Source organism: Palaemon carinicauda, unplaced genomic scaffold, assembly GCF_036898095.1.
Source record: "Palaemon carinicauda isolate YSFRI2023 unplaced genomic scaffold, ASM3689809v2 scaffold756, whole genome shotgun sequence".
In the NCBI taxonomy this organism is placed as follows: Eukaryota; Metazoa; Arthropoda; class Malacostraca; order Decapoda; family Palaemonidae; genus Palaemon; species Palaemon carinicauda.
Window position 1 is genome coordinate 17,323 of NW_027172045.1, and position 72,089 is coordinate 89,411.

The following is a 72,089-nucleotide window of genomic DNA, read 5'->3' on the forward strand; positions in this document are numbered from 1 at the left end:
GGCCTACATTATAGGATAAAGTACTGTCTCAGTTGGAACGATCAAGGATTTGGACTATGGATGAAGGACAGAAAAAGGAACTTTGTTTTAAGGAGGAAATATCCTTTGATGTAGTGGTACTGGCCTACATTATAGGATAAAGTTCTGTCTCAGTTGGAACGATCAAGGATTTGGACTATGGAAGATGGACAGAAAAAGGAACTTTCTTTTGAGGAGGAAATATCCTTTGATGTAGTGGTACTGGCCTACATTATAGGATAAAGTTCTGTCTCAGTTGGAACGATCAAGGATTTGGACTATGGAAGATGGACAGAAAAAGGAACTTTCTTTTGAGGAGGAAATATCCTTTGATGTAGTGGTACTGGCCTACATTATAGGATAAAGTACTGTCTCAGTTGGAACGATCAAAGATTTGGACTATGGATGAAGGACAGAAAAAGGAACTTTCTTTTGAGGAGGAAATATCCTTTGATGTAGTGGTACTGGCCTATATTATAGGATAAAGTACTGTCTCAGTTGGAACGATCAAGGATTTGGACTATGGAAGATGGACAGAAAAAGGAACTTTGTTTTGAGGAGGAAATATCCTTTGATGTAGTGGTACTGGCCTACATTATAGGATAAAGTACTGTCTCAGTTGGACAATCAAGGATTTGGACTATGGAAGATGGACAGAAAAAGGAACTTTCTTTTGAGGAGGAAATATCCTTTGATGTAGTGGTACTGGCCTACATTATAGGATAAAGTACTGTCTCAGTTGGAACGATCAAGGATTTGGACTATGGAAGATGGACAGAAAAAGGAACTTTGTTTTTAGGAGGAAATATCCTTTGATGTAGTGGTACTGGCCTACATTATAGGATAAAGTACTGTCTCAGTTGGAACGATCAAGGATTTGTACTCTGGATGAAGGACAGAAAAAGGAACTTTGTTTTGAGGAGGAAATATCCATTGATGTAGTGGTACTGGCCTATATTATAGGATAAAGTACTGTCTCAGTTGGAACGATCAAGGATTTGGACTATGGAAGATGGACAGAAAAAGGAACTTTGTTTTGAGGAGGAAATATCCTTTGATGTAGTGGTACTGGCCTACATTATAGGATAAAGTACTGTCTCAGTTGGAACGATCAAGGATTTGGACTATGGATGAAGGACAGAAAAAGGAACTTTGTTTTGAGGAGGAAATATCCTTTGATGTAGTGGTACTGGCCTACATTATAGGATAAAGTTCTGTCTCAGTTGAAACGATCAAGGATTTGGACTATGGAAGATGGACAGAAAAAGGAACTTTCTTTTGAGGAGGAAATATCCTTTGATGTAGTGGTACATGCCTACATTATAGGATAAAGTTCTGTCTCAGTTGGAACGATCAAGGATTTGGACTATGGAAGATGGACAGAAAAAGGAACTTTCTTTTGAGGAGGAAATATCCTTTGATGTAGTGGTACTGGCCTACATTATAGGATAAAGTACTGTCTCAGTTGGAACGATCAAGGATTTGGACTATGGATGAAGGACAGAAAAAGGAACTTTCTTTTGAGGAGGAAATATCCTTTGATGTAGTGGTACTGGCCTATATTATAGGATAAAGTACTGTCTCAGTTGGAACGATCAAGGATTTGGACTATGGATGAAGGACAGAAAAAGGAACTTTGTTTTGAGGAGGAAATATCCTTTGATGTAGTGGTACTGGCCTACATTATAGGATAAAGTACTGTGTCAGTTGGAACGATCAAGGATTTGGACTATGGAAGATGGACAGAAAAAGGAACTTTGTTTTGAGGAGGAAATATCCTTTGATGTAGTGGTACTGGCCTACATTATAGGATAAAGTACTGTCTCAGTTGGAACGATCAAGGATTTGGACTATGGAAGATGGACAGAAAAAGGAACTTTGTTTTGAGGAGGAAATATCCTTTGATGTAGTGGTACTGGCCTACATTATAGGATAAAGTACTGTCTCAGTTGGAACGATCAAGGATTTGGACTATGGATGAAGGACAGAAAAAGGAACTTTGTTTTGAGGAGGAAATATCCATTGATGTAGTGGTACTGGCCTATATTATAGGATAAAGTACTGTCTCAGTTGGAACGATCAAGGATTTGGACTATGGAAGATGGACAGAAAAAGGAACTTTCTTTTGAGGAGGAAATATCCTTTGATGTAGTGGTACTGGCCTACATTATAGGATAAAGTACTGTCTCAGTTGGAACGATCAAGGATTTGGACTATGGATGAAGGACAGAAAAAGGAACTTTGTTTTGAGGAGGAAATATCCTTTGATGTAGTGGTACTGGCCTACATTATAGGATAAAGTTCTGTCTCAGTTGAAACGATCAAGGATTTGGACTATGGAAGATGGACAGAAAAAGGAACTTTCTTTTGAGTAGGAAATATCCTTTGATGTAGTGGTACATGCCTACATTATAGGATAAAGTTCTGTCTCAGTTGGAACGATCAAGGATTTGGACTATGGAAGATGGACAGAAAAAGGAACTTTCTTTTGAGGAGGAAATATCCTTTGATGTAGTGGTACTGGCCTACATTATAGGATAAAGTCCTGTCTCAGTTGGAACGATCAAGGATTTGGACTATGGATGAAGGACAGAAAAAGGAACTTTCTTTTGAGGAGGAAATATCCTTTGATGTAGTGGTACTGGCCTATATTATAGGATAAAGTACTGTCTCAGTTGGAACGATCAAGGATTTGGACTATGGATGAAGGACAGAAAAAGGAACTTTGTTTTGAGGAGGAAATATCCTTTGATGTAGTGGTACTGGCCTACATTATAGGATAAAGTACTGTGTCAGTTGGAACGATCAAGGATTTGGACTATGGAAGATGGACAGAAAAAGGAACTTTCTTTTGAGGAGGAAATATCCTTTGATGTAGTGGTACTGGCCTACATTATAGGATAAAGTACTGTCTCAGTTGGAACGATCAAGGATTTGGACTATGGAAGATGGACAGAAAAAGGAACTTTGTTTTGAGGAGGAAATATCCTTTGATGTAGTGGTACTGGCCTACATTATAGGATAAAGTACTGTCTCAGTTGGAACGATCAAGGATTTGGACTATGGATGAAGGACAGAAAAAGAAACTTTGTTTTGAGGAGGAAATATCCATTGATGTAGTGGTACTGGCCTACATTATAGGATAAAGTACTGCCTCAGTTGAAACGATCAAGGATTTGGACTATGGAAGATGGAGAGAAAAAGGAACTTTGTTTTGAGGAGGAAATATCCTTTGATGTAGTGGTACTGGCCTACATTATAGGATAAAGTACTGTCTCAGTTGGAACGATCAAGGATTTGGACTATGGATGAAGGACAGAAAAAGGAACTTTGTTTTGAGGAGGAAATATCCTTTGATGTAGTGGTACTGGCCTACATTATAGGATAAAGTACTGTCTCAGTTGAAACGATCAAGGATTTGGACTATGGAAGATGGACAGAAAAAGGAACTTTGTTTTGAGGAGGAAATATCCTTTGATGTAGTGGTACTGGCCTACATTATAGGATAAAGTACTGTCTCAGTTGGAACGATCAAGGATTTGGACTATGGATGAAGGACAGAAAAAGGAACTTTGTTTTGAGGAGGAAATATCCTTTGATGTAGTGGTACTGGCCTACATTATAGGATAAAGTTCTGTCTCAGTTGGAACGATCAAGGATTTGGACTATGGAAGATGGACAGAAAAAGGAACTTTCTTTTGAGGAGGAAATATCCTTTGATGTAGTGGTACTGGCCTACATTATAGGATAAAGTTCTGTCTCAGTTGGAACGATCAAGGATTTGGACTATGGAAGATGGACAGAAAAAGGAACTTTGTTTTGAGGAGGAAATATCCTTTGATGTAGTGGTACTGGCCTACATTATAGGATAAAGTACTGTCTCAGTTGGAACGATCAAAGATTTGGACTATGGATGAAGGACAGAAAAAGGAACTTTCTTTTGAGGAGGAAATATCCTTTGATGTAGTGGTACTGGCCTATATTATAGGATAAAGTACTGTCTCAGTTGGAACGATCAAGGATTTGGACTATGGAAGATGGACAGAAAAAGGAACTTTGTTTTGAGGAGGAAATATCCTTTGATGTAGTGGTACTGGCCTACATTATAGGATAAAGTACTGTCTCAGTTGGACAATCAAGGATTTGGACTATGGAAGATGGACAGAAAAAGGAACTTTCTTTTGAGGAGGAAATATCCTTTGATGTAGTGGTACTGGCCTACATTATAGGATAAAGTACTGTCTCAGTTGGAACGATCAAGGATTTGGACTATGGAAGATGGACAGAAAAAGGAACTTTGTTTTTAGGAGGAAATATCCTTTGATGTAGTGGTACTGGCCTACATTATAGGATAAAGTACTGTCTCAGTTGGAACGATCAAGGATTTGTACTCTGGATGAAGGACAGAAAAAGGAACTTTGTTTTGAGGAGGAAATATCCATTGATGTAGTGGTACTGGCCTATATTATAGGATAAAGTACTGTCTCAGTTGGAACGATCAAGGATTTGGACTATGGAAGATGGACAGAAAAAGGAACTTTGTTTTGAGGAGGAAATATCCTTTGATGTAGTGGTACTGGCCTACATTATAGGATAAAGTACTGTCTCAGTTGGAACGATCAAGGATTTGGACTATGGATGAAGGACAGAAAAAGGAACTTTGTTTTGAGGAGGAAATATCCTTTGATGTAGTGGTACTGGCCTACATTATAGGATAAAGTTCTGTCTCAGTTGAAACGATCAAGGATTTGGACTATGGAAGATGGACAGAAAAAGGAACTTTCTTTTGAGGAGGAAATATCCTTTGATGTAGTGGTACATGCCTACATTATAGGATAAAGTTCTGTCTCAGTTGGAACGATCAAGGATTTGGACTATGGAAGATGGACAGAAAAAGGAACTTTCTTTTGAGGAGGAAATATCCTTTGATGTAGTGGTACTGGCCTACATTATAGGATAAAGTACTGTCTCAGTTGGAACGATCAAGGATTTGGACTATGGATGAAGGACAGAAAAAGGAACTTTCTTTTGAGGAGGAAATATCCTTTGATGTAGTGGTACTGGCCTATATTATAGGATAAAGTACTGTCTCAGTTGGAACGATCAAGGATTTGGACTATGGATGAAGGACAGAAAAAGGAACTTTGTTTTGAGGAGGAAATATCCTTTGATGTAGTGGTACTGGCCTACATTATAGGATAAAGTACTGTGTCAGTTGGAACGATCAAGGATTTGGACTATGGAAGATGGACAGAAAAAGGAACTTTCTTTTGAGGAGGAAATATCCTTTGATGTAGTGGTACTGGCCTACATTATAGGATAAAGTACTGTCTCAGTTGGAACGATCAAGGATTTGGACTATGGAAGATGGACAGAAAAAGGAACTTTGTTTTGAGGAGGAAATATCCTTTGATGTAGTGGTACTGGCCTACATTATAGGATAAAGTACTGTCTCAGTTGGAACGATCAAGGATTTGGACTATGGATGAAGGACAGAAAAAGGAACTTTGTTTTGAGGAGGAAATATCCATTGATGTAGTGGTACTGGCCTACATTATAGGATAAAGTACTGCCTCAGTTGAAACGATCAAGGATTTGGACTATGGAAGATGGAGAGAAAAAGGAACTTTGTTTTGAGGAGGAAATATCCTTTGATATAGTGGTACTGGCCTACATTATAGGATAAAGTACTGTCTCAGTTGGAACGATCAAGGATTTGGACTATGGATGAAGGACAGAAAAAGGAACTTTGTTTTGAGGAGGAAATATCCATTGATGTAGTGGTACTGGCCTATATTATAGGATAAAGTACTGTCTCAGTTGGAACGATCAAGGATTTGGACTATGGAAGATGGACAGAAAAAGGAACTTTGTTTTGAGGAGGATATATCCTTTGATGTAGTGGTACATGCCTACATTATAGGATAAAGTACTCTCTCAGTTGGAACGATCAAGTATTTGGACTATGGAAGATGGACAGAAAAAGGAACTTTGTTTTGCGGAGGAAATATTCTTTGATGTAGTGGTACCTGCCTACATTATAGGATAAAGTACTGTGTCAGTTGGAACGATCAAGGATTTGGACTATGGAAGATGGACAGAAAAAGGAACTTTGTTTTCAGGAGGAAATATCCTTTGATGTAGTGGTACATGCCTACATTATAGGATAAAGTACTGTCTCAGTTGGAACGATCAAGGATTTGGACTATGGAAGATGGACAGAAAAAGAAACTTTCTTTTGAGGAGGAAATATCCTTTGATGTAGTGGTACTGGCCTACATTATAGGATAAAGTACTGTCTCAGTTGGAACGATCAAGGATTTGGACTATGGAAGATGGACAGAAAAAGGAACTTTGTTTTGAGGAGGAAATATCCTTTGATGTAGTGGTACTGGCCTACATTATAGGATAAAGTACTGTCTCAGTTGGAACGATCAAGGATTTGGACTATGGATGAAGGACAGAAAAAGGAACTTTGTTTTGAGGAGGAAATATCCATTGATGTAGTGGTACTGGCCTACATTATAGGATAAAGTACTGCCTCAGTTGAAACGATCAAGGATTTGGACTATGGAAGATGGAGAGAAAAAGGAACTTTGTTTTGAGGAGGAAATATCCTTTGATGTAGTGGTACTGGCCTACATTATAGGATAAAGTACTGTCTCAGTTGGAACGATCAAGGATTTGGACTATGGATGAAGGACAGAAAAAGGAACTTTGTTTTGAGGAGGAAATATCCATTGATGTAGTGGTACTGGCCTACATTATAGGATAAAGTACTGTCTCAGTTGGAACGATCAAGGATTTGGACTATGGATGAAGGACAGAAAAGGGAACTTTCTTTTGAGGAGGAAATATCCTTTGATGTAGCGGTACATGCCTACATTATAGGATAAAGTACTGCCTCAGTTGGAACGATCAAGTATTTGTTCTTTTCATTTATTTATTTCCTTATTTCCTTTCCTCACTGGGCTATTTTTGCCTGTTGGAGCCCCTGGGCTTATAGCATCTTGCTTTTCCAACTAGGGTTGTAGCTTGGATAGTAATGATAATAATAATAATAATAATAATAATAATAATAATAATAATAATAATGATAATAATAATATATTGCATAAACATTATTTTAGGTTTTGATTTTCCCATTTTTATCATCTCTGTGTTAGCCACCATAGTTTGAACTGTGTTTATTCTTCCTCGCTGACCTTTTCACCAGCATTTCCATTTGAAGTTGACCTCGTATTGAGAACTAGTTTAATCTTCAGTGTATGTTCAACATCATATTCCCTTTTAGTTATTCTAGTTTATCTAGTTATTAGTAGATTTTCTCCTTGACTTTATAAGTATATATAATTTTCTATACTTTTGGGTCCATCAGTGTTTGACGTGTTAACTTAATTCCATAATCTTTAACAGCTTGTCCACTTTTTCAGTAAAATTGTATATAATCTATAAATTTAATACTTATAGATTTTTTACCTTTGTCAGCATATGTCATTTTCTCATGTTTAGGTCCATCAGTGTTTGAAATGTTAACTTAATTCATTCCACAATGTCTATCAGCTTGTCCACCTTTTCAGTAAAATTGTATATAATCTATAAATTTAATACTAGTAGATTTTTTACCTTTGTCAGCATATGTCATTTTCTCATGTTTGGGTCCATCAGTGTTTGAAATGTTAACTTAATTAATTCCATAATCTTTGTCAGCTTATCCACCTTTTCAGTAAAATTGAATGTAATCTACAAATTTAATACTTGTAGATTTTTTCCTTTGTCAGCATATGTCATTTTCTCATGTTTGGGTCCATCAGTGTTTGAAATGTTAACTTAATTGCTTCCACAATCTTTGTCAGCTTGTCCACCTTTTCATTAAAATTGTATATCGTCTGTAAATAGTTTAAACTTTACTGCATGCTCCTTTAGTACTGCTGATAGACTAATAACATAGATACACAATAAATCTGGGCCCAGTAAACTCCCCTGTGGTACCCCTCTGTTTAATTATTCATATAATGAATGAGTTTCCAATTTTTACACAGCATTTTCTATCAAACAAGAAATCTTTTAAATATTCAAATGCTCGATGGACCCTACTATTAGTAGCAAATTTAGACAGTAATCTGATATATATTTTACACAAATCATGAAAAAATGTATGGATAATCATATATCAGGGATAAATACGTCTCCACACAGTGTTATTGTGTACGATTACTGCTTTTCATGATAAATTTGGAACCAGTTTTAGACAATAATCTGATAAATTTTAACACAAATCGTACAAAATGTTATGGATAATCTTATAACTTGGCTAAATACGTTTCCACACAGAGTTACTGTGTACAATTATTGCTTTTTTAGGTAAATTTGAGGATAATTTTGAAAATTCCATAGACCTGGATTCTCAATTCTCACCCCAAGAAGTAAAAGAAGAACTCTTGTAAACAAGACCGTAGGGGTGCCAAGTGTACGATAAATATCCTACATGTACGTTTATTTTAGATCCGGTATGATGTACGATACATGCCTTAGGTATATACATGTGTGTGTGTATGTGTTTAATTAAACATTTATAATGAAATATTTGGAAATAAGTCAATCATGTAACTCCTCAATAATTATGATGAAAGTGTGTACGATAATTTTGTTTTGAAAAACGAGAATTTTAAGGCTCATGTACGATAATCCAGTGGCTTTACTCAGTGGCAACATGTCTTCCCGTCAAGGAATTCTATCATATATATCTTCATTTAACTTTGTTCTGTAAGTATTACAAAGTAAAATAAATGAAGTTAAAGCTTTATTTAATGCTATAGGTGTCATTATATTAATTAAAAGCTTGAAAACTTAATTATATATTGAGATATTAACCGATATTGAAACACGATTTCTCGCGTCGTTAAATACGTGTTTTTAAATATAACTCAGACTTTTTTTTTTTTTAATTAAATATAGGTATTTATAAGTAATGAATATATATTATACATGTTTTACGAAATAATTACCTCTATATATACAGTATAATTTGATTTAATAGCTTTAATTAGGTGAAGGCCAAGACTAGCCTAGGCTACCCTAAGCTAGTTCGGTGTTAAGATATTTGCTATTGAAAATTAATATTAACTGTGTCCTAGGAATTAAGCTGTACCTTAGTATATATAACTAGCTTTTATTGGAAGTAACATGAAATTTTGGTCAAGTAAGTTTTTCATTTGTGATAACAATGCTTTTTACGTGTTGCAGAGATTCCGTGAATCACTTAGAAATACGTATGTCCTAGATTAGGTTAGGTAAGCGGGGTACATAAGCGCGATACCTAAACAAGCAAAGATATTGTGGATTAGACCGGGTTAGAAAGCGAGATTGCAATATACAGAAGGTTCGAAACTTGAACTTGGTGCCTTTGTACATCAGCGGCCAGTTCCTCACGCGTTCATTAAAAAGGGACAGCATCTTACCTAAACTTTCCCCCCTTAACCTAACCTACAAGCCTGTGATTAATACAGGTGGCTGCTATTGTACATACACCCTTTGAGCTTAATTAGTTCCAAGAAGCTGTTTTTAAGTCGATTTTCGTTACATTTTGGCCTAGGGGTGTATGTACGATAGCGGCCACCTGTATATATTATTATGTCTAACTTAGAATACGGCAGTGTAAGTAGGTTTCATATGAAATAGATATCTGGTTATTATGAATTTTTTTTTTTTTTTTTTTACCATATTAAAGGATCTAATATTTTTTATGACAGTATTTTTCTATCTTATCTTTCTTATTTTCAGTTAGATTTGTTTGTTTATTTCACCAAATATTTGTCAGTTGGTACCTCCTGTATAAATGTGCCTATGTGACGATGACAATTTATGGCAAAATTATACAATACTACAATGACTTATGGAGAAAACAAGACTATTAAATGATGTATTTTAAGGTGATTTGAATGATTTTGATAGGGAGGACTGGTGGAAAACCATAGTTTTTCCAACGCAATCGCCAACCTTCGTTTTTTAATAATAAACTAATGAAAGACAGACACATACCTCGCAAAGTGAAAACCATAATATACCTAGCTATTTTAAGACCAATATTGACTTATGGCCATGAATCATGGACATTAACATCAAGAACTAGAAGCCAACTCCAAGCAGCTGAAATGAAAGCCTTAAGACTCATAAAAGGTGTGACAAGACTGGATAGACTACGAAATGAAGATATTAGAAGAGAACTGGGAGTGGAGGGGATTCTGGATTTTGTGGAGAGAGGACAGCTTAGATGGTTTGGACATGTCAAAAGAATGGAGGAAGAGCGATATCCTGTAAGGTTTTTGGAATGGACACCAGAAGGAAGGAGACCGGTAGGAAGACCAAAACTGAGATGGCTACAAAACATAGAGAGAGGAGTAGAGAGGAGAGGCTTCAGTTTGCGAGAAGTTGATGAGATGAGGCTCTATGAGGATCGCCAAGAATGGAGACAGTTCTTGAAGCAGGACGACTGACAGGCCTGGAGGCCTACCTGGCGTCTGGTGAGAAAGGTGAGAAAAGTTAAAAACGTACAAATAGATGTTAGCAGTAGGCGGTCGATACTGGGTAGTGGTGGGAAAGCCCCGCCTCTTCTGCCGGCTGCAATCTAATTGAGGTCACAGTTTGCTAAAGGGGAGACAACCTTTCAGGGTAACTATCTTCCGCAGCTAATTGAGGTCACAGTTTGCTAAAGGGGAGACAACCTTCCAGGGTAACTATCTTCCGCAGCTAATTGAGGTCACAGTTTGCTAAAGGGGAGACAACCTTCCAGGGTAACTATCTTCCGCAGCTAATTGAGGTCACAGTTTGCTAAAGGGGAGACAACCTTCCAGGGTAACTATCTTCCGCAGCTAATTGAGGTCACAGTTTGCTAAAGGGGAGACAACCTTCCAGGGTAACTATCTTCCGCAGCTAATTGAGGTCACAGTTTGCTAAAGGGGAGACAACCTTCCAGGGTAACTATCTTCCGCAGCTAATTGAGGTCACAGTTTGCTAAAGGGGAGACAACCTTCCAGGGTAACTATCTTCCGCAGCTAATTGAGGTCACAGTTTGCTAAAGGGGAGACAACCTTCCAGGGTAACTATCTTCCGCAGCTAATTGAGGTCACAGTTTGCTAAAGGGGAGACAACCTTCCAGGGTAACTATCTTCCGCAGCTAATTGAGGTCACAGTTTGCTAAAGGGGAGACAACCTTCCAGGGTAACTACCTTCTCCAGCTAATTGAGGTCACAGTTTGCTAAAGGGGAGACAACCTTCCAGGGTAACTACCTTCCGCAGCTAATTGAGGTCACAGTTTGCTAAAGGGGAGACAACCTTCCAGGGTAACTATCTTCCGCAGCTAATTGAGGTCACAGTTTGCTAAAGGGGAGACAACCTTCCAGGGTAACTATCTTCCGCAGCTAATTGAGGTCACAGTTTGCTAAAGGGGAGACAACCTTCCAGGGTAACTATCTTCCGCAGCTAATTGAGGTCACAGTTTGCTAAAGGGGAGACAACCTTCCAGGGTAACTATCTTCCGCAGCTAATTGAGGTCACAGTTTGCTAAAGGGGAGACAACCTTCCAGGGTAACTACCTTCTCCAGCTAATTGAGGTCACAGTTTGCTAAAGGGGAGACAACCTTCCAGGGTAACTACCTTCCGCAGCTAATTGAGGTCACAGTTTGCTAAAGGGGAGACAACCTTCCAGGGTAACTACCTTCCGCAGCTAATTGAGGTCACAGTTTGCTAAAGGGGAGACAACCTTCCAGGGTAACTATCTTCCGCAGCTAATTGAGGTCACAGTTTGCTAAAGGGGAGACAACCTTTCAGGGTAACTATCTTCCGCAGCTAATTGAGGTCACAGTTTGCTAAAGGGGAGACAACCTTCCAGGGTAACTACCTTCCGCAGCTAATTGAGGTCACAGTTTGCTAAAGGGGAGACAACCTTCCAGGGTAACTACCTTCCGCAGCTAATTGAGGTCACAGTTTGCTAAAGGGGAGACAACCTTCCAGGGTAACTATCTTCCGCAGCTAATTGAGGTCACAGTTTGCTAAAGGGGAGACAACCTTCCAGGGTAACTACCTTCCGCAGCTAATTGAGGTCACAGTTTGCTAAAGGGGAGACAACCTTCCAGGGTAACTATCTTCCGCAGCTAATTGAGGTCACAGTTTGCTAAAGGGGAGACAACCTTCCAGGGTAACTACCTTCTCCAGCTAATTGAGGTCACAGTTTGCTAAAGGGGAGACAACCTTCCAGGGTAACTACCTTCCGCAGCTAATTGAGGTCACAGTTTGCTAAAGGGGAGACAACCTTCCAGGGTAACTATCTTCCGCAGCTAATTGAGGTCACAGTTTGCTAAAGGGGAGACAACCTTCCAGGGTAACTACCTTCTCCAGCTAATTGAGGTCACAGTTTGCTAAAGGGGAGACAACCTTCCAGGGTAACTATCTTCCGCAGCTAATTGAGGTCACAGTTTGCTAAAGGGGAGACAACCTTTCAGGGTAACTACCTGAATGGTGTTTATACCTCGTTAACCCTTTTACCCCCAGGCTATTTAGAACTTTCCAACCCTTAACCCCCAGGCGTTATTTTTTTTATCAAGCACATTTTGCAGTATATTTTTTTAGATTGCTCTAACAGCCTTAATTTTCATCATAGAGAGGTCAGGTTGGTCTCATTCTCTTGGAAAATGCCTGAAGTTTCTCAAAAATTTTTCAAAAATATGCAAAAAAAATGTAAGTAGCAGTTTTTTGCAAAAACGTATCGGTACGTCCATTGGGGTAAAGGGATGAGTTTATTGAAACGTACCAGTTCGTCCTTTGGGGGTAAAAGGGTTGAAAGTTTTAACTGCCGTATCCCAGCTTCGATGTTCTCCTTCTCCTGTGAGTAAAGAACTTGGGTTTGTATAATTAGGAAAATACAAATTACTTTTTAAATTTGTCATTTTTAATCTGGGTTAGACAAATTGATTTAAAACCTTGTAAAAATACTATCGAGTTGTAGCCACTCAATGTGAGGATCTGTAGAAAATGCCTTTTGCTGTACTGCTACTGGAGGCATCGATGTCGTGCAGATACAGGGGAATGCATCTAAAATGGAATTGTATATAAAAATAAGCTAAAGTACAGTAATTGTAAAATGAAAATTTTCTACTAGAAAATCAATTTTGTTTAAAAGAAAATTTTTACTCTGAAGATGTTGGTATTCATTATGCTTATACATTGCTCTAGTACATGTTTAGATATATTACTGTATTTGATACATTAGATTTTATTGATTACTGTACTGTATTGTGTGCTGATATTCTCCATGACAATTTCAGGACCTCTTGCCATGACGTCGAAAATTTGCGATGCCATACGCGAGGCTCTGGGGACGTCGCGCTTCGTCGCCACGGGTCAGACTGGAGGCGGGTGCATCAATGAGGGGGAAGTGTATGAAGTGGATCACGTTAAAGGTACAATATTAGAAGTACGTTAACTCCTTCACATAAAATCTTGTAGTACGTGGAAAGGGTATTTCATCCTTATGGTTTTTTCAAACGGTATTTTGATAAATTATATGTGATTCAAATGAACGAGTTATCGCGCAGTTGTCTTCAATAACATGTCCCTTTCCTACCTTGCTTTCTGAGCCATTATATGAGTTATTCACCGCTTCATTCCATTTGAACCACTTCATTGACTTATCCAATTTCCTAATCATCTCGATTTTTGAAATATCTATGACCACCATATTATTTTCAATTGTGCTTTACCACACTTCCGCTTGTCTGCAACCCCCCCCCCCCCCACACACACACACACACACATACATGACCATTATCTTTTGATTTGTTGTAAGTCAAGAGTTTGAATCAGACATATGACAAAAGAAGGAAAGAAGAATTACACTGGAAAGAGTTTGGTTGGGGGGACAACAAATGGAAAGACTCATTAGATATTAAACATGTTGAAATGAAGATGTAGGCTTAAATTGCCGTGAATTCAAGGGATCTGTGAAAAAAATCTGTATGTCTGACTCCACGTAGAGGTTACTGCTCAATGGTTTAGCACAGAAAAGTACACTATAGATATAGGTCAAATTGTGTTTGCTGCGTATTTACAGTTTTCATACTATCATACCTTTACAATTATTTTTTTTTCTTTCTTTTTAACAGTGTGATGAAGAAATATCTTTTAAGTCTTCCCGGACTTTAATCTATTTGTCAGTACGAAGGTTATATAGTTTAGTCTCCCCATTTTCAAGTGAAACTTTTAATGGGCAGCAGATAAGTTCAGGGCCCTGAAGTCAGTCGGCATGGGTTGATGGAAAAGCAACATTTACAAAACTTACGAACAGTTCATTTAAGATCAGGTTAGTGATGACAGTAGGGCTATTATTGAGGCAGTTCTCAACATGTTCCTTGGTAGTGCTATTTTAATAGCTAGAAAGGACCGAAGAGGCTTGTTTTATATATAATTTCTCCCTCATCTGTAATTCCTCTGGTTTTTAATGTTCAAGAATATTGGGCAAAGGAGGAAGACTAGTTTATCTGAATAGCCGTAGTATTATTACCAGCTAAGTTACAACCCTAGTTGGAAAAGCAGGATGCTGTAAGCCAAGGACTCCATTAGGGAAGAATAGCTCAGTCAGGAAACAGATAGAATAGTGATTATGAGTGCACCCTCAAGCAAGAGAACTCTACCCCAGGACAGTTGAAGGCTATGGCACTACACAAGACTAGAGATCAATGGTTTGATTTCGGAGTGTCCTTCTCCTAGAAGAGCTGCTTACCATAGCTAGAGAGTCTCTTCTACCCTTACCAATAGGAAAGTAGCCACTGAACGATTGCAGTGCAGTAGCTGAACAATTTCAACGAAACATGGTGGACATGTGGGGTATGACCCAAGGACAAAGCCGTTAGATTTTGAAGAAAATACGTTGAAGTATAATTACGCATTGGAGTTATGAATGAAGTATGAATGCTTTGCGTGGCAAAGGCATGCTCTTGGCTGAGTGCCATTCTAGTTATTTATGTTGATAGAGATATGTCGTCAGTAATTGCTTCCTACGACAAGCAAATGTTCAATTATGTATCGTTACATAAACTGTGACATTATATCACCGTGCGTGTGATGCACAAGTAAATCTGTCCCTTATGGTGCTGTGTGGAAGACATACTTTGAGCCGTTGTGCAAGACATACGAGATGGTTAATGAGCAAGAAAGGTTTTTGCATTGGGAGCTATCAGTCCATTGCTATTTTAACCCTCTTACCCCCAGGCTATTTGGAATTTTCCAACCCTTAACCCCCAGGGGGTAATTTTTTTCAAGCACATTTTGCAGTATATTTTTTTTTTCAAATTGCTCTAACAGGCTTAATTTTTGTCATAGAGAGGTCAGGTTGGTCTCATTCCCTTGGAAAATGGCCGAAGTTTCTCAAAAAATTATCAAAAATATGCAAAAAAAATGTAAATGGCAGTTTTTTGCAAGGACGTACCGGTACGTCCATGGGGGTAAAGGGATGAGTTTATTGAAATGTACCAGTATGTCCTTTTGGGGGTAAAAGAGTTAAAAGTTTTAACTGCCGTATCCCAGCTTCGATGTTCTCCTTCTCCTGTGAGTAAAGAACTTGGGTTTGTATAATTAGGAAAATACAAATTACTTTTTAAATTTGTCATTTTTAATCTTGGGTTAGACAAAATACTATCGAGTTCTAGCCACTCAATGTGAGGATCTGTAGAAAATGCCTTTTGCAGTACTGCTACTGGAGGCATCGATGTCATGCAGATACCGAGGGGAATGCGTCTGAAATTGAATTGTACATAAAGATAAGCTAAAGTAATTGTAAAATGAAAATTTTGTACTAGAAAATCAATTTTGTTTAAAAAATATTTTACTGTGATGTTAATATTCATTATGCTTATACATTGCTCTAGTACATGTTTAGATATATTGCTGTATTTAATACATTGGATTTTATTGATTACTGTACTGTATTATGTGCTGATATTCTCTCTGACAACTTCAGGACCTTTTGCCATGACATCGAAAATGTACGACGCCGTACACCAGGCTCTAGGGACGTCGCGCTTCGTCGCCACGGGTCAGATGGAAGGCGGGTGCATCAATGAAGGGGAAGGTCTATTTGAAGAGAAGCTCCAAGGAAAATGTACAGTATTTAAAGTACGTTAACTCCTTCACATAAAATCTTCTAGTACATAGAAAAGGTATTTCAGCCTTATCATGTCTTTTCAAACGGTATTTTGATAAATTATACGGGACTAAAATGAACGAGTTATTGCACAGTTCTCTTCAATAACACGCCCCTTTTCTACCTTGCTTTCTGAGCCATTATATGAGTTATTCACCGCTTAATTCCATTTGAACTACTTCATTGACTTATCCAATTTCCTAATCATCTCGATTCTTGAAATATCTATGACGTCCATATTATTTTCAATTGTGCTTCACCACACTTCCCCTTGTCTGCACTCCCCCCCCCCACACACACACACATACATGACCATTATCTTTTGATTTGTTGTAAGTCAAGAGTTTGAATCAGACATATGACAAAAGAAGGAAAGAAGAATTAGACTGGAGAGAGTTTGGTAGCGGGGACAACAAATGGAAAGACTCATTAGCTGTGAAACATGTTGAAATGAAGATCTAGGCTTAAATTGCCAAGAATTCAAGGGAGCTGTGAAAAAAATCTGTATGTCTGACTCCACGTAGAGGTTACTGCTCAATGGTTTAGCACAGAAAAGTACACTATAGTTATAGGTCAAATTGTGTTTGCCGCATATTTACAGTTTTCATACCATCAGGGTCTAACTTTACAAATATTTTGTTTGTCTTTCTTTTTAACAGTGTGATGAAGAAATATCTCCTTTAAAGTCTTCCCAGACTTCTATTTGTCAGTACGAAGGTTATATAGTTTAGTTCCCCATTTTCAAAGTGAAACTTTTGATGGGCAGCAGATAAGTTCAGGGCCCTGAAGTCGGTCAGCATGGGTTGATGGAAAAGCAGCAGTTACGAAACTTATGAGCAGTTCATTTAAGATCAGGTTAGTGATGACAGCAGTTCTCAACATGTTCCTTGGTAGTGCTATTTTAATAGCTAGAAAGGACCGAAGAGGCTTGTTTTATATATAATTTCTCCCTCATCTGTAATTCCTCTTGTTTTTAATGTTCAAGAATATTGGGCAAAGGAGGAAGACTAGTTTATCTGAATTGCCGTAGTATTATTACCAGCTAATTTTCAATATTAAACTTACCCGATAATCATGTAGCTGTCAACTCCGTTGCCCGACAGAATTCTACGGGAGGGATACGCCAGCTATCACTATACTAGAAGGGGGTGTACTCACCAGCGCCACCTGTGGCCAGGTACTGCAGTACTTCTTGTTGACACCACCTCACTTTTTCCTCTGTCGTGCTTCCGGCAAGACATTCATGGGATACGCTTATGATCTTGGAGTATTGTTCACGGCTTTTGGTGAAGTATTTCTCTCAGATTTCGGCTGTCGCTGTACTGGAAAACTTCTATATTAGCTTAGATAGCTTTTATTTAGTTCTGATTAATGGTTAACGATCTTTTTTGCTTGATTTGGAATCCCCCTTGGCTAACTCTTTGATTCAAGATGTCTGACATTTCACAAGCCCCACCCCATAGACGATGTAGGTCTTGTAATAGGCGTATTCCGAAGGCCTCGGTAGATCCTCACACCGCTTGTTCTGACTGTAGGGAAAGACCCTGTCAGTTGGAAGATCGATGTGAGGAATGCGCCGGACTTTCGGAACTTGAATTTGTCCGATTCTTGAAATATTCAACCAAGTTAGAGAGAGAGAGAGTTAGGAGGAGTTCTTCTCGCTCTTCACTTTTTTCCTCACCTCATGATCCCCTACCTTTTCCTCCCCCTGTAGTGGCTACCCCCGAACCTACTATTTGCCCTCAACCTGATATGTCTGTTGTTTTGCGTGCCATTCAGGCTTTAGGTGACAAAGTGGAATCGGTGGTTAGTGATCATAAGTCTCTTATGGCCGAAGTCAAGGAACTTAAGGTCAAAAGTGCAGTGGGAGGTAATAGTGCCAGTGCTGTGACAAGTGCTAGTGTCAGTGCAGTGCCAAGTGCTAGTGTCAGTGTGGTGCGTGAGGGTACTTCTGTGCGTGCCAGTCGTCCTCCCAGTCCGGGACCTCTTGCAAGCTCCCAAGCCCAGGGGAGAAGCAATGTCGAAGGGCAAAAGGGTTCGGCAGGCCTTGATCGGCGCACAGAAGTATCCTCGGTGGTTGCGGGCGTGTCTTACAGAGACCGTCACTCCCACCCGCAGACGATTGAGCCCGTCTTTTACTCGTCTGCTGAAGAATTGTCAGGGAGAAAACGCTGGACTCAGGTCTCAAGACCTCTCAAACGCAAAGTCCAGACCTCAAGAGCTCAACCTGGTTGCAGTCATTGGATTAGCTCTGACTCTCCGCAGTCATCAGGTGACTGCACTCCTCCTAAGAGGGGTAAGGTGATGCCGCAACAGACCTCATCTTCTGTTAAGGCTTTGCCTCAGCAGACCTTAGCGTCTGTCGACCCCAAGTTGACTGTGCTGCAGTCCATGCAGTCACAGCTTGCAGTCTTAATGCGTGAGTGTCAGGCTGAGAAGGTTACGCCTCCTCCTGCGATCGCTCCGCCTAACCGCAGTCCAGTCTGCCAGGCGTACGAAGTTGAGGCTCCTCAGGATACCTTACTGCGTACTGAGTTGCCAGTTTCCAGCGGTGTGCAGCTACCTCCACCTTCCTTAAGGCAACCTCAGCAATGGGAGCAGGAAGCTTATGCCTTACTTCCTCCGCTTCCGCTTGCGGTTCCACCAGCGAGGCAACAATCTGTTGAGGTACGACAACCTCTTCCATCCATGAGGCAGCCACCTCAGCACTCGCTGCAGCGACCTCAACCCTCCTCAAGGCGAGAGCCTCAACACCTTAGCCTTGCGCCTCAGGAACCTCAACTCGCGAGACAAGAACTGCGTTCTGCGCAGCCGCTACCTCAACTCTCGCAGCTCACACCTCAGGAACCTCAACTCGTTCCTCAGGAACCTGCTACTGCGCATCCGCAACCCTTACAGCAAGCGCAACTCTTGAGTCAAGACACTCATGCCAGGAGTCAGCCTCCTCAACCCATGCGCCTACCTTCCGCTACTCTTTTTGACCAGCCTTTGCAGCCTGAACCTCAGGTTTTAACTCATCAACAGAGACTTGAGGATGAAACCACAAGCGTTGTTGCACCCGCTTGTTCAGATTCTGCTGTTCAGCATACCACCGTTCCATTACCTCTCACTTCGCTACACTCTGGTGATGAGGTTTCTGATGAGGAAGCTGCGCACCTGGATCCCTCATCAGACGTGGAAGAATCCAAGTCTTCTCCTCCACCTATTGACTTTCGTAAGGTCCTGGCTCTTTTCAGAGAGGTATACCCGGACCATTTTGTCTCTGCTACCCCCCGCTCTCCGCCATCTGAGTTTTCGCTGGGCATGCAGCCTGTCAAGTCAACATATACTAAGCTCGTCTTTGCAAGGTCCTCTAAGAGAGCTTTAAGAATTTTAGGGGAGTGGTTGCAGTCTAAGCAGCAACTAGGGAAGACTTCCTTTATGTTCCCACTGACTAAGCTCACTTCTAAAGCGGGCGTATGGTATGCCACAGGAGAGGAACCAGGCTTGGGAGTACCTGCCTCTGCCCAGGCTGACTTCTCAAGTTTGGTCGACTCTCCTCGTAGAACAGCAATGAGGCGCTCTAAGGTTTGCTGGACCTTCTCCGATCTAGACCACTTACTAAAGGGTGTATTTCGTGCCTTTGAGATGTTCAATTTTCTAGACTGGTGCCTGGGGGCCCTTAGCAAGAAGACCTCCCCTGCGGACAAAGACTCGGCCATGCTTTTAATGTCCTGCATGGATAAAGCTATTAGGGATGGATCTGGCGAGCTTGCTTCAATGTTTGTGTCAGGAGTTCTTAAGAAAAGGGAGCAACTTTGTACCTTCCTTTCTTCCAGCATCACACCTTGTCAAAGGTCTCAACTCCTTTTCGCTCCGCTTTCTAAGTTCTTGTTTCCCGAAGAACTTATCAAGGACTTGTCTGCGGCAATGATTCAGAAAGACACTCATGATCTTGTGGCCTCTTCAGCTCGTAAGACTAAGGTTGCTCCCTCAGTCCCCAGGACTTACCGCACCCCAGTTGCTGATACGCCTGCTACGAGGTTTATTCCGCCCTTTCGTGGTAGAGCCCCCAGCCGAGGAAGCTCCCGTCCAGACTCTTCCAGGAGCAAGTCTAGGAAAGGTTCCAAGACTTCTAAAGGCAAACACTGACTCTCCTCCTCTCCAGACAGCAGTAGGAGCCAGACTCAAGATCTTCTGGCAAGCTTGGGAAAAGAGAGGTGCAGACGCCCAGTCTGTCAGGTGGCTGAGGGAGGGTTACAGGATACCATTCTGCCGCAAACCCCCTCTGACCACTTCTCCCATCAACCTCTCTCCCAACTACAAGGAAAAGGACAAGAGGCTAGCGTTGCACCAGGAGGTGTCACTCCTGTTACAGAAGAAGGCAGTGGTTATAGTCCGGGACCATCAATCCCCGGGCTTCTACAACCGTCTCTTTCTGGTGGCCAAGAAGACAGGAGGTTGGAGACCGGTGCTGGACGTCAGCGCGCTCAATGCTTATGTCACCAAGCAGACGTTCACTATGGAGACGACGAAGTCGGTCCTAGCAGCGGTCAGGCAGGAGGACTGGATGGTCTCGTTGGATCTGAAAGACGCATACTTTCACGTTCCTATTCATCCAGACTCCCAACCTTTCCTGAGATTCGTTTTTGGAAAGGTTGTGTACCAATTCCAAGCCCTGTGTTTTGGCCTAAGCACAGCTCCTATGGTGTTTACGCTTCTGATGAGGAATATTGCAAAATTCCTCCACTTATCCGACATCAGAGCCTCCCTTTACTTAGACGACTGGCTGTTGAGAGCCTCCACGAGTCGTCGCTGTCTGGAGAGTCTCAACTGGACTTTGGACTTGATCAAGGAACTGGGTCTGTTAGTCAACTTCGAAAAGTCCCAGCTCATTCCCTCCCAATCCATTGTTTACCTGGGAATGGAGATTCGGAGTCAGGATTTTTGGGCTTTTCCATCGGCCCCAAGGATAAGCCAAGCCCTAGATTGCATCCTGAGCATGCTGAAGAGGAGCAGTTGCTCGGTGAGACAGTGGATGAGTCTCACAGGGACCCTGTCATCGTTAGCCCTGTTCGTCGAGTTAGGGAGACTCCACCTCCGCCCTCTTCAATTCCATCTAGCAGCTCATTGGGACAAGGATTTGACGCTCGAAGCAGTCTCTATCCCGGTCACCAAAGAGATGAAGACCACTCTCTTGTGGTGGAAGACCAACCTCCTTCCCAAGGAGGGCCTATCGTTAGCGATTCAGACCCCCAATCTTCATCTCTTCTCGGATGCATCAGACTCGGGCTGGGGCGCGACCTTGAACGGACAGGAATGCTCGGGAACGTGGAACAAGGAACAGGTAACGCTCCACATCAACTGCAAGGAGCTCCTGGCAGTTCATTTGGCCCTATTGAACTTCAAGTCCCTCCTGCTAGGCAAGGTGGTGGAGGTGAACTCCGACAACACCACAGCCTTGGCTTACATCTCCAAGCAGGGAGGGACCCATTCGAGGAACCTGTACGAGATCGCAAGGGACCTCCTCATTTGGTCAAGAAGTCTAAACCTCACCCTAGTAACGAGGTTCATTCAGGGCAACATGAACGTCTCAGCAGATCGCCTAAGCAGAAAAGATCAGGTCATCCCCACGGAATGGACCCTTCACAAGAGCGTGTGCAACAGAATTTGGACCTTGTGGGGTCAGCCTACAATAGATCTGTTTGCCACCTCCATGACCAAGAGACTTCCTTTGTACTGTTCCCCAGTTCCAGACCCAGCAGCAGTTCATGTGGATGCTTTTCTGCTGAATTGGTCCCATCTCGACCTTTACGCATTCCCACCGTTCAAGATCATCAACAGAGTCATTCAAAAGTTCATCTCGCACGAAGGGACACGGCTGACGCTGGTTGCTCCCCTTTGGCCTGCAAGAGAATGGTTCACAGAGGTACTACAATGGCTGGTCGACATCCCCAGGACTCTTCCTCTAAGAGTGGACCTTCTACGTCAACCTCACGTAGACAAGTTGCACCCAAACCTCCACGCTCTTCGGCTGACTGCCTTCAGACTGTCGAAAGATTCGCTAGAGCTAGAGGCTTTTCGAAGGAGGCAGCCAGTGCGATTGCCAGAGCAAGGAGGGTATCCACTCGTAGAGTCTACCAATCCAAGTGGGAAGTCTTCCGGAGCTGGTGTAGAGCCAATGCAGTTTCATCCACCAATACCTCTGTAACCCAAATAGCTGACTTCCTATTACATCTAAGGAATGAGAGATCCCTTTCGGCTCCTACGATTAAAGGGTACAGAAGTATGTTGGCTTCAGTTCTCCGCCACAGAGGTTTGGACCTTTCTTCCAACAAGGACCTTCAAGACATCCTTAAGTCTTTTGAGACTGCTAAAGAACGTCGTTTACCCACTCCAGGCTGGAATCTAGACGTAGTCTTAAGGTTCCTTATGTCGCCTAGGTTCGAACCTCTCCAGTCAGCTTCCTTCAAGGACCTTACCCTCAAGACTCTTTTCCTCGTCTGCCTTGCAACAGCTAAAAGAGTCAGTGAGGTTCATGCCTTCAGCAAGAACATTGGGTTCACATCCGAATCTGCAACATGTTCTTTACAGCTCGGATTTTTAGCTAAGAATGAACTTCCTTCACGTCCTTGGCCTAGATCGTTTGAAATTCCTAGCCTTTCCAACATGGTAGGTAACGAGCTAGAAAGAGTTCTTTGCCCTGTCAGAGCTCTGAAATATTATCTTAATAGGTCAAAACCTATACGAGGACAGTCAGAAGCCTTATGGTGTGCAATCAAGAAACCTTCGATGCCCATGTCCAAAAACGGACTTTCGTATTATATAAGGCTTCTGATTAGAGAAGCCCATTCTCATATGAAGGAGGAAGACCTTGCTTTGCTGAAGGTAAGGACCCACGAAGTGAGAGCCGTAGCCACTTCGATGGCCTTTAATAAGAACCGTTCTCTGCAGAGCATAATGGATGCAACTTATTGGAGGAGCAAGTCAGTGTTTGCATCATTTTATCTTAAAGATGTCCAGTCTCTTTACGAGAACTGCTACACCCTGGGACCATTCGTAGCAGCGAGTGCAGTAGTAGGTGAGGGCTCAGCCACTACATTCCCTTAATCCCATAACCTTTTTTAACCTTTCTCTTGAATGCTTTTATTGTTGTTTTTATGGTTGTTACGGTAGGCTAAGAAGCCTTCCGCATCCTTTTGATTTGGCGGGTGGTCAATTCATTCTTGAGAAGCGCCTGGGTTAGAGGTTGTGTAGAGGTCCTTTATTAGGGGTTGCAGCCCTATATACTTTAGCACCTTAGAGTTGATTCAGCCTCCTAAGAGGAACGCTGCGCTCAGTAAGGAAGACGAACTTAATAAAGGCAGAGTAACGGTTCAAGTCGACTTCCTTACCAGGTACTTATTATTTCATTGTTATTCTGAAATAACTGATTATATGAAATACGGGATACTTAGCTATCCTTTAGTCATGTACACTGGTTTTCACCCACCCCCCTGGGTGTGAATCAGCTACATGATTATCGGGTAAGTTTAATATTGAAAAATTTTATTTTCATTAGTAAAATAAATTTTTGAATATACTTACCCGATAATCATGATTTAATTGACCCACCCTTCCTCCCCATAGAGAACCAGTGGACCGAGGAAAAAGTGAGGTGGTGTCAACAAGAAGTACTGCAGTACCTGGCCACAGGTGGCGCTGGTGAGTACACCCCCTTCTAGTATAGTGATAGCTGGCGTATCCCTCCCGTAGAATTCTGTCGGGCAACGGAGTTGACAGCTACATGATTATCGGGTAAGTATATTCAAAAATTTATTTTACTAATGAAAATAACATGTCACAACCCTAGTTGGAAAAGCAGGATGCTGTAAGCCAAGGACTCCATTAGGGAAGAATAGCTCAGTCAGGAAACAGATAGAATAGTGATTATGAGTGCACCCTCAAGCAAGAGAACTCTACCCCAGGACAGTTGAAGGCTATGGCACTACACAAGACTAGAGATCAATGGTTTGATTTCGGAGTGTCCTTCTCCTAGAAGAGCTGCTTACCATAGCTAGAGAGTCTCTTCTACCCTTACCAATAGGAAAGTAGCCACTGAACGATTGCAGTGCAGTAGCTGAACAATTTCAACGAAACATGGTGGACATGTGGGGTATGACCCAAGGACAAAGCCGTTAGATTTTGAAGAAAATACGTTGAAGTATAATTACGCATTGGAGTTATGAATGAAGTATGAATGCTTTGCGTGGCAAAGGCATGCTCTTGGCTGAGTGCCATTCTAGTTATTTATGTTGATAGAGATATGTCGTCAGTAATTGCTTCCTACGACAAGCAAATGTTCAATTATGTATCGTTACATAAACTGTGACATTATATCACCGTGCGTGTGATGCACAAGTAAATCTGTCCCTTATGGTGCTGTGTGGAAGACATACTTTGAGCCGTTGTGCAAGACATACGAGATGGTTAATGAGCAAGAAAGGTTTTTGCATTGGGAGCTATCAGTCCATTGCTATTTTAACCCTCTTACCCCCAGGCTATTTGGAATTTTCCAACCCTTAACCCCCAGGGGTTAATTTTTTTCAAGCACATTTTGCAGTATATTTTTTTTTTCAAATTGCTCTAACAGGCTTAATTTTTGTCATAGAGAGGTCAGGTTGGTCTCATTCCCTTGGAAAATGGCCGAAGTTTCTCAAAAAATTATCAAAAATATGCAAAAAAAATGTAAATGGCAGTTTTTTGCAAGGACGTACCGGTACGTCCATGGGGGTAAAGGGATGAGTTTATTGAAATGTACCAGTATGTCCTTTTGGGGGTAAAAGAGTTAAAAGTTTTAACTGCCGTATCCCAGCTTCGATGTTCTCCTTCTCCTGTGAGTAAAGAACTTGGGTTTGTATAATTAGGAAAATACAAATTACTTTTTAAATTTGTCATTTTTAATCTTGGGTTAGACAAAATACTATCGAGTTCTAGCCACTCAATGTGAGGATCTGTAGAAAATGCCTTTTGCAGTACTGCTACTGGAGGCATCGATGTCATGCAGATACCGAGGGGAATGCGTCTGAAATTGAATTGTACATAAAGATAAGCTAAAGTAATTGTAAAATGAAAATTTTGTACTAGAAAATCAATTTTGTTTAAAAAATATTTTACTGTGATGTTAATATTCATTATGCTTATACATTGCTCTAGTACATGTTTAGATATATTGCTGTATTTAATACATTGGATTTTATTGATTACTGTACTGTATTATGTGCTGATATTCTCTCTGACAACTTCAGGACCTTTTGCCATGACATCGAAAATGTACGACGCCGTACACCAGGCTCTAGGGACGTCGCGCTTCGTCGCCACGGGTCAGATGGAAGGCGGGTGCATCAATGAAGGGGAAGGTCCATTTGAAGAGAAGCTCCAAGGAAAAGGTACAGTATTTAAAGTACGTTAACTCCTTCACATAAAATCTTCTAGTACATAGAAAAGGTATTTCAGCCTTATCATGTCTTTTCAAACGGTATTTTGATAAATTATACGGGACTAAAATGAACGAGTTATTGCACAGTTCTCTTCAATAACACGCCCCTTTTCTACCTTGCTTTCTGAGCCATTATATGAGTTATTCACCGCTTAATTCCATTTGAACTACTTCATTGACTTATCCAATTTCCTAATCATCTCGATTCTTGAAATATCTATGACGTCCATATTATTTTCAATTGTGCTTCACCACACTTCCCCTTGTCTGCACTCCCCCCCCCCCCACACACACATGACCATTATCTTTTGATTTGTTGTAAGTCAAGAGTTTGAATCAGACATATGACAAAAGAAGGAAAGAAGAATTAGACTGGAGAGAGTTTGGGGTGGGGGGACAACAAATGGAAAGACTCATTAGATGTGAAACATGTTGAAATGAAGATCTAGGCTTAAATTGCCTAGAATTCAAGGGAGCTGTGAACAAAATTTGTATGTCTGACTCCACGTAGAGGTTACTGCTCAATGGTTTAGTACAGAAAAGTACACTATAGATATAGGTCAAATTGTGTTTGCTGCGTATTTACAGTTTTCATACCATCATACCTTTACAAATATTTTTTTTTTTTCTTTTTAACAGTGTGATGAAGAAATATCTCCTTTAAAGTCTTCCCAGACTTCTATTTGTCAGTACGAAGGTTATATAGTTTAGTTCCCCATTTTCAAAGTGAAACTTTTGATGGGCAGCAGATAAGCTCAGGGCCCTGAAGTCGGTCAGCATGGGTTGATGGAAAAGCAGCAGTTACGAAACTTATGAGCAGTTCATTTAAGATCAGGTTAGGGATGACAGTAGGGCTATTATTGAGGCAGTTCTCATCATGCTGTAAACATGTTTCTTGGTAGTGCTATTTTTATAGCTAGAAAGGACCGAAGAGGCTTGTTTTATATATAATTTCTCCCTCATCTGTAATTCCTCTGGTCTTTAATGTTCAAGAATATTGGCCAAAAGATGAAGACTAGTTTATCTGAATAGCCGTAGTATTATCACCAGCTAAGTTACAACCCTAGTTGGAAAAGCAGGATGCTGTAAGCCCAAGGACTCCATTAGGGAAGAATAGCTCAGTCAGGAAACAGATAGAATAGTGATTATGAGTGTACCCTCAAGCAAGAGAACTCTGCCCCAGGACAGTGGAAGACCATGGTACATAGGCTATGGCACTATCCAAGACTGGAGAACAATGGTTTGATTTTGGAGTGTCCTTCTCCTAGAAGAGCTGCTTACCATAGCTAGAGAGTCTCTTCTACCCTTACCAATAGGAAAGTAGCCACTGAACGATTGCAGTGCAGTAGCTGAACAATTTCAACGAAACATGGTGGACATGTGGGGTATGACCCAAGGACAAAGCCATTAGATTTTGAAGAAAATATGTTGTAGTACAATTACGCATTGGAGTTATGAATGAAGTATGAATGCTTTGTGTGGCAAAGGCATGCTCTTGACTGAGTGCCCCTCTTGTTATTTAGGTCGATAGAGATATGTCGTCAGTAATTGCCTCTTACGACTGACAAATGTTCAATTATGTATCGTTACATTAAGGGTGACGTTATATCACCATGCGTGTGATGCACAAGTAAATCTGTCCCTTATGGTGCTGTGTGGAAGACATACTTTGAGCCGTTGTGCAAAACATATGAAATGGTTAATGAGCAAGAAAGGTTTTGCATTGGGAGCTATCAGTCCATAGCTATTTTAACCCTTTTACCCCCAGGCTATTTGGAACTTTCCAACCCTCAACCCTTGGGGGTTATTTTTTTTTCAAGCACCTTTTGCAGTATATTTTTTTTAAATTGCTCTAACGGCCTTAATTTTCATCATAGAGAGGTCTGGTTGGTCTCATTCCCTTGGAAAATGCCTGAAGTTTCTCAAATAATTATCAAAAATATGCAAAAAAAAAATGTAAATAGCAGTTTTTTGCAAGGACGTACCGGTACGTCCATGGGGGTAAAGGGATGAGTTTTGTGAAACGTACCAGTACATCCTTTGGTGGTAAAAGGGTTAACATTTATCATATATTGAATATGTATGTACTGTATAGCTTTTCTTATAGATACCAGTCATTAGACATTATCCTAGGGATAATTTCAATCCTGGATTAAAAATGATGGTTTTTATTGCCAGCCGTTAGTAATTTTATTTATCATTTGTAGATGTCTCAGTAAGTTAAATTTCAATTTATATATATGATTAAATAAATTATGGTTTTATTACCAGCCTTATTTAATTTCACTTATCTTGTTTCAGATATCACAGTTAAAACATCAAATTCTCCTCAGGCGAGGGCGATGTTCGACGGAGAGTTCAAAAGTCCGAAGGCCACGAAAGCAACGGGGACAGTGAGGGTCCCCACTCCGCACATAGTCGTAGACGACCCCACGGGCGGAGCCGTGCCGTGCTTGGAATACCGGGACATGGCGCAGTTTGAATCGGCACACGGGAATGCTCGGGAAGCAGCTGGCAGAGTGAGTGCTTCTTGTGTTTGAAACTTAAAGATGTAATGTTCTAATCCTTGATTGAAAGTATAAATAATGTAAAAGATTATCAACTTAATGCTATTTAACTTTTATAATATATTTGCTTCTCTGGTTTGGATTGAATATTCTTTTAATCTTTATTTATAGCAAAGGAAATCGGCGTCAATGACCCTCGATGTCAAGATGCCAGAGAACTTCACATCAATCAATTAATCTCAGCTTTTAAAACATTTGGAGATACAAACACAGATCCAACTGAAATTATAATTGTTCCAACATGGAGTACTTACCTCGAACTACTTTCTTAGGAGTATCTGGGATTCTCCTCCCAACCGACCAGAATTTTGTGTAGTTTCCCCTATCTCCGTTTGCTATAGTGGGTCCCTCTGTAGCGGATGAATACGCGCCCTGAGGCGACCCGGGTCAGTGAGCGCGCGTGGCCAGGTCTCGGTCACCAGTAAGTTTATGATAGATATGGTATCAAAGTCCCGTAAGACACTCGGGGTAGGATGGGCGGGCCATAACCCGAAAGTAGTTCGAGGTAAGTACTGTTAGGAAAAATACAAATTACTTAACCCTTTTATCCCCAGGCTCTTTGGAAATTTCCAACCCTTAACCCCCAAGGGGTTATTTTTTTCCCAGCACATTTTGCAGTATTTTTTTTTTTTAAATTGCTCTAACAGCCTTAATTTTTGTCATAGAGAGGTCGGGTTGGTCTCATTCTCTTGGAAAATGCCTGAATTTTTTAAAAAAATTATCAAAAATATGAAAAAAAAAATTTCATAGCATTTTTTTGCAAGGACATACCGGTACGTCCATGGGGGTAAAGGGATGGGTTTTGTGAAACGTACCAGTACGTCCTTTGGGGGTAAAAGGGTTAAAATGTGTGATTTGTTCCAACACGGAGTACTTACCTCGAACTACTTTCTTAGGAGACATACTTTAGGAGGCGGGGGTGGTCTTACGGGCCGAGAGACCGGCTGGATAATAAGATCGAGCCTAGATAGGAGACTAGGTTCTCCTGACCCAAAACGGAACACGAGACTTGGAAAAAACTACGCAAAAAACTATTTAGTGTCAAAGTAACTCACCTCTATAAGGATCTGTGGACATGGGTACTTCCATCTGAACGTTTCCCACATGGCAAGTCGACTTGTAAAAATCTTCTTTGAACCTATTAAGTTTGTTAGTTGAGGACTTCTGTATGCAATATCAGTTATGATTTGCCACTTTTAAGTTTGTTAGAACTTTATCGCTTTTTTAACCCTTTTACCCCCAGGCTCTTTGGAAATTTCCAACCCTTAACCCCTAAGGGGTTATTTTTTCCCAGCACATTTTGCAGTATACTTTTTTTAAATTGCTCTAACAGCCTTAATTTTTGTCATAGAGAGGTCAGGTTGATCTCATTCTCTTGGAAAATGCCTGAAGTTTTTCAAAAAATTATCAAAAATATCAAAAGAAAATTTTATAGTATTTTTTTTGCAAGGACGTACCAGTACGTCCATGGGGGTAAAGGGATGGGTTTTGTGAAACGTACCAGTACGTCCTTTGGAGGTAAAAGGGTTAACTTATATTAAATATGTTGGTGTGATTGACCTCGATGTATTTAACAGACTTTTGAATTATTATTATTATTATTATTACTAGCCAAGCTACAACCCTAGTTGGAAAAGCAAGAGGCTATAAGCCCAAGGGCTCCAATAGGGAAAAATAGCTCAGTGGGGTAAGGAAATAAGGAAATAAATAAATGATGAGAATAAATTAACAATATAAATCATTCTAAAAACAGTAACAACGTCAAAACAGATATGTCCTATATACAGTAAACTATTAATAACGTCAAAAACAGATATGTTTTATATAAACTATAAAAAGACTCATGTCAGCCTCATGTCAGCCTGGTCAGCATAAAAACATTTGCTCTAACTTTGAACTTATGAAGTTCTACTGCGATTTGAAATGCTTTCGGATTTTCCTTGCTGTTGGCATCCACAAAAACATGTCAGTTATCTGTCTGTTGTTGAATGTTTTAGTTATTTTTCAGTTTTAAATACCTGCATTGACTAACGTATTTACGAGCGGGCCTTCAGGTTGAAATCTAACGATAGTAGAATTATCTTGAATTTAGAGTTGCATCAACAGAGAATTCCACAAACAATGCCTTATCTGTGTGGTGGTAATCATGAGCAGACATCAGCCTGGAAGGTAGAACATCGTAGAGCAAAATGACTAGGTGGTGTTGGATGCTAAACAGTCAAGAACTTATTCTTTGTTTATCTAAGGACATTGAAAGGACATTTGAAAGGTTTAAAAGTCGTTCATGAATGGCAGAGGCAAGGGACGAGACTATGTCCTAGAGCCTGATCATATACTGTACACATATGATCAACACTTGATCCCTTTTCCATTAAGATATGATACATCTCTGACTGTCCTTATTCATTTCTTGTTTACTTGAGTAATAAGTTGTTAGTTGAATTATGTGAATTGTAAATCAATTTCTTCTGAGTCCTTGTCATTGACCGCTCCCGCCTGCCTGCCGAAGCAGAGCGATCGTCGTGGCGAGTAGAAGCCGAGGCCAAAACAGGTGAGCGGGCGCAAAACTCTTAGTCGAAGACCTTCAGACTCTCGCCGAGGGTTTGGTCTAGGCAGGATGTCTGCTCCCTTCGAGTGCCCAACCGTAAGGCCTCTCGCTGTCTTGCCTTGCACGGAAAACCTGTGAGCCCCAAGGAAGGTCGCTCTGAAAGAGAAAAAAACATTTTTCAATATTAAACTTACCCGATAATCATGTAGCTGTCAACTCCGTTGCCCGACAGAATTCTACGGGAGGGATACGCCAGCTATCACTATACTAGAAGGGGGTGTACTCACCAGCGCCACCTGTGGCCAGGTACTGCAGTACTTGTTGTTGACACCACCTCACTTTTTCCTCTGTCGTGCTTCCGGCAAGACGTTCTGGGATACACTTATGATTTTGAAGTATTGTTCACGGCTTTTGGTGAAGTTTTCTTCAAGATTTCAGCTTTCGCTATACTGGAGACCTTCATAATTAGCTTAGATAGCTCTTATTTGGTTTTTGATTAATGGTTAACGATCTTTTTGCTTGATTTGGAATCCCCCTTGACTAACTCTTTGATTCAAGATGTCTGACCTTTCACAAGCCCCACCCCATAGACGATGTAGGTCTTGTAATAGGCGTGTTCCGAAGGCCTCGGTTGATCCTCACACCGCTTGTTCTGACTGTAGGGAAAGACCCTGTCAGTTGGAAGATCGATGTGAGGAATGCGCCGGACTTTCGGAACTTGAATTTGTGCGATTCCTAAAATATTCAACCAAGTTAGAGAGAGAGAGGGTTAGGAGGAGTTCTTCTCGCTCTTCACTTTTTTCCTCACCACACGATCCTCAACCTTTTCCTCCCCCTGTAGTGGCTACCCCCGAACCTTCTATTTGTGCTCAACCTGATATGTCCGTTCTTTTGCGTGCCATTCAGGCCTTAGGAGACAAAGTGGAATCGGTGGTTAGTGACCATAAGTCTCTTATGGCAGAAGTCAAAGAACTTAAGGTCAAAAGTGCAGTGGGAGGTGATAGTGCCAGTGTTGTGCCGAGTACTAGTGTCAGTGCAGTGCCAAGTGCTAGTGTCAGTGTCAGTGTGGTGCGTGAGGGTACTTCTGTGCGTGCCAGTCGTCCTCCCAGTCCGGGACCTCTTGCAAGCTCCCAAGCCCAGGGGAGAAGCAATGTCGAAGGGCAAAAGGGTTCGGCAGGCCTTGATCGGCGCACAGAAGTATCCTCGGTGGTTGCGGGCGTGTCTAACAGAGACCGTCACTCCCACCCGCAGACGATTGAGCCCGTCTTTTACTCGTCTGCAGAAGAAGTGTCAGGGAGGAAACGCTGGACTCAGGTCTCAAGACCTCTCAAACGCAAAGTCCAGACCTCAAGAGCTCTACAACCTGGTTGCAGTCATTGGCTTAGCTCTGACTCTCCGCTGTCATCAGGTGACTGCACACCTCCTAAGAGAGGTAAGGTGTTGCCGCAACAGACCTCATCTTCTGTTCAGGCTTTACCTCAGCAGACCTTAGCGTCTGTCGACCCCAAGATGACTTTGCTGCAGTCCATGCAGTCACAGCTTGCGGTCTTAATGCGCGAGTGTCAGGCTGAGAAGGTTACACCTCCTCCTGCGATCGCTCCGCCTCGCCGCAGTCCAGTCTGCCAGGCGTACGATGTTGAGGTTCCTCAGGATTCCTTACCGCGTACTGAGTTGCCAGTTACCAGCGGTGTGCGGCAACCTCCGCCTTCCTTAAGGCAACCTCAGCAATGGGAGCAGGAGTCTTACGCCTTTCTTCCTCCGCTTCCGCTTGCAGTTCCACCAGCGAGGCAGCAATCTCTTGAGGTACGACAACCTCTTCCATCCATGAGGCAGCCACCTCAGCTCTCGCTGCAGCGACCTCAACCCTCCTCAAGGCGAGAGCCTCAACTCCTCAGGCTAGCACCTCAGGAACCTCAACTCGCGAGACAAGAACTGCGTTCTGCGCAGCCGCTACCTCAACTCTCGCAGCTCACACCTCAGGAACCTCAACTCGTTCCTCAGGAACTTGCTACTGCGCATCCGCCACCCTTACAGCAAGCGCAACTCTTGAGGCAAGACACTCATGCTAGGAGTCAGCCACCTCAACCCATGCGCCTACCTTCCTCTACTCTTCTTGATCAGTCTTTGCAGCCTGAACCTCAGGTTTTTACTCAGCAACAGGGACTTGAGGATGAAACCACAGGCGTTGATGCACCCGCTTGTTCAGACTCTGCTGTTCAGCATACCACTGTTCCATTGCCTTTCTCTTCGCTACACTCTGGTGATGAGGTCTCTGATGAGGAAGCTGCGCACCTGGACCCCTCATCAGACTTGGAGGAACCCAAGTCTTCTCCTTTATCCATTGACTTTCGTAAGGTCCTGGCTCTTTTCAGAGAGGTATACCCAGACCATTTTATTTCTGCTACCCCTCGCTCTCCTCCATCTGAGTTTTCGCTGGGCATGCAACCTGCTAAGTCGACTTATACTAAGCTCGTCTTTGCTAGGTCATCTAAGAGAGCTTTAAGGATATTAGAGGAGTGGTTGCAGTCTAAGCAGCAGCTAGGGAAGACTTCCTTTATGTTCCCACCTACTAAGCTCACTTCTAAGGCGGGTGTATGGTATGCCACAGGAGAGGAACCAGGCTTGGGAGTCCCTGCCTCTGCCCAGGCTGACTTCTCGAGTCTGGTCGACTCTCCTCGTAGATCAGCAATGAGGCGCTCTAAAGTTTGTTGGACCTTCTCCGATTTAGACCACTTCCTAAAGGGTGTTTTTCGTGCCTTTGAGATGTTCAATTTCCTAGACTGGTGCCTGGGGGCCCTGAGCAAGAAGACCTCCCCTGCGGACAAGGACTCGGCCATGCTTTTAATGTCCTGCATGGATAAAGCTATTCGGGATGGATCTGGCGAGCTTGCTTCAATGTTTGTGTCAGGAGTTCTTAAGAAAAGGGAGCAACTTTGCTCTTTTCTTTCTTCTAGCATCACACCTTGTCAAAGGTCCCAACTCCTTTTTGCTCCGCTGTCTAAGTTCTTGTTCCCCGAAGAGCTTATCAAGGATTTGTCTGCGGCCTTGATCCAAAAAGACACTCATGATCTTGTGGCCTCTTCAGCTCGTAAGGCTAAGGTTACGCCTTCAGTTCCCAGGACCTACCGCACCCCAGTGGCTGATACTCCTGCTACGAGGTTTATTCCGCCCTTTCGTGGCAGAGCCCCCAGCCGAGGAAGCACCCGTCCAGACTCTTCCAGGAGCAGGTCTAGGAAAGGTCCCAAGACTTCTAAAGGCAAACACTGACTCTCCTCCTCTCCAGACAGCAGTAGGAGCCAGACTCAAGACCTTCTGGCAAGCTTGGGAAGGAAGAGGTGCAGACGCCCAGTCTGTCAGGTGGCTGAGGGAGGGTTACAGGATACCATTCTGCCACAAACCCCCTTTGACCACTTCTCCCATCAACCTCTCTCCCAACTACAAGGAAAAGGACAAGAGGCTAGCGTTACACCAGGAGGTGTCGCTCTTGTTACAGAAGAAGGCAGTGGTTATAGTCCGGGACCATCAATCCCCGGGCTTCTACAACCGTCTCTTTCTGGTGGCCAAGAAGACAGGAGGTTGGAGACCGGTGCTGGACGTCAGCGCTCTCAATGCTTATGTCACCAAGCAGACGTTCACTATGGAGACGACGAAGTCGGTCCTAGCAGCGGTCAGGCAGGAGGACTGGATGGTCTCGTTGGATCTGAAAGACGCATACTTTCACGTTCCTATTCATCCAGACTCCCAACCTTTCCTGAGATTCGTTTTTGGAAAGGTTGTGTACCAATTCCAAGCCCTGTGTTTTGGCCTAAGCACAGCTCCTATGGTGTTTACGCTTCTGATGAGGAATATTGCAAAATTCCTCCACTTATCGAACATCAGAGCCTCCCTTTATTTAGACGACTGGCTGTTGAGAGCCCCCACGAGTCGTCGCTGTCTGGAGAGTCTCAAATGGACTTTAGACTTGACCAAGGAACTGGGTCTATTAGTCAACTTGGAAAAGTCCCAGCTCATTCCCTCTCAATCCATTGTTTACCTGGGAATGGAGATTCGGAGTCGGGATTTTCGGGCTTTTCCATCGGCCCCAAGAATAAGCCAAGCCCTAGATTGCATTCTGAGCATGCTGAAGAGGAGCAGTTGCTCGGTGAGACAGTGGATGAGCCTAACAGGGACCCTGTCATCGTTAGCCCTGTTTGTCGAGTTAGGGAGACTCCACCTCCGCCCTCTTCAATTCCATCTAGCAGCTCATTGGGACAAGGATTTGACGCTCGAAGCAGTCTCTATACCTGTCACCAAAGAGATGAAGACCACTCTCTTGTGGTGGAAGACCAACCTCCTTCGCAAGGAGGGCCTATCGTTAGCGATTCAGACCCCCAATCTTCATCTCTTCTCGGATGCATCAGACTCGGGCTGGGGCGCGACCCTGAACGGACAGGAATGCTCGGGAACTTGGAACAGGGAGCAGGAAACACTCCACATCAACTGCAAAGAGCTGCTGGCAGTTCATTTGGCCCTAATGAACTTCAAGTCCCTCCTGCTAGGCAAGGTGGTGGAGGTGAACTCAGACAACACCACAGCCTTAGCTTACATCTCCAAGCAGGGAGGGACCCATTCGAGGAACCTGTACGAGATAGCAAGGGACCTCCTCATTTGGTCAAGAAGTCTAAACCTCACTCTAGTAACGAGGTTCATTCAGGGCAGCATGAACGTCTCAGCAGATCGCCTAAGCAGAAAAGATCAAGTCATCCCCACGGAATGGATCCTTCACAAGAGCGTGTGCAACAGACTTTGGACCTTGTGGGGTCAACCTACGATAGATCTGTTTGCCACCTCCATGACCAAAAGGCTTCCTTTGTACTGTTCCCCAGTTCCAGACCCAGCAGCAGTTCATGTGGATGCTTTTCTGCTGAATTGGTCCCATCTCGACCTTTACGCATTCCCTCCGTTCAAGATTATCAACAGGGTCATTCAGAAGTTCGTCTCGCACGAAGGGACACGGCTGACGCTGGTTGCTCCCCTTTGGCCTGCAAGAGAATGGTTCACAGAGGTACTTCAATGGCTGGTCGACGTTCCCAGGACTCTCCCTCTAAGAGTGGACCTTCTACGTCAACCTCATGTAGACAAGGTACACCCAAACCTCCACGCTCTTCGTCTGACTGCCTTCAGACTGTCGAAAGATTCGCTAGAGCTAGAGGCTTTTCGAAGGAGGCAGCCAGAGCGTTTGCCAGAGCAAGGAGGGTATCCACTCGTAGAGTCTACCAATCCAAGTGGGAAGTCTTCCGAAGCTGGTGTAGAGCCAATGCAGTTTCCTCTACCAATACCTCTGTAACCCAAATAGCTGACTTCCTATTACATCTAAGGAATGAGAGATCCCTTTCGGCTCCTACGATTAAAGGGTACAGGAGTATGTTGGCTTCAGTTCTCCGCCACAGAGGTTTGGACCTTTCTTCCAACAAGGACCTTCAAGACATTCTCAAGTCTTTCGAGACTTCTAAAGAACGTCGGTTATCCACTCCAGGCTGGAATCTAGACGTAGTCTTAAGGTTCCTTATGTCCCCTAGGTTCGAACCTCTCCAGTCAGCTTCCTTCAAGGACCTTACCCTCAAGACTCTTTTCCTCGTCTGCCTTGCAACAGCTAAAAGAGTTAGTGAGGTTCACGCCTTCAGCAAGAACATTGGGTTCACATCCGAATCTGCAACATGTTCTTTACAGCTCGGATTCTTAGCTAAGAATGAACTTCCTTCACGTCCTTGGCCTAGATCGTTTGAAATCCCTAGCCTTTCCAACATGGTGGGTAACGAGCTAGAAAGAGTTCTTTGCCCTGTCAGAGCTCTGAAATATTATCTTAATAGGTCAAAACCTATACGAGGACAGTCAGAAGCCTTATGGTGTGCAATCAAGAAACCTTCGATGCCCATGTCCAAAAACGGAGTTTCGTATTACTTAAGGCTTCTGATTAGAGAAGCCCATTCTCTCATGAAGGATGAAGACCTTGCTTTGCTGAAGGTAAGGACCCACGAAGTGAGAGCCGTAGCCACTTCGATGGCCTTTAATAAGAACCGTTCTCTGCAGAGCATTATGGATGCAACTTATTGGAGGAGCAAGTCAGTGTTTGCATCGTTTTATCTTAAAGATGTCCAGTCTCTTTACGAGAACTGCTACACCCTGGGACCATTCGTAGCAGCGAGTGCAGTAGTAGGTGAGGGCTCAGCCACTACATTCCCTTAATCCCATAACCTTTTTAACCTTTCTCTTGAATATTTTTATTGTTGTTTTTGGGTTGTTACGGTAGGCTAAGAAGCCTTCCGCATCCTTTTTGATTTGGCGGGTGGTCAATTTGTTCTTGAGAAGTGCCTAGGTTAAAGGTTGTGTAGAGGTCCTTTAGTATGGGTTGCAGCCCTGTATACTTTAGCACCTTTGAGTTGATTCAGCCTTCCAAGAGGAACGCTGCGCTCAGTAAGGAAGACGATCTTATTAAAGGCAGAGTAACGGTTCAAGTCGACTTCCTTACCAGGTACTTATTATTTCATTGTTATTGTGGATAACTGATTATATGAAATACGGGATACTTAGCTATCCTTTAGTCTTGTACACTGGTTTTTCACCCACCCCCCTGGGTGTGAATCAGCTACATGATTATCGGGTAAGTTTAATATTGAAAAATGTTATTTTCATTAGTAAAATAAATTTTTGAATATACTTACCCGATAATCATGATTTAATTGACCCACCCTTCCTCCCCATAGAGAACCAGTGGACCGAGGAAAAAGTGAGGTGGTGTCAACAAGAAGTACTGCAGTACCTGGCCACAGGTGGCGCTGGTGAGTACACCCCCTTCTAGTATAGTGATAGCTGGTGTATCCCTCCCGTAGAATTCTGTCGGGCAACGGAGTTGACAGCTACATGATTATCGGGTAAGTATATTCAAAAATTTATTTTACTAATGAAAATAACATTTTATGAAGCATCAGGCAAGTTGCTTTTAATCATAGTCAGTCGCTAGTGCTAGTGAGAGCAGGGTGGCTAACTGACCCCACCATCCCCTCCCCCTACGCTAACTAGCGGTGGGTGGTTACACCTCAAAAAGGCTTTAACAGCTATATTCAGCTTCGCGGAAATAAAAACACCCACACGTAAAGAGCTCCAGGATTTTATCGCTAGGAAAATTACAATTCACAAATTTGTTACTTTTCCTAACTCGACAAACCTAAGTCCTTTAGATTGTACTTCTCTCCTCAGCCACTCCTCTCAGTTCTGAGCCGAGAGGTCATAAGTGAAGAAACTCCCACAGGTGAGGGAGCAGAGCACCACGGTCTGCTCCCACTTGGTGCTTAACTGCCCGTTAAAAGATGCAACGGCCATCCTACCTAAACGACTAGGGATGATTTGATTCCTGGATTTTGATTACTTACACCTTCAATTTATGATTAGAAAAATGATGGTTTTTATTGCCAGCAGTTAGTAATTTTATTTATCATTTGTAGATGTCACTGTAAGTTAAATTTCAATTTATATGATTAAATAAATGATGGTTTTATTACCAGCAGTTTGTAATTTTATCTTGTTTCAGATATCACAGTTAAAACATCAAATTCTCGTCAGGCGAGGGCGATGTTCGACGTAGCGTTCGAAAGTCCGAAGGCCACGAAAGCAACGGGGACAGTGAGGGTCCCCACTCCGCGCATAGTCGTAGACGACCCCACGGGCGGAGTCGTGCTGTGCGTGGAATACCGTGACATGGCGCAGTTTGAATCGGCACACGGGAATGCTCGGGAAGCAGCTGGCAGAGTGTGTGCTTCTACCGTTTGAAACTTAAAGATGTAATGTTCTAATTCTTGATTGAAAGTATAAATAATGCAGAAGGTTTTCAACTTAATGCTATTTAACTTTTATAACATATTTACTTCTCTGGTTTTAATTGAATATTCTTTTAATCTTTATACTAAACGATATCGGCGTCAATGACCCTCGATGTCGAGATGCCAGAGAACTTCAAATCAATCAATCAGTCTCAGCTTTTAAAACTAGGATTGTAGCTTGCTTAGTAATAATATTACTAATAATATTGCTCAAAGGGAAAAGTATCATCATTAACCCTTTTACCCCCAGGCTTTTTGGAAATTTCCAACCCTTAACCCCCAAGGGGTTACTTTTTTCCCAGCACATTTTGGTGTATATTTCTTTTAAATTGCTCTATCAGCCTTAATTTTTGTCATAGAGAGGTCAGGTTGGTCTCATTCTCTTGGAAAATGCCTGAATTTTCTAAAAGAAATTATCAAAAAATATGAAAAACTAATTTTTATAGCATTTTTTTGCAAGGACGTACCGGTACGTCCATGGAGGTAAAGGGATGGCTTCTGTGAAACGTACCAGTACGTCCTTTGGGGGTAAAAGGGTTAACAATGAGGTTTGGAAAAGATTTATCAAGTACAAATTTATGATCCTAGTATGCAGTAACATCATAAGCAATTCATCATCTCCTCTTACACCAATTGACGCAAAGGGCCTCGGTTAGATTTCGCCAGTCGTCTCATCTAGAGCTTTTAAATCAATACTTCTCCATCTCCTACTTCAGGCTTCATAGTCCTCAGCCATGTAGGCCTGTGATTTCCAACTCTTTTAGTGCCTTGTGTGGAGCCCAGTTGAAAGTTTTGTGAACTGTTCTCTCTTGGGGAGTGCGAAGAGTATGCCCAAACCATCTCCATCTACCCCTTATCGTGATCTCATCCACTTATGGCACTCGAGTAATCTCTCTTGTAGTTTCATTTCTAATCCTGTCCTGCAATTTAACTCCCAATATCCTTCTGATGGGTTTACTTTAATAGGTATTTTAAAAGAATGAGATTCGGGTAATTTTATTTCAAGTATGTTATTGGACCCCTCATTACTGCAATTATTGCAATATGAAAATCAGATTAATTGCGGGGAAAGAGATGATATGTGATAAATTCATGGTAAGAGGAATGGCGATGAAAGTAATGATAATGAATTTCCAAATCCTCACAGAATATAACATTCACCATAGCCAAGCAATTTTAATGTTGCAGAATCATTTTGCAAGAAAAAGAATAATGAGTCACTCATGTTTTCTATTAAGAGGATACTCCAGACTTGAAAGTATTCCCTCCGGCTGGAGTTTCGGAACCAGCTGAAGGGAAAGATTTTAGTGTCATTTGTCAGAGCTGTTGATTCAGCTACGCTTAACCCTTTTACCCCCAAAGGACGTACTGGTACGTTTCACAAAACTCATTCCTTTACCCCCATGGACATACCGGTATGTCCTTGCAAAAAAATACTATTTAGATTTTTTTTTGCATATTTTTGATAATTTTTTGAGAATGAGACCAACCTGACCTCTCTATGATGAAAATTAAGGCTGTTAGAGCAATTTGAAAGAAATATACTGCAAAATGTGTTTGAAAAAAAATAACCCTTGGGGGTTAAGGGTTGGAAATTTCCAAATAGCCCGGGGGTAAAAAGGTTAATATGGGCAGACAAAAGGCTGAATCCTCCTGAGATTCAAAGCCACATCTTTACACTCGGTATTTGTATAGGTAGAGTTGACATCTTTTTGTTTTCAAGGTCACAAATTAAAGGAGCATCCAAGATGGAATAGAAGTTCTCCTTGTTGATCGTTTGAAAATTAGAAGAATTTCTCACGAGTAGTTTTATTTCTTGTATTTGATAGAGATCATATACAGTACTGCACAGTGTGGGGATAGAGCTATGCTAACTCCCAGTGCAAATTGGAAAAAAATATTTTATTTCAGGGCAAGAGAGAGAGTCCTTCGAATAATCTTGCTATAATTCAACGTGAGCTTCTCCCTTTGTTTGGTACAGGGTCATGTAGCAAGTGGCTCTTCTATGAAGCGGAAGTGTTATTAAACTTTATAAAACGTGAAGGCTAAGTCTTCTGTTAAGCCCTGTCCACACGATCGAGCATCCACGACGGGCAAACAGTGATGCCAGGCCACAATAGTTAGTGAAAATGAGGGTTGATGACGTCAGAAGCGGGGAAAACTAAAGGCAGGGATCTGGCATCATACACTGTTGCTAGATCCCTGCCTTTAGTTTTCCCACTTCTGACGTCATTAACCCTCATTCTTACTAACTATTGTGGTCTGGTATCACTGTTTGCCCGTTGGGCATGCTCGATTGTGTGGACAGGGCTTTGGAGTGAGTGAAGTTAGATACATACATACATACATATACCAAGGCACTTCCCCCAATTTTGGGCGGTAGCCGACATCAACAAATGAAACAAAACAAAAAGGGGACCTCTACTCTCTACATTATTCCCAGCCTGACAAGGGACTCAACCGAGTTCAGCTGGTACTGCTAGGGTGCCACAGCCCACCCTCCCCCGTTATCCACCACAGATGAAGCTTCATAATGCTGAATCCCCTACTGCTGCTACCTCTGCGGTCATCTAAGGCACCAGAGGAAGCAGCAGGGCCTACCGGAACTGCGTCACAATTGCTCGCCATTCATTCCTATTTCTAGCATTCTCTCTTGCCCCTCTCACATCTATCCTTCTATCACCCAGAGCTTTCTTCACTCCATCCATCCACCCAAACCTTGGCCTTCCTCTTGTAGTTCCCCCTGTGGCCACGGGGGCATAAAAACAAATAGAATAGCGCCAACGTTATCCCTGCGTGTTGTAAGAGGTCGCCCGAAGAGGACGATGTAAATCGTCTCTGTGGAGACCTAAAACCCGCAACTTTAAACTTTTTAAAAGGGACGGGACGAGGGGGCTGGGAACCCCCTCTCCTGTATATAATCCTGCGAGACGTAAAGTTAGATACATTTGCATATGTGCGTTAATGACCTTTGATGAGGTATCTTTGCATGGCATTGCAAATGGGAACTGTACTGCAACAAACTATTACTTATTATGCATCTGCAATTGTGATGGTCATTTATAATCCATGCTTAAATATTACAGATGCTATGTAGCCTTTATCTCTTTGTTGATGTCTCACAGGATGTAGATACAGGAGAGGGGGTTCCCACCCCCTCGTCCCGTCCCTTTTAGTCGCCTCTTACGAGGAACGTAGAGAGTAGAGGTCCCCTTTTTTGTTTTTGTTTAATTTGTTGATGTCGGCTATCCCCCAAAATAGGGGGAAGTGCCTTGGTATATATGATGTAGCCTTTATAACCACACAAGGAGGTACTGAAATAACTTGCGGTTTTCAGACCAGCCCATATCTCGTAAGATAACACATTACCTTTGAAAGTTGTAAAATGACGAAATCTTATGAGTTTACATAAAGCAAGAGTCAGGTTCAATTTGTAGATGAATGAAATCATGTTGTGAGTTCTTGAGAGATGAAAAAAAATGAAAATTTTAGTTGGAATGACTTCAGGTGTCAGGTAAAAAATGGTAATATCCTGGATATCGTAAGAAAATTGATGTACAGCATTGAAATCCAAAATGTCTTACCACTGGTGAGCAGGATTATTTCCTGACGAATGCTTGTAAACGTGGCAGTTCTCAGCTTGAACATGTTGAAGTCATTCTCGATACTTCAAAAACTTGAAAGGATTCATTTTGTCCCTCAGAAAAGCACAGCATGACTTTAGAATTCACTAAGTAAAACAGACAAAGTTCCTGTGCAATGCTCAGACGTTTGTATGTATGGAATATAAATATTTTCTGTATTTAGTCTTTATATATTTGTCATCTATTTATACCTCATGTGGCATTCTTGAATGCTATTTCTGGTAATGACAATCCTTCCCGCAGGCTCCTTCTATATAACACCGGAGGGAAAAAGGCTGAATCGAACGAGAGCTACGTCGGCCTAGGCAAGTAGGAGTGCCAGCAACACACATCGAAGTTCAGCCTCCACATCGACACTTGTTGCGGATACCTCTCCCAAGATGACAGCTGGTGTGATGATTGAGTGGTAAGTATCATGAAGTTTTGTTTATCCTGAATCCTTTTGTTTAGCCGGTACAGGTTGCAATTCGATATAGAAATCCTGTTTTTATTTGTATACTGTATACCTTTCGCACGGCTTTGTTGAAGCTCTATAAATGATATGCCTTATCCTTTCATACATACATACATATACCATGGCACTTCCCCCAATTTTGGGGGGTAGCTGACATCAACAAAGAAACAAAAACAAAAAGGGGACCTCTACTCTCTACGTTCCTCCCAGCCTAACAAGGGACTCTAACCGAGTTCAGCTGGTTTCATGGTTCTTAGAAATAAAGTTACAAACTACTGTTTTATAAGAGCTTTTTATATTTTTTAACTGCTGCTACTGACGCATGCATCACTGCATTGATTATAAGTTTCCCTTTTTATAATCTGAAGGAAAATATTACAAGACCAACCGTTTGTTTATTTTCTGTACCTTTGGACCAGTGAAGTTACCATTTTGAATGTGGATTAGACCTGAATCGAGTTCTCTCTCCTTTCTTTTGTTTTCCCAAACTCTCGTCATTCTTAAGTTTCCCTCTAGAACTTCTTACAGGTCTTCAAGAGGCAACCTCCATAGCTAAACCATTCCTGACCAAATGTTCCTCGTCCCATGTCCAAACTGCTCATTCTTGGTGAACCGTTATTATATTTGCCAAAGAGGTTATGACTTCATTCCTTTTTTGGGCTGTTAGTGTTCAAGTACTGTACAGTATGGTACAATAATTCAAGCAAATGTTTTCCTAAAGATTGACAACAATTGATAAGGATTTTTGAAATGATTAAAAAGCGAAATTGTTGTTACTAAAAGGGCGATGAAAAGGAGAATACGATTTGCACTGATTTTATTAAGATTAATGAGTGCTAAGCAGAATTTGGGTGTGATCTTCAACTCTTTCCAGATGTTAAGGCCATTTTTTGAGGTATCTTTCTCCTCTGGATTATAAAGAAGACAGCCAATTCAGATATGTGTAGGTAGATCCTTTGTGACAGGAGTAGTACATTAGATCTGTATCCCATCACCCATTTGTCATAAATCTCTGGGTGACATCTGAATGTTCAAGAAGTAGCTTCTTTAGAGTAAAGCTAGTCCTCCTATCAGGGCAATTCGAAATCTGCTACATAAGTTTTGTAGAAAACTAAACTTGAGCAAAACAAAGACAAAAATTATAGGCCTTAAACAGGTTTGTTGTTTTTAAGAAGACAGAAGATATTGCTTTGAAATTTTTATCCCACCTTTATTGGAATCTTGACCGTCTGTGGCCGAGCTCTCTGGAGCGAGGCAGCGGTGGGCCTGTACGCCCGATGGCGATCCGGATGGACTCTATCAAGGATGACCTTCGATCAAAGGGATTAACCGGTGATGAACTGTGGGACAGAGGTAGATGGAGAACGCTGGCCAGAAACATCGATCCCACATAGAAGTGGGAAAAGATGCAGACAAAAAGAAGAAGAAGAAGTCTGTGTATGTCAGTACGTACGTTGTATATGTCTAAGACAAAATTGTTTAAGGTTATGATTTTCTTGTTGTAAAATAGCATCTCTGTTGGTTTGGAAGAGTCCAGAAATCCAATGAGATCACTTCTTCCCCTTCAACACCCATCTGTAAACGAAGGCCCTGTGCTAATATAGTCTAAACCAAGCAAGCCTCGCCAATAATGCTAAGTATGACTTGTTATTATCCGTGATAAGTTCTATTGAAGCGGGGGGATTTCTCCTTGGTGCCCTCAATGTTAGGATTGCTGTTGTTATTCCAGACTTTAGCCTTTTACGTAAATGAGGACATCTTCGTTGTGATTCTTTCGGTTGATGAAGGATGGATCAGCGAAGACCTGGAGTCACCGATAGGTCGGGAGTCCTCATCCTCATTGATTTGCAACATTGTTGTTTGTTGCATTGGCTTCTCTCTCTTTATCTGGTATATATCTGTATTTACTTATTGTTGCAATAGATAAGTTGCTTTTTTTTCTAATATTCAGGAACCCAAATACAGTGCAACTGCTGTTCGTTTACGGCGGTTTATATGCCACGTTTCGTAGTAAATCGATCATACGTGTATTTTTGTTTAACTAAATCCATTCTTTTTTTTTTTTAACTAAATCATCCATTGACTTTTTTTTTTTAACTAAATCATCCATTGTCTTTTTTTTTTGTTTAACTAAATCATCCATTGTTTACCACGGATCTATAATGGGAATATTAGTGAGAAAAATGTGTCTGTGTGCTTTACAAACAGTAAAAACTTGTGGAAAATGTGTTATTGTTTTATAAACACTAAAATCTACCTCAGTAACTTTGAAAACGTAGGAATCTATATCTAGGTCATACAATTTGGACGACTAGTACTTCTAAACGAAATGGCAACATTGGGCAGCTAATTTGGGTGGCATTTGGTTTTTCAATTGGCCAGTCAGCCAGATTTGATTAGATTTGGAGAACAAGTGTGCCAAATCTGCTGCTTGTATCATCTGTTATCTCTACTATTATCTGACTTAAGACCTTATTTGAATGGTCTATTCTCTTTAACTATACAGTATACAGGATAGTCTGGGTCTTTTACCTTTCTATTATTATTATGGTTATTATTATTACTTACTAAGCTACAACCCTAGTTGGAAAAGCAGGAGGCTATAAGCCCAGGGGCTCCAACAGGGAAAATAGCCAAGTTAGGAAGGGAAACAAGGAAAAATATATTTTAAAGGTTACAACATTAAAATAAATATCGATATAAACTATAAAAACTTCAACAAAACAAGAGAAAGAGAAATAAGATAGAATAGTGTGGCCGAGTGTAACCTCAAGCAAGAGAACACTAACCCAAGTCAGTGGAAGACCATGGTACAGAGGTTATGGCACTACCCAGGACTAGAGAACAATGGTTTTATATTTTAGTTTATTACTGTTCCACTATCCCTCCATTCATAGCAATGTACATACATATACCAAGGCACTTCCCCCAATTTTGGGGGTAGCCGACATCAAACAAATGAAACAAAAAAGGGGACCTCTCCTCTCTACGTTCTTCCCGCCTAACAAGGGACTCAACCGAGTTCGGCTGGTACTGCTAGGATGGCACAGCCCACCCTCCCACATTATCCACTACAGATGAAGCTTCATAACGCTGAATCCCCTACTGCTGCTACCTCCGCGGTCATCTAAGGCACCGGAGGAAGCAGCAATATGCTAGTCATTAATATTATTTCTAGGAAGACATTAAAATAATCAAAATTTTTAGTACAAAAGTAATTTTGAAACATAACCACAGCGCTCACGATATCTTACCTGCCTTTCCACTCATAGGGATTTTTTATTGTATTTTAATTATCTCGATTGAAGATTCTGGAGATTTCAATGTTATCAGTTCGATGGTTTGCCATTGCACGGACACTTGACATCGTCCACAGCCAGGGAGATCCAAAAAAAGTTCTGGATGGGACATGTTGGTCGTGGTTTTTCATTCTTAACTTTGAGAGGGTGAGAACTGCTTTCTTTTAGATGTAACCAAATTGTGTCTTGGATAAATATTGAAATAATACATTTTTCTTACTAAAAAGAATAATATTTTACCTTTATTGTATCTGTTAAAACACTTGTATTTTATTTTCCCATCACAACAAAAAGCTGAGTACAGTACATGAAGATTATTAATTTTTATTCTTCCAGGATTTCTTTGTGAGGAAGCTTCAGCAGCAGTTAACCATAGAGAAAGATGTGAGTATATTACTCTGCGGTACAGTACCTTCTAGGTATCATTTTGTACTGGAAAGATCAAGACTTATTTTTTTCATACTAGTTCACAGGTGATCCCCCCTGTGGCCGTGGGGGCATAAAAACAATTAGAAGAGAGGCAAGAGAGCGTGCTAGAAATAGGAATGAATGGCGAGGGATTGTGACGCAGTTCCGGTAGGCCCTGCTGCTTCCTCCGGTGCCTTAGATGACCGCAGAGGTAGCAGCAGTAGGGGATTCAGCATTATGAAGCTTCATCTGTGGTGGATAATTTGGGAGGGTGGGCTGTGGCACCCTAGCAGTACCAGCTGAACTCGGTTGAGTCCCTTGCCAGGCTGGGAGGAACGTAGAGAGTAGAGGTCCCCTTTTTTGTTTTTGTTTCATTGTTGATGTCGGCTAACCCCCAAAATTGGGGGAAGTGCCTTGGTATATGTATGTATGTAGTTCATATATTCATATATACATACATATACCAAAGGCACTTCCCCCAATTTTGAGGGGTAGCCGACATCAACAAATGAAACAGAACAAAAAAGGGGACCTCTACTCTCTACGTTCCTCCCAGCCTGGCAAGGGACTCAACCGAGTTCAGCTGGTACTGCTAGGGTGCCACAGCCCACCCTCCCCCGTTATCCACCACAGATGAAGCTTCATAATGCTGAATCCCCTACTGCTGCTACCTCCGCGGTCATCCAAGGCACCGGAGGAAGCAGCAGGGCCTACCGGAACTGCGTGGAAAGCATAAAAGTTAGCGTTGTAAACCTGAATGATAAAATACAAGGAATTGACCGAGGTATCATACCAGAATATTATTGAACCTATCATTAGGAATGACTGTTCTTGTTGAATAAATAATCTAGGTGTTTGGGGCGACTCTCCTTGTCATGTAGGGTGTTAGGTAAATTATGTAAAGATGACTTCATCCCAGGCTTGTGGAGACATTGCAATGACACATCATCCGGTGTATTTTAGGGCAACTGTTCAATGACTTCTTTATCATATGGGGTGTTGGGGAGAATGTTCAAGGATGATCTATCTGCATAAGTGTTTGTAGCAACTTTCCAGGGAGGGGTTATCATCTAAGTTGGGGAGACATCCAATGTGTGCCTATCATTTAGTGTGTTGTCAACTATAATTAAGGCAATGCCTACAGATTAGAGTGCGGGGGAAACTCTCCAGAAGGGCTTATCTGTAGTGTCAGGGTAACATTCTAGGGAGGATATATTATCCTGGGTGTTTGAGGGGAGGGGGGGTATTGTCCAGGGAGGTTCTATCTGTTGTGTCAGTGAGACTTTCTAGGGGGATCTTTTCCATCTTGGTATGGCATATCGTTGAAGGTTTAAGGTGACCATGTAGGGAGGACTCATTGTTCGGTTTGTGAGTGTCCATATGGCTGTATCATCCATGGTTTCAGGTAAGTGTGCAGGTTGGGATTATCATTATTGGGTGGAAGGGTAACTATCTAGGGTGTCGTGACACTTCCCAGGTAAGGCTTTCATTCTAGGCATTTAGGGACTGTCGGAGGAGGGTTCCTCACTGAATACTGAGGATACAGTTAAGCCCAGCTTTTGTTTCAGCAGGAAGATTTAGGTGAGATGATATTAAACACATGTAAAAAAATATTTTTTAACTTGCAAACTTCAAACTTTGAGAAGTATAGTAAAATATAATACAGGGGAACTCACATTTTTATAGGTTGTCTTTCTTTGTTCCAACACCTAATACAAACCCTTTTGCTGTGCTGTTTACAGTGGGTTTTATCCATCCATATACCAAAGGCACTTCCCCCAACTTTGGGTGGTAGCCGACATCAACAAAGAAACAAAACAAAAACAAAAAAGGGGACCTCTACTCTCTACATTCCTCCACCCTAACCAGGGACTCAGCCGAGTTCAGCTGGTACTGCTAGGGTGCCACAGCCCAACCTCCCACATTTTCCACCTCAGATGAAGCTTCATACTGCTGAGTCCCCTACTGCTGCTACCTCCGCGGTCATCTAAGGCACCGGAGGAAGCAACAGGGCCTACCGGAATTGCGTCACAATCGCTCGCCATTCATTCCTATTTCTAGCACGCTCTCTTGCCTCTCTCACATCTATCCTCCTCTCACCCAGAGCTTTATATTTCGGGGAAAGCTGAAACTAGCCAGAAAACTTTTAGCGAGGTTTAACCATCCACCGCTAGTGAGCGGGTGTTAGGCCGGCCACCTCTCTAACACACAAACAGTGATATGACGTCACTTTTTATTTTCGCTTGGTAGAGAGCAGAAAGGCTGTCTTTGTCTGCCATTAACCCTTATTTAGTAAAATACAAACTGCCTTAAAACTTTGATTTCTTTTCCCTATCAGGAGTGTGTATCGTGAGGTTTCATGATGCAGGTTTATCCTGGTGTGGAAGGTCGCCCTTTTTGCATCTTCATGTTAGGCCCAGAGACGGATCTTCACACCTTTTTTCTCTGCGTGCAGAGGTCACTCATGCTGGCAAGAGTCTCCTTGTGATGTGTGTCGGGGCCCAAAGACTGAGAGGTCCTGACGTCTTGCTCAAATTCCTCGTTCCCTCCTCGTTGACTTCTCAGTTGGTTTCTTCTTGGGAACGGTTGAGTAAGAGTGATAGTGGTTTGACCCCCAGAAAAGTCTTGTAAGTTCTGAGGACAATGCATTTTCTCCTTGTTAAGTGGCGCCACCCTCGGTTGTTGGGAGTCACGTCTACGTTGACATTTTGTGTCATCTTTCGGCTTTCTTGGTGATCCTGGGTATCCCCTTCAAGGAACAGCTTTTTGAATTTCTGCAGTAAAGGGCTCAGTGGGAGTGCAGAGCTGCCTCCCCAGGGGTTGACTATAGTTTTCCCACTTCAGATTACAGGGGTAATGCACCAAAAGAGCTTCTTGTGCTCTAGCTTAGGAACCTCTACTTTTGCTCTTTCACCCTTCATTCGTCTTGCTTCGTCTGACAATCAAAATATTTGAAGACTAGTAGTCCGTGTAGGACTGCTAGTCTTCAAATATTTCGGGCTACCAGTGGGTTGGTCCTCCTGAGGAAAACCCTGAAAATGACTTGCCAAGTTTATAAGCTCGCCAATTATGATGTGCGCCTCCTAACTGAGCTTTTTCAGCGTGCTGAGGCCTCGCAACATACAAAGCACCGAGAATCACCATCTGGTGGCGAGCGCCATCCTTATTCTTGGTAATCACTCCTCGCCTGAGTGGTTGTCCCAACCTGGCTTTGGGAAATGAGTGCGGAATTCTTTTTCAGAGCAAGACGATGATGAAGTACGGAGGTTGTTTAAGGTCCCTGCACCTACCGTCATGATTTTAAGCCAGATCCTTTTTGGCATGTGCCTCAGGCTTCTCCCTATCACGAGGGAGAACCTATTCAAAGTATGCACCAGCAAGTATCTACTTAAGCTCAGCCTTGATCACCACCATCCAAACACTCCCCCTCCATCCTGTAGGAGTTAACAAGGCTATTTTCACTAACCTCCAGCTAGAGACATGGCAAGTAAGAGTGCTTCTACCCTCACTGCTTCGGTGCATAGATCCTATTCTCGTAAGGTAGTCTTGTGCATTGTTACACACCCAATCACTAAGCGTTTGGGAGGTGGGCGGGCGAGCGCTAGGTCACAGCCAGTTTCCAGCACGCGCTACTTTGGTAGTGCGCATTTTCTTGCAGTTCAATTTTTAAGGAATCTGTCGTCATTAAAAAGAAAAATAGTTGAGAAAAACCATTAGTGCTCCAAAGCTCTCAATATACAGTACTTGATTACATTTTAAAAAGCTATTTGTTTGTACTACTTTATTTGCTAGACTAAGGAGTGCCGTCCCTTTAAAAGAGAAGTGAAATACAGGAAAGCTCCAGAATGTATGGGGTACTAGATGACCATGCCAGTCCCAGTCCCGGACTACGACACATGGTCATTCATTTTATGATACTGTACCTTCTAATTATACCTGCTAAGCTTTTACTCTCATTGAGTTGTAGAATTTTCCTTAAGTTGTGTATAGCTTCAACATTTTAAAGGCTTATACTGTACTAACAAACCTTCCGATATTTATTTGGATGACTCACTCTTAGGTGGGTGGAATCCTTAAAATCAGGCATGGACATCGACCTGGTTTTTACCAAGTACTGGTTATGACAGTGGTCTATGGAAAAACTTTGACAACTAGCTAAATATACAAATTGGGTATAATAGCGGCCTGTGCAGATCATTGTAATGAGAATCATGTACGTCTTATATGAACACAATCCGAGTTTATATAAGAATTTACATAAATGTTTCCCATTGCTAACCTCACGGGAAGCAATGGTGACGTGGACAGTATATAAACTTATGACATACTAGGCTACACCAGGGAAGTGATAATTACCTGCAGAGGTTGAAACCAGCTGGCAGAGGGACCTATGGTGCTGTCCGGCAAGGGAGGTGAAGATCAAGAAAGGAAGCCAGACATGGGAAGCAGCTCTTCTGGGAGAAGGACACTCCAAAATCAAACCAATATTCTCTAGTCTTAGATAGTCCCATACCCTCTGTACCATGGCCTTCCACTGTCTTGGGTTAGAGTTCTCTTACTTGAGGGTACACTCAGACACACTATTCTATCTTATTTCTCTTCCTCTTGTTTTGTTAAAGTTTTTATAGTTTATATGGGAAATACTGTACTGTATAATCAATATAATCGATGAAAAAACTAACCTATACACAGATGTGTACAGTAAATGCGTTTGTTTCTTCATTATGATCAGAGATAAACGTAAACAAAACATTGGTTGCCATTTTTTATTGTGCTTTTTGGCGTGTTTAGGAAACGCATGATATAAAATCGCCTTTAATATTTGTGCCTGTTTTAGTTTAGGGTACTGTAGTACATGCATTAAGTGTTCTGTACATTAAAAGGTAGTTTGTTAACAGTACTACGTAGAAGGGAAGGTTTTAAAAGTCTGAATATACATGTTAAATAAATACGTAAATATGGTGTCACTACTTCGCGGATTTTCACCTATCGCAGTCGGGTCTGGAACCTATCTACCGCGATAAACGAGGGCTCACTGTATAGTAATTGTAAGTTTGACCCTCGTAGTATCGGGGACATTAAGGAAGGAGAGGACTAATTGGTAAGGGACCTCTGGTAGTGGTTCTAACACGCCCCAGTTACTATACTGACACACTATTAGAGTGAGCGAGTTGGTTATATTCCTGGCATTCCACGCAACTTTTTTCTCCGGTATATTTAGCAGTATTTATACCTTAGAAATGGTGCTTTAAGGAGCATTTCACGGAGCGAGACAGGTCGAGCCCAGAAATAGATTTTTCCTTCGTCAAAATCCCTTTATTAAATCATAATCATGAGTTAGTGTTGCCAGTGACAACCTTTCGCTTTTAGATATCTCAAGTTTGATAAGAATGAAAACTATCCAATGGGATTTCAAGCAAGTTTTAATAGATAAAGCCTTCAAGAACAGTTCTGAATAAACAGGAAGAAAACAATTTAATTCTCTAATATCAAAGTTAAGTTGTAATAGATTATGTATTAAATATTTTGAAAGAAATTTTAATTTCTAGCATGCAAAATTGGAACAGTTTGTTATTCCTGTGACTAGCTAAGCTCAAACCCTAGTTAGGAAAATAGGATGATATAAGCCCAAGGGCTTCAACAGGGTATGTTAGGTTAGGGAAATAAGGAAGAGAATTAGTCAATGAAAAGTTAGGTATAAGAAAGTTAAAGGAGCCAAATCAGTTCTGTATGTGGTAAAGTATCTTGACAAACTTTCACCTTGTAAATAGCATAATTTGTTCCAGACCAACAAAACGCCACATTCAATTATAAAAAGAATCGTCGTCGGCGCCCACTCGTGTCCGAGTATTGGGTTCTGTCGTTAGCCATCAGCCTCCTATCAGAAGAAGGGTGGAGGAAACGACAGAATGTCAGTAGCTGGGTATATTGTTTTGGGTGGTCGTGGCTTTGCAACGGCCACGCACACACACTTGGCCCACATCGTTTTCACTGCGGCTCAAGACATATGAGACAGGCGGCTTCTCCGATGTTGGTTGCATCGGGCTGCCGGGTTCTTGTTATGTCAAGGCCCGCCTTGTTGTCTGCCCGATAGGCATTGCCCTCTTCCGCCGGCGCTGGGAAGCTCCGCCGTTGGGGTTTGGTTTGGTTTGGTTTGATTTTGATTTTGGAGTTTTCCTTCTCCACAAAAAAAATACACTTCAATGTACAGTACTCAACGAATGACTACAATTATTAGGACCATTCACTAATAACTTGACCATTGGTTACCTGTAAAAGAAATGTATAATTAGAGCAAATAGTGAAAATACAGTAACAAAACTGTGGAACCTTGCCTTTGGAGTGAGGGGGTGTCCAAGAGCGAAGTGGCGTGGCGGTAGAGGAGGATGAAAAACAGCGGAAAACCTTAACAAGTGGCAGAAAACGTAAACATTTAACTGTACATACATACATATACCAAAGGCACTTTCCCCAATTTTGGGGGGTAGCCGACATCAACAAAAGAAACAAAAACAAAAAAGGGGACCTCTACTCTCTACGTTCCTCCCAGCCTAATAAGGGACTTAACCGAGTTCAGCTGGTACTGCTAGGGTGCCACAGCCCAACCTCCCCCGTCATCCACCACAGATGAAGCTTCATAATGCTGAATCCCCTACTGCTGCTACCTCCGCGGTCATCTAAGGCATCGGAGGAAGCAGCAGGGCCTACCGGAACTGCGTCACAATCGCTCGCCATTCATTCCCATTTCTAGCACGCTCTCTTGCCTCTCTCACATCTATCCTCCCATCACCCAGAGCTTCCTTCACTCCATCCATCCACCCAAACCTTGGCCTTCCTCTTTACAAAAGAGAATAATGACAGAAAACATTAACACTTAATTTTAGGAAACAAATTAATGAATGGCAGGAAATATTAACACGTAACTTTACGATAAACTTGAAATTAAGTTTCTTGTTTTTTGCCTTTTTCTAATTTTTTTTTCTTTTTGTATTTTCTAAATTTAAATTCGTATTTTCATCACAACCACTTTTCTTTCGTTTTATATCTTCCTTTAGGCTTGTTAGTACCGAAAGCCTCTTTTAAAAAGAATCATCCAAATCTTGTTTCTTCTTGCTTAAAACTTTCCTGAAATGACTCTGGATCGTTCCTGTCGTATACGGATTTCGGCCATGTTCCTTTGCGATCGCAATTGATTGCATGCTAGTCTAGTATTTCTTGATTATTTCCATCTTCGTCTCCATCGAAAGCATCATCCTCCTCTTTCCTTGGATATCATCAACTTTCTTGGGACCCATGGCTAATAAACTAACGTAATATCACACTCAATCATCATCAAGTACGGGGTGTTCGATGTCGAACGGCCGTAGCCCTCTGCACAAAACTTCTCCATTCATTCCGGTCTTGAGCCTTCCTTTCCAACTCCACCATCGTTAGCCCGCACATCTTGATATTGTCACTCAATCTAGTTTTAGGCCTTCCTCTTGTTCTTGTACCATAGACTGATCCAATTAGTAGCGTTCTTTTCAGAGTATTGTGTTTCCTAACCTGGTGTCCAATAAAAGTTAGTTTTCTTTCATCCAAAATGTCAAGTAATCTTTTTTCAATATTGATCTTTTGTAGAACTTCTACGTTAGTCTTTTTCTCAATCCAGCTTATCCTAAGGACTCTTCTGTAACACCATAGTTTAAAACTTTCTAATCTTTTCCAATCTGTCACACTCAATATAGTACAATAATTACGAAAGGGGAATCACAAACACTGTCAATGCGTACGATACCGCTGCCGAAATGAAAAGAAATAGGAACGCCAATGCGTAGATGCATGTGATACAAGACAGTAGATGCTGACCAATAGGAGAGCAGGATCTTATGGGGGTAACTAACATTTGAGTAGGGAGATAACCAATGGGAGTGCTGGAGGATGGCGGAGAGTTTACGGGCTCACAGTGCGTGAATTTTAAAATCGGCCTCAGACACGGTCGGGGTCAAATACTGTACCTCCTTTCATTGCCTGAAACATTTTTCATAATGCGAGTCGTAAAATTCTTCATCTCGTTTCGCAGTGAAAATTTCGTAAGCAGATTCTTTCGTGTCAAGAGGTAAGACTGTACAGCATTTTAAAGAGAATAGACCATAAAAAGGGATTTTGATGTAGAAAGTAGAAAAAATCTATGTTTGGGTGAGATAGCCATGTCGTCCTGATGGCAATCCATTGGAGCCCCCCCTTTGCAAAGGGTGATCTCAACTTGTTGGTGCGCCGACTTCCCTGCACTGCCGTTACCTCCTAGCCCCTGAGATTTCTCAATCGACCTGCGGCATCCTATATTTATTTTATACTGGCTTTGCCGTCTCTGACGGCGTGGCATTTGTTTTAGAGTCTTTCTAACCTTTCCTAGGATTCAGGGTGCGGCGGCCTAGAGTGTCTCTGTCCAGAGACTCTCCCTTGTTGGGATAGCCCTCGTATTGAACCCAGATTTCTTTCTTAGCCTGACATCCTTACCGTCACCTCTGTTCTGGGGATTGGATTGTTTAGGGAATGGTCATATGGCGCATGGGTATAGCTACACTATGCCGTCACCCCTCTTTTATATCCTAGCCTTTCTAGGACTGACATTGCATGAATTTTATCATTATGCTGCTGTGTATTTGCATTTGTTGATCGTGGGGTCTGGTTCCCTCTGGGATCTGACCTTCCACAGCCACCAGCATGCTTCTCCCTGAGGGAGTAAACTGTCAGACTGACGGCAGTGCTGACACTTAACGGCTTTGCCACCACCTATCGGCACACTATCCTATAGTACCTGTACCGGCGATACGTCGCTACTTACGGAAGTGCCGCACTAGCGACACTGCTTTCACCTATGGCAAGGTGTTCTCTGCGGAAACCCTTGCCGGTTATCTCCGCCGCCCCTAGGCACCATTGCCCCTGACGGCATTGCCGTTAGTGGCGGCGGGGCTAGTACTAGTCTTTGGGAGTGGATGTCTGTACCAGCGCCTTAGGGCACATAGGACGCTGACGGCAGTGCCGTTACCCTCCCGGCACTGCCGGTACCTCTAGGGCACATGCCTTTCTGTCCTCTATGTCTGAAACCGCCTTGCCTAACCTAAGGTGGGTTCTCTACTGACTGTATGTGAATTCAACTACAGATCAACATAAAGGCCTTACTCCTTCAACTTTTGAGGCTTCATTATGTATGCTGGGCCTTGGAATCCCTTTTATGAAAGCTCTTCTAGGCCCTGCCATGGAAATAACCACTAATATGATTATTGGTTTTCTATCGATTTGCCCATTCCCCTCTCAGGTGTGGATTGGATAGATTGGTGATAACTCTATAGGTTAGTTCTCAATTTGAGGTTCTATAGATTAGTTCCCAATCCCGGGTCTTTTCTATTGAGGTTATCAACTTGTTGTTACAGCCCTCGGGTTGCTGTAGACTCTTGCTCGTTAATCGATGCGTCGATTGCTTAAACTATCAAGTTTACTCGTACCGTTGCCTTCTAAGTGGCTATTTCTCTGCGGAGATAGAGGAGTGACGGTTCTTTCCATGAGCACCCCCGCCCTCTTTGGGCCTATAGAAACTGACTCTAAGGAGGCTATTTATTCCAATCTAACGCTGTTTATTAGGAGTGAAACAATTTCTTACTTTGAAAATCATTAAATTTGAGTATATATGAATTGGTTTATAATATTAAGCTGATAAGTTTGACTGACAAATATGCATCCTAAATATTGATTCTGGAAGCATTGCACTGAAGAAAATTGGAGCCTAGACGCACAGCGGGTAGAAACTATTCCATTTAAATGATGAAATACGTTGTGGAAAAAATAAGAACTTATGACAGAATGAACTTTTGTATATGCCTAAAGTGTGATTTCAATCATTTTTATGGAATTTGTTAATAAAGAATAATTTTTGCAAATGCCAAATAGAAAACTTGTATGTTAAATTCATTTTTGGGGGGACATAAAAGACAGCTTGAGATATGTAGAATTTTTGTCTTTGTCTGTGGAAGTTTGTCAGTACGTAGTAACGAGTATCTCGCAAGTGGTTTTGGTTGGTGTGCCTTTCATATTAGGTCGACTGATGAATTATAGGAATTAAGTTTTCATAATTATTGATAAAGTGATACCATGATATTGATAAGAGCTGAAGATATCACAAGCTCTACTGATAATAGATTAGCAGTCAACTGGGAGTTATGTGATGAAATACATACCTTGCTCATGATATCTTAACCCTTTTACCCCCAAAGGACATACTGGTACGTTTCACAAAACTCATCCCTTTACCCCCATGGACGTACCGGTACGTCCTTGCAAAAAACTTCTATTTAAATTTTTTTTTTGCATATTTTTGATAATTTTTTTGAGAAACTTCAGGCATTTTCAAAGAGAATGAGACCAACCTGACCTCTCTATGACGAAAATTAAGGCTGTTAGAGCTATTTAAAATAAATATTCTGCAAAATGTGCTTGAAAAAAAATAACTCCCAAGGGTTAAGGGTTGGAAATTGCCAAATAGCCTGGGGGTAAAAGGGTTAAGAAGTGATACAGGCATTTGGGATCAGGAAAGAACTGATTTGTAGTTATGCTTGTATAGGGAATGTCATATTAAGAGTGTAAATATAAGACCATGAGCAGTATTGTCAGACGTAGCTTCATGCTACCTTTAATTGGTGTCATTAATGTATTGTGTGCAAGGACTATAGTTTTTTGTGGTATTGAACCATACTTTGATGGTATTCTAGAATAGAAAATTTATAATAAACTGTATGGACATGAATTGTGGTATAACAATGAAATAATATCAAACAGATTTTATAGATTTGAAAAAAAAAATTGTGGTTGAATGACATGACATTATTAGAAATGAAACTATTTGAGAGATTCCTTGAGTGCCATATGTGGATGAGATCACGGCGAGGCGTAGATAGAGATGGTTTGGGCATGCTTTTCACATTCCCCCGGAGATTAGTTCACCAAACTTTCAACTGGGCTCCACGAGGCACTAAGAGAGTAGTTAGACCCAGGCATACATGGCTGAGTACTGTGGCCATAAAGTAGGTGGTGATGAATGTAGAAGTATTGATTTAAAAGCTCAAGACAGAAGATTGGTGAAATCTAACAAGGGCCCTTTGCGTTCTAATAATAATGGGTCTGTGTGAAAAAAATCTTAATTCTTTTTGTATCTAGGCAAACTACAGTACTTAATTTGGGTTTGTGTGAAAAAATCTTAATTATTTTTGTATTTAGGTAAACTACTTGATTATAAAGCATTTGAAATTTTTTGTTAATTTATTGTAAGCTCAATCATTTTTTGTCTCATGACCCCTTTTTCTCATTTTTCAGTGACAACGCAGCGGTGATCATGTTCCAGAAATTTATTTTATGAAGATTGCTTCCTGTATTGAAGCCTATTGAAGATAAGTTGCGAGAGCGATTTGGACTTCCCCCCGCTTTTGAAATTGCTAGGTAAGGACAAGCAATTATTGACTGTGGGGAATTCTTAGGGTATTAATGCAGTGGACTCTTTAATAGAAGTAAACCTTACGCATGAGTAGGTAGTCACAGATTTTTGTCCTGACTGTTCACTCTTTGTGGATCTTGAACCGCAATGGGGTGTGGTTCTTCATTAAGCCTGAACTCTGTCTTGATGCTGTATGCGATCTTTAGCCGTCCCTTTTGCATGTAGCATTGAGGATAAAAAGTTTCTTATACACGAGATCTTCGGATAGTTGTTCCGGGGGCTGGAACCCCGTGATACCCGACGGTAATTCTCTTGTAATATCACTCGCAGAAATATTATACAGTAGAAAGCGGGCGAAGGGAACTTCCATCAGGACATGTCTCGAGCCCAAAAATAGATTATGCCTACGTCAAAATCCCTTTTTTGGTCTTTTTAATATAAAGGTAAGAATGTAGACACAGGTCAGATGTGCAAGGTCTTACAGTACCTTTGATTGTAACGCAAGGTTATTCAAATTGCATTGGTGTTTTGCCCCAATGTATATACAGTTGCGTTGGGCTCTGGTTGTACTTATATGTGGATTGAATGTTTGATTAGATTAATTCTTAAGAGGTTCTGTTTGGAGATATCTATGCCTCTCCTGGTTTTGTATACCTCCATTTTCATATTTTACTTTTTTCTCCTTCAATTCTGTATTAAATGTATTTTCTTGTAGATCCTCTTTCAGTATGCTCCTCTTGTGAGCGGTCCCCCATTCCAGCCTGAAGTTTCCTCTCTTCCCCTTTGTAATATTTAAGCTTATTTCCTCTCCTAATGTTCAATTACCTTTATATACAAATAAATCTTACCTAGAAAGCATACTGCTCCTCTTATTTAGGACTCTGTGGAAAGCCCTGCGGAGAGACTGGGAACCCAAGAAACAATAGGTGAGTGAGCTTCTAGCTGGGTCCCCTTGCCTAGTATAAAATCAAGGGGTGGTGCCCAGTGCCCAGTTTCTCCTTGATTGTTTACTTTTTACCCAGATTTCCGAGTATTCCACTGTAGTGAAACCGATTGTGGTCGGCACTCGGACACTAGCAGTCTGCGTGCTACGTCTGGCCACAGTCTGCAGACCACTACAGCATTAATATGCGTAGATGATGATGATGATAAACTTGCTCTAAACTAAAGTATTTTAAAGATATGTTTGAGATGGCATTGAAGACAATGTTTAAACTAATTTATTTGTATAGACTAAATGATTCTATATGTATTAATAGAAATTCATGCCACTTGTGTAAAGATGCACAATAGAATTTTAGTCTAATAATAAAGGAAGATATGGTTATATAGGTGTATATACTGTCAAATTTATTTTTTCTATGTCATCTAAGAACTTGAAGTAAACTGGTTTGAAGACTTTTCAGTGGGAGTAGAATTTGAAAGGTAAAACAAATTAAATTTCCTTTTTCAAATTGGGATAATGTGGAACCTGTTGTTACCAGGTACATATATTGTAAATTATTATGATTTAGGATTTGATTTTGTTAAAAGAAAAAGCAATATGAAATTTTTTACTGTATTAGGAAGTTTAGTTTAATTTTTTTGGACAAGTAATATTCAATTTAATAATAAATTCTTGAAGGAATCATAGTGTTAACTTTTTCCACAAGACTTGGAATAAAGTTTAGGGAAAATGTTGTGGAAACAAATTCATTTTAATTTCTATGGATACCATTTTTCTTTAAGTCCCATTATTACTTATAACTGGTCCATAGAAGGGGAGCAAAAGGACATTTGTAAATCCTTTTTAGGAATCCTTAAGAGTCCTTAGGAGATAGGATATAGAATAATATTTGTAGCCTCCCAAGTATAAAATTTACAAGATATTCAAGTTATTAAAGCAAGACCTTTTTTTCCAGGCAACGATGATTAGCTGATTTCAAAGGTATAACGAAGAACCGCAAGTTACCGATGACTTAAAAGTTGAGCCGCCGTAATAGCTACAAGGATGTGGTGCGTTTAATGATGTCGATGAAGATAGATATATTAAGACATTTCCTTTTGCCGTCAGTTGATTAGTGAATAATGAACTATGCCTTACGCAAGAGAACAAGTTTCAAGTTATGGCAATACTCACTCTCTCATGAATCCTGTTGGAGTTCTTTGGTGTGGCGTTTTGTCGACGCGATGTCCCCATCATGATAATCGGCTTTTATTCAGCAGTGTAATACTATAGTCCATTTCTTTTAGCGAGGCATATTTGCACCGACTCGCAGCGGTGCCCCTTTAGCTCGGAAAAGTTTCCCGATCGCTGATTGGTTGGACAAGATAATTCTAACCAATCAGCGACCAGGAAACTTTTCAGAGCTAAAAGGGCACCGCTGCGAGTCGGTGCAAATCTGCCTCGTTAAAAGAAATGGACTATAGTGAACTATTTTGATTGGAATAGCTAATGTAGAACGGAACAAAAGCCATGAGTGTATTCTTAATGATGTTCAATGTTAACTAGCATAGAAACATTTTAATAAGTTTGAAAGATGAAAAGAAAGCATTGTACGTTGAAGTTTCACACCTGAACTATTGCTGGTAAAAATAGATCCAGCTAAAGCTTATAATAAGGGGTTTCAATGCTATTTACCTCAAACAATACAGTGAAATCATAAGGACCAATAGAAGCAATTTAGTTACTTATAGAGGTTGAGGAAAAGACTTTAATTAGGACATTTCTGGTGATCTGGGTTAAACTGGAAAATTGTATTTTGAAGTATTGATTATTAAAATTTGTTTAATGGAATTTGTAGAACCGTTTTCTAGCATTTATCGGAAATTTAAGGACTGGTTATATTAACCCTTTTATCCCCAAAGGATGTACTGGTACGTTTCACAAAAGCCATCCCTTTACCCCCATGGACGTACCGGTACGTCCTTGCAAAAAAATGCTATAAAATTTTTTTTTTTCATATTTTTTATAATTTTTTTTTTTTTTAAATTCAGGCATTTCCCAAGAGAATGAGAACAACCTGACCTCTCTATGACAAAACTTTAGGCAAAATGTGCTTGAAAAAAAAATAACCCCTGAGGGTTAAGGGTTGGAAAGTTCCAAATAGCCTGGGGGTAAAAAGGGTTAAGTATTGATTATAGATCCATCCAAATTCCATATTGTTCCATCCACCAAACAAAGGTGGGCCTCAAAGCTCGGCCACAGCAATTGCTATTAGAAGCATAATTGTTCATACCTGGGAAGATCAGAAAAATAAGACAAAATTGAGATTGGCTCGAGTAGACTGATGAAAGATTAAACTTTCTATTAAAAGCCTTTTAACAGGTTTGTCTTGGATGACGATACTTCAGCACACTGTCGTCCTTGAGGAAAAACATCATGGTCCCGAGTTTGAGGCAGACAAGGACAAGTTTATTTACCCTTTTTCCCCCACCATAAGGTTAAATTTCGAGCACATTTTGCTATATATATATTTTTTATCGATTGCTCTAACAGCTTTAATTTTTGTCCTAGAGAGGTCAAGTTGGTCTCATTCTTTTGGAAAATGCCTGAAGTTTCTCATAAAATTATCAAAAATATGCAAAAACATGTACAGTAATTAAGTGTTTTGCAAGAATGTACCGGTACGTCCTTTGGGGGTGAAAGGGTTAAGTCTCTTGAATATTTTTTACTTATCATATTTACATGTTAATTAATTTTTCTCCAAAGATCTAATCTTTATAATAGCTGTTTTTATTATAAAATGTGATCTTTAAATCCATTTATTTTTCTAAAGATTTAATGAAACTACTTTTTTTTATTATGAAATGTGTTCTTTAAATCTCAATACTGTATTATTCCTTTATTTCAACTTCCAAGGTGCAGATTTATTTCATAGGATGTTGCTAGATGTCATCTTTGAATTTCGCTGGCATGAAAGTTCTCGCTAACGCAGAAAATCTATGTTCACGCAGTCGTAAATTTGCACATTTCCAATTTCAGCTATAGTATTGCTCCCCAACCAAATCATTAAACATAACGTGTGCATAATCATTCGCTGCTACGTGGATATACATCAGAGTGGTGTGTTTGATAATAACGAACTGACATGTCCACTGTCATAGTAATGTGGTTGAATCTACTCTGAAATGGAACTTAAAAAAAGATATTGTCTGAGGTTTTTCAAAAGGGGGACTGTAATGATAATGTCATACACATGCTGTAAGGATTTGTCACAAGTGCTAATGATAAGGTCATACATACACAGAAAGGAATTGTCACAAAAGTGCATATTAGTAGTTTATTAGTACAAGAAAACCTATCAATCGTTGTCTTAAATGTTATCTGTTACTGATTGGCAATAAAAAGAAAAATAAGTTTGTTAATTTTCGGTATGTATGCTACGTTATATCATCAGTCTGTTTCAATACACAGATGACAAAGATTATTACATGTACATTTTTGAATGATAAGTGAAAAAATAAAAGGAATACAAAATTATTAAATCAACGCATTATCATGAGTGAGGGCCAAAGAAGTTGAGTATTCAGTTAAATCATGTGGGAGGCAAAATAATTTCAATTTTTCAGGTGTTTGTGTTATAATGGCACTGACATATATCTGCACAAAATATCTTGCCCGAAATAATCTAAAATTCTTCCTGCGCGAATAAAACTTTCATTTACCACTTGATCAACCAAAGTGCACTTGAGTGTCACAGCAAGAATGTGTTGCTTGTCTATTGTATGCACAAAAGGAAAACATGGTTCCATGACTAATTGCATGAGGTTGCAGGGTTATAGGTCCTACTAACCTATGAAAGGGTTTTAGGTCAAATATCGTCAGTCTAGGTAATGGAATATAATGCTAAGTGGTGTTCTTTCTTCCCCTAAGTGGTGTTCTTTCTTCCCCTAAGTGGTGTTCTTTCTTCCCAACAGCACATCATTTACCCAGCCATCGCTTACAGCTGACGACTCATGAACCCCCGTTCAACCTCTCGTAAATCGCCTGCTACGCGAGAATCTCTTGCAGTTCGACAATCGCCTGCTCCTTCAACCTCTTGCAAATCGCTGGATATGTGAGAATCGCTTGCAGTTCGACAAGTGCCTGCTCTTCCTTCTTCCTCTTGGAAAGCGCCTGTTACATGTAAACCGCTCACAGCTCAACAATCGCCTGCTGTTCCAGCTGTTCGTAAATTGCCTGCTCGTCGTCGTGGGGAACATTGATCTCCTACCTGACAGCGTTCACACGCCTTGCGTAAGCCTTCACCCTCTCAAGACTCGCCCACTTACAGGTCAACAAACCAAAACGATTCCAGACCATCCGAATGTGAACGCCTATCTGTGCCTGAATCGCTTCAACACAAATCGTCGACCAGCTGTCATCCTTCCCGTTCAGCGTTGAATGAATCATCTGCTCGTGAGTGGTTGACCCCCGCCCTGTCTCTCTTCATCGGTAACCGTCGATCCTGCGATTTTGCGGCATCGCGTGTCATCACTTGGACATTCTCCTACTTGATAACCATCGCTTCATTACCAGGCCTCACGTTCAGTGATCGGAGATTCACAGACGTTCCGGAACGCGTCAGCGGCTGTCACTTGTCAAACATGCGACCAGGAAGGTAAGCGTTCATCCTCATCCAAGCAAGGATTGCCGGCTATAGCCACCAAAAGCGGATATGTAGCCACAAAGAAATGTAAGGTTGTTACAGAATGTTCACCGTCGCCGTATTCCCCTCCCGGAAAATGCATAACGATGCGACCACTGGGAAGGAGGAAGAGGGCAAGTTTCAGGGGTTTAAAATCTCAAAACTGCAAGGACCTAGGAAGGAGGCATCGTCTTCAGTACCGAAGTTCCTGTTGGGTATGAAGACTCCTCGTAAGGACCCTTCGACCTATATCCCTTGAGGGAAAGTGTCAGATAACACTTCCTTGAGCAAGCAGCCGTGGTTCATCGCCTTGGTCAGGGCTGTGACCCAGGCCTTCGTCCCTCTGCTTCCTGCGCGACCTGCGAAAGCCCCTCAGGCTTTCTGTTAGGATGTCCTCGGTTTCAACTGACCCTGGACAACAGACCACGACGGCTTCTCCCCTGAAGAGGAAGAGAGGAACTCCTGACACTTCCATCATCGATGGTCAAGCTGACTCCGGTCAGGGCTCCAAGATTAGAGAGCTCCCCCGGTAAACCCAGCATCGTCTCTACCTACCTGTGCCTCACCCATTGACCTGAGAGGCTCTCAGAGGTAAGAGTCGGTTTCAGACTTTCCCCTTCCGTCACCGACGGAAAAACCCCACGAAGAGAACTCCTTGTTTCCTGTGGACCTTGTAGAGTGTCCCAGTTCTCTTCAGGCTAAAAAGGTCATTACATCGAGAACTTCAGTCTTGGAAACCCTGTTTCCTCTAAAAAGGGGATCTAAGGATTCTAAGACAGCACCAAAGTCTTCAACAAGGACTCAGAGACCCACAGAGGGGTTCAGGAGCAGTCAGCCTTCCTGTTGACAACTGCGACCCACCCCACAGCGAGACTTCGGCGTTGGATGATGATATCGCTGGCAGCTCAGCCTCAGATGGAGACCAAAGGGTGTCAGAACATGCCTTTTGGCAGGTTCTGACCACCATAAGGATCCTCAATGGGTTACCAGATCCAGAGTCGGACCCTCAAGAAGGAAAAGACAGTCTTGGACTGTGTCTTAGGCATCCAGAAGCCTCTTAAGTCCAGTGCAGCCCTGCCCTGTTCACGGGGTCTGAAGGGTGCTCAGCGTAAGATCGCCTCACAGCTTTCTTATTACTCTGCCTCTTACTGTTCAAACTCGTCCGCCAAACTCCTCCCACCTTCTGGTGTCGGCCACAGTAGGTATTATGAGATCCTGGAAGAGTCTTGCCCTACTGTCTCTCTCCATCACTCACTTGAACTGACTAAGGAAGTCTCTTTGGTCAGTTCTCTCTTGAGAGGCTCTTTTCGTGACAGGTCACGTTCTTGGAATCAGAGATCGTGACCCAAGAGAAGGTTGTGAAGTACGCCATGTAGGCGACTTCATGGCTGAATCTTTGGTTGGGATCTTTGGGAATCCTGGTACGGACAGAAGATTTTTCTAAGAAAAGTACCAGGAAGGCTATGGAGACCTTCCTTCTCTCCAGCACCCGCACCATAAGAATTTCTGTCTCTCTGGTTGTGAACCTATGGGCCATTACCATCTTGAAGCGAAGGGATGCAGTGGCCGAGAGATTCCACCGCCAGGTCCCAAATGCCAAGATCGCTAGGCTCGGAAACTCTACTTCCTCTTTGAGCCTAAGGATGTCAAGCAGGTTGCGGATAGGTGGAGGAAGTCCTACACGGACTCCCTCCTCCATAGGGCCCTTATGTCACGGCCCTACAGACCTCCAACCCCTCTAAAAACCAGTCAACAGTAACCCTGGAGTGAAACGGCAGTGAACATAAAAGTGTAACCCTTTCCTGTCAAGGACCGGGAAGGCACGAAGTCCAAGTGTTGGGGAAAACACCAGAGAGATGGTGGCAGGGTCGCAAACGCTAGGATAGGCAATCCCCCTGCTTGTCCACAGTAGGGGGATGCCTACAAAGCTGCTGGACCAGGTGGATGCAGCTCGTGGCTGAAGCTTGGACGGTGTCCGTAATTTGTTCAGGGTATCGTGTCCCATTCATCTCGTCTCTCCCTCCCCTGACCAAGAATCCAGTGCTTGTGGGCACCTTTGCTATGGGATCAGCAAAGAGGCATGCCCTTTGGGCCAAAGTCCAGACCATATTGGAGAAGGGAGCTTTCCAAGAGGTCCTCAACAGGTCCCCAGGCTTCTTCAGTTGCCTTTCTTGTGAAAAAGGCATCTGGAGGCTGGAGACTAGTCATTGACCTCTCGGCTTGGAACAAGTTTGTCGAACAGATTTCGTTCAGCATGGAGATGGCAGATACGGTCAGACTAGCGATAAGGCCACAGGACTTCATGCGTACACTGGATCTAAAGGACGCATACTTCCAGATCCCAGTCTATCCGGCTTCAAGTGAGTATCTAAGATTAAACATGGACAACAAAATATACCTGTTCAAGGTGCTGTGTTTGGCCTTTCCACAGCACCTCAGGTCTTCACAAGAGTATTTGCCCTAGTGTCATCCTGGGCACACAGGCTCGGCATCCATCTCCTTCATTACCTGGGTGACTGGCTGATCCTAGCAGACTCAGTGACAATACTTCTTCAACATTGAGACAAACTTCTGAGGCTTTGCCAAGATCTGGTGATCGGGGTAAACCTAAAAGTTATCCCACACAAAGACTGGTATACCTGGGCATGATATTACACCAAATTATACAAAGCCTTCCCATCAGACAACAGGATAGCAAGGCTGAGGAAGGTCGCAAGGCCTTTTCTCAGGCGAGAAGAACTCCCAGCCCAGAAGTGGCATGTCTCCTCGGACACCTATCACCCTTGAGCCGTCTAGTTCCCAACGGCTTCCTCAGGATTCAATCTCTCCAGTCCAATTGGAATCATGGCTTCGATTTCCTGGAGACGCTGATTCCCATGGGACCAGAGGAAAGGACGGACCTCGGATGGTGGCTGGCAGATGAGAATTTGCTGAAGGGTGTCGATATTTTAGTCCTTCCTGCCAATTTGATGCTGTTTTTGGACATATCAAAAGTAGGATGTGGGCCCCACGTGCTACACCACACTGCCTCAGGCCTTTGGTCAGAGTCCAAAAAGTACCTTCACATAAATCTCCTAAAGATGAAGGCCTGATGAGCCTCAACACCACGGTAGTGGCTTACATAAAAAAGCAAGGAGGTACTTTTTCGCAGCCCCTATCCCATCTAGCAGTATAGATGCTGAGATGGGCGGAAGTCCACTCGGTCTCAGTATCAGCTCGCTTCATTCCCAGCAAGAGGAATGTGCTTGCCGACAATCTGGTCTTTGGATCATCTAGTAGTTAACAAAGTCCTGACTTTGTTGGGTTCTCCGATTGTTGATCTATTCGCAACGGCCCTGAACTTCAGGCTCCCATTGTACTGCCCCCCAGTCCCAGACCCCAAGGCTCTTTGGCAAGGTGCGTTCCAGCAACGGTGGGATAACATCGAAGTTTACGCATTGCCACCGATCAGTCTGATGAGTATTCAACAAGACCAGAACATTGGTCAATCTTTCAATGACCCTCATAGCTCCACTATGGCATCACACACTGGTTCCCCGACCTTCTGCTGCTCCTAATGGAGCTGCCAAGAGAACTTCCTCCATGTCACAATCTACTCGGAGAACTACTTGCCAAGATCTACCAAAAGGCAGTAGCTCCGTTACTTCTTCACGTCTGGAGACTATCCAGCATCTCACCCAGAGAGGGTTTTCACAACAAGTTGCGAAGAGGATGAATGGATATCTGTGAAAGTCATCAGCTTCAGTCTACCAGGCAAAGTGAAACATTTTCTGTGGTTGGTGATATGGGAGGGGCATCTAGCCACTCAATGCTACTATTCCAGCAATAGCGGAGTTCCTCGTGTATTTGCGGGAAGAAATGCGCCTTTCGGTTTCAGCGGTTAAAGGCTATAGCTCACCCTTCGAGTTTTGCATTTAACCTGAAAAGAATGGACATTTCCTTGTCGCTAGAACTCCTCATACGGAGTTATGAGCTTCCCTATCCTCATTTAAAAGTGAGACCTCCCCCATGGAATGTGGTTTGAGTTCTTTGGTTTGTACTGGTCCCCAGTACAAACCTTACGCTAGGCAACAGATCTCCAAGTAACTTGGAAGACTGTTACTACTCGCCTTGGCCTCGGCCAAACGAGTTGGTGAACTTCATGGTCTCTTGTATGACATCACTCATTCAAGGGGATGAGGAGAGAAGCTCCAGCTTCATCTGAGTTTGTTGCAAAGACTCAGAATCCAGGGAGTTTCAGATCCTAGATTCAATTCCTTCCCGGATAACGGGTCTCCGCTCTGTAACCGACGACCCAGATCATCTGTTACTATGCACATTAAGGGCAGCAGCAGCTCGGCCCAGAATGCTCACACTTTGTTGTCAGGACGAGCAGAATCAAGAGGAGGATCACTAAAAGAAATCTCCGCGTGGATTCGCAGGGTCATTGACCATGCTCTGAATCCCTATCCTCCTCCATTATGTCGTCCCAGAGCCCACGATGTCAGGGTCAGACAGCCTTAAAAAATAACTACTGTGACGCAGGTATTGCAATTGGGCTTCTGAAAATGCCGAACTACTTACACCGCCCACTACCTGCAAGACGGGACACTCGGGAACCTCAATACGTTCACTATCGGTCCTGTGGTGGTTGCACAACAGCTGGTTTTATACCTCAAGCTCCTTATTGGACAAGTAGCAGAAGGTTGAGGGCATTGGTTACCTGGGTCTTAGTCTAAGTGAATGAAAATGGATATCTGGCTCTTTTACTTTCTTCATCTTCCCCCTCCCTTTTGGAAATCAGCATCCTGGGTCCTCTGCACAAGCTGACCTCAACCTTCTGCAGGTAAACCATTGCTCCCTTGTGTAACGTAGTATTGTCCCAATACTGTTGCCTCCCCATACCCTGGTGAGGTAGTATTGGGAATGTCACGGTTTCCTTGGTTATTTCCGACAAGACTCCGAATAACTTTTACCTTGACAGTCACATTACTAGTACTTATTCACATGCAGCTTGCGTAGACCGCAGACCATGCATAGTAGGTTTAGCGAAGTGAAAGGGTCTCCTTATTTGCTCACTAACCTGCACAACAGGGAGTACCCTGGTTAAGGCAAAAAAGCCAGATTGGGTGATTCCCCCATTAGGGGAATTACCCATAGAATATAGCATTGGTTTATATCTCAGTTACGGAACAGTAATTTGTATTTTTCCTAACGATACAAACCTTAGCTATTTATACATACTTGCCCGCTAACATTGTCCCCTGTTAAAGTCCTACCTCCAAGCAAAGTTAAGCTCAGTCACAGGTGTGTGAGGGATGGGTGTAGCTAGCTAACCCCCCCCTACCCCCTGCTAACTAGTGGGATGGGTAGTTACCCTTGCTAAATTCTAATAGCTCGTCCTTTCAGCTTCGCCGCAAAGTAATACCCCTAATAAATATTGTTAGGCTTGTATTGTTAGGACAAACAAAAATTACTTTAAAATTTGTCATTTTAATAAGTCATATAACTCCATTTGTTGAATTAAAAGCTACAAAATACGAATTGCTATTGTTCGAAGCAAATTCATTGAAATCATAAAAAGTAGGTTGGAAATCAACCTTTTATAAGGGAGTAGGAATTACTGGCTGTCTCAAAAGTTCTTGCCCTTAACAGCTGGTTTTGGTAGCCATTTAGAAAAGTCTCTGCCTGCCAATCTTCTGAAAGGTGGTCAAGACTTGCTCAAACTCTATATTTTCTTGTAGTGTCCGATACCGCGCCGTTCTTTTAAGGTAGGCATGTGATATTTGAAGAAGTCAATAGGTCTACCTGCTGAGTCATCAACAGCCATTGTCTGACTCTCCCGGGTTCTAGTTTGGGGGTAAGGGCTATGGTTCTTGCCCTGAACAGCTGGTTTTGCTAGCTATTTAGAAAAATCACTCCCTGCCGATCTTCTGAAAGGGTGTCGAGACTTGCACAAACTCTATAGTTTCTTGTGTCCGATACCTCGCCGTTCTATTGAGATAGGCATGTGGTATTTGAAGAAGTCAATAGATCATTAGCAGCCAGTGTCTGACTTTCCCTGGTACTAGCTTTGAGTGTAGGGCTATGGCACTAATATATGGTCAGTCTTTAGGGTATTGTCCTTTTAGGTTACTGTCACTGTGCTTACCTCTACCCTTCATGAGCATTCTTTAAACTGGTTTATCATTGGGAATATAAAACGGAGGGGCTCAGGCCATGTCGTCCTGATGGAAGGTTCCTTTAGTAGCTTCCTGAGGGTATATATAACTACAGTGGATATTCCCAGAGAATTAAACTAAAGGTTTCCAGAATTCTAACTTCTGGCGCCAGTACCCTTAAGGTTGTCCTTTAGGAGATCGCATAATAACAGGGGACGTATTCTTGACACGCCACATAGCTATCTGCACCCCACATAGCGTTTACGCTTCGAGGGGAAAAGTTGGTGGCAAGATATGAGAGGGGCTGTTACAAAGTTCTCCTCCTCCGTCACTGTTATGGGTACTCAGATAACGTCATATGCGATGCCATCTTGGTGTTCTAATTATGGTGCCTACCTTAATTTTGTAGTCCCTTTTTTATATCGATATTCATTCTTGAAGGTAAAATGTGTTCTCACTGCTCTAGAGTAGGTGGGAAAGCATATCTTTATCTCTAAACATTGTCATTAAAGGATGAAGTAATTTGACTACAAATCAAAGGTAGCATTGGAAAGTATTGTGAATAATTGAACTACAAAATTTAACATGTAATTAGGGTAGAATTGAAGTTATACAGGAATAATCATTGAAAAGATAGTTAGTTTTTAAGGATAAAGTGATGGAAAAGGTTGTCGAGACCTGCGTAAACTCTATACTGTAGTTTCTTATGACTGATACCTTGCCGTCCTTTTGAGATAGGCATGTGGTATTTGAAGGACACAGTGGAATTATAAGGTCTAAAATACCAGACGGTAATTCTCTTGTAACATCACTCGCAGAAATAATATAGTAGGAAGCTGCCGAAGGGAACTTCCATCAGGACGACATGGCTTGAGACCCAAATAGTTAAATATGTCAAATGTATACAAGATAATCTTGTTAACATTGAAGAAACTGGTCTCAAGGTATATTAAAATGCCATTAACCAGTACAGGTATAGGTTCTTGTTCCGAAGTTAGCTGTGTCTACATCTTTTCCCACTTCTATGTGGGGTCGATGTTTCTGGTCAGCTTTTTCCATCTGAAAAATAGTAATTATAGTTTGATTTGCAAATTATCAAAGTAATGAATTATGTTTAACATTATATGAACGTTTAAAATCTTGATATTTTCATAATGGTGGTAAAATGTTTTCACTACAGCTTAAAGAATAATTTTATTTCAAAGATTTTATTTCAAGTAAATGGAGTTGAGTATAAATTTTGTTACTCAAAATATTCTGTTGTATAAAAACAAAAATAAACTAGAAGAGAAGTAATTGACAACTAAAAGTATTTTAAGAACAGTAACAACATTAGAATGATTTTTTTTCACATATAATCTATAAAAACTACAAAATACTAGAGGAAGAAAAAGAAGAGAATAGTTTGCCTGAGTGTACCCTCAGGCAAGAGAACTCTGTGGCCCAATGCTTAGTGTCCAAAATTAAAACCAACTACCCTAATACAGTTCAAGATTCATCTTGTGTTTGTCAGCAATATTCACAGTTATAGCAATACGTAAATCTATATCTGAGTGGCATTTGTTATACTGGCATCATCTGTGTTGAGCAGCACTTCTATGAGAAGGGCATTCTAAAATCCAAACATTGTTCTCTATTCTTGGGTAGATCCATAGCCTCTGTACCATGGTCTTTCCCACTGTCTTTGATTAGAGTTCTTATGTTTGAGGGTACACTTATGCACTATATTCTATTTGTTTCCTTATGTTCTTTCCTCGCTAAGCTATTTTCCCCGTTGGAGCTCTTGGGCTTATAGTATATTGTTTTTCCAACTAGTGCTGTAGGTTAGTCATGATAATATTCTAATGCTAAGACTATTGGCAATGAGAAAAGTTATATTGATATTGTTCATCTGTTTCTTTAACTTGTTTAAACTATTAGAAGGGTAATTATGTAATATATATATATATATATATATATATATATATATATATATATATATATATATATATATATATATATATATATATATATATATATATATAATGTGTGTGTGTGGAGAGTTTATAGCCGAACTATAAATCCTAGATTTTAAGATACTATCTACTTTCAGTTTATGGTGATAGTTTTACTATTCTAACGTGAATATTACTAAATTTATATCTTAAAATTATATAAGTTATGGGAGATGATATTCATAAAGGTATTAACTCATAAATTTGCTAAGATGACATTATAACGAGAAAAGAAAATTAGTTTTTCATGGTAGGTAAATATACTTTAGTTACCCTTAAATAACTAAATTACGTTTTCTCTAAATAAAAAGCTGTACTGTTTTCTTTTTCTTTAGCTCCACTGTTCTAGGGGTAACTTGCTTATATATTTCCCTCGTATATATCCATTAAATATTAGATTATATTCAATCGAATATATTCCGAACTCCTATTA

General features: G+C 41.7%; 1 protein-coding gene across 1 annotated transcript; it reads left to right on the forward strand.

The window, feature by feature from the left end:
• The first annotated feature begins 25,483 nt into the window (after positions 1 to 25,483).
• Positions 25,484 to 60,221, forward strand: LOC137637455 (ketosamine-3-kinase-like). Its single transcript, XM_068369646.1, has 7 exons — positions 25,484 to 25,620; positions 27,972 to 28,189; positions 38,353 to 38,570; positions 42,529 to 42,691; positions 46,375 to 46,422; positions 57,796 to 57,918; positions 59,815 to 60,221. Exons 1-3 carry the CDS (start codon positions 25,491 to 25,493, stop codon positions 38,404 to 38,406), a joined length of 402 nt encoding a protein of 133 aa, XP_068225747.1. The 5' UTR covers positions 25,484 to 25,490; the 3' UTR covers positions 38,407 to 38,570; positions 42,529 to 42,691; positions 46,375 to 46,422; positions 57,796 to 57,918; positions 59,815 to 60,221.
• Positions 60,222 to 72,089: the final 11,868 nt, after the last annotated feature.

Coding starts and splice junctions, on each gene's coding strand:
- LOC137637455 (XM_068369646.1), top strand. CDS start 25,491: ATGACATCGAAAATGTACGACGCCGTACACCAGGCTCTAGGGACGTCG. Junction 25,621..27,971: donor AGAGAAGCTCCAAGGAAAAG/GTACAGTATTTA, acceptor ATCTTGTTTCAG/ATATCACAGTTAAAACATCA. Junction 28,190..38,352: donor CTCGGGAAGCAGCTGGCAGA/GTGAGTGCTTCT, acceptor ATCTTGTTTCAG/ATATCACAGTTAAAACATCA.